This window comes from Zeus faber, assembly GCF_960531495.2.
Source record: "Zeus faber genome assembly, chromosome: 16".
Taxonomy (NCBI): Eukaryota; Metazoa; Chordata; class Actinopteri; order Zeiformes; family Zeidae; genus Zeus; species Zeus faber.
The window spans coordinates 3073315-3138856 of record NC_137202.1 but is presented as its reverse complement, the minus strand read 5'-3'; the positions used below and the strand labels follow the sequence as shown (position 1 = coordinate 3138856).

The window sequence follows — 65542 nt, the reverse complement described above, 5'->3', positions numbered from 1 at the left end:
TGGGTAGTGTTTTGAAAGAAGTGTGGTTTAGAACTATAATCTGAGTGCAAAGCAGGAAATGTGTAGTATTAGTTCAGAGGATTGGTACGTGAGTAACAGTCAGAAAAGTCCCTCTTATCCAAGTTTCAAGCAAGTCCCAAGTCAAAGCACTTTTTACCCCCAAGATGCTGCAGTCTTACATACAGTATCCGCACTTTATAAAGAGAACGATAGGGTATAAGTACCCGTCTAATAATGATATTTTTGGCCAATCTATCTAACCTGTTCAAAAAGTACGAGAATTAATTTAATTTGTTTTATAATTATTGATACTCAGTGAGGTAAATGTAATCAAACAAAAAACAAATAACCTTATTAAAGGTTATTTATTTCTTAATTTCTTCACATTGTAAAAAATATTGCTTGTTTGACCACTGTTCAAATTTTAATGTATCTTTAATTTTAACTTTTTATGGAGAATTGTTTTCAGAACGTGTCTAAAGGCATGGCACAGGTGGTGGACCTCAGCGGACCTGCTCTGCGGCAGCTCGGCTCAAATAAAAAAAGTCAGAGCCAGGCAGTGCTGCCTGACTAGTTGTTGGTCCCAACTGTGCCACCTCATTTTAAAAATCCTGGAATTGCCCCTGCCAAACATGACAATGCCTGAAACTTGTATTGTTAACATTGACAATATGAACATTTTAATATTTTATATTTAATATAATATTTTAACTGGAAAATAAAATCAACACAAGTCATTTGAGTTATCATGTCTCAAGTCAAGTCAGGAGTCTTAAAGGGAATTGACTTGGCTGCAAGGATAATGGCACTCATGACTCTTCCCAGGACCACCGGGGCCCTTTGTGAAGGTAGCTTCCTCGATTCCTGTCTTGTTAACAAATAGTAAAAGAATGATGAATCTGGACAAACATTTTTAATTACTGATTTACTTATCAAGCACAACCTTAAATTTATGTTTTTAACTGAAACTTGGTGAGACCTTGATAACAGTGTAGCTGTTCTCATCGAGTCAATGTGACAAATAAAAAATCTTGAATCTTGAATCTTGAACCCCTCCCAACTTCAGTTTTACGAGTAAAGCTGGAGTGCAGGAGGTGGAGTTTCGATTATTTTTTATGATTCCCTTAAAGGCAAGCAGATATTTTATGGAAATGTTGCGTCTTTTGAATATGTGGCTCTTCAGTTGAATTTCCCCTCCCGAGCGATGTTCTTAAATATTTATAGGCCACCTAAATACTGTGCAACCTTTTCTGATGACCATGCTGAATTGCTGTCTATAATCTGTATTGACTTTGATTGTGTAGTTATTATGGGAAATTCCAACATCCATGTTGACAACCCCCAGGACAAAGCGACCAAAGAATGAAGAAATCAGCATGTTACGGAGCCCACACAGAACAAGGGCCAAACTATCGCCTTAATCATTTGCAAGGGTCTGAACATTTCTCATCTGGTGGTGACTGATGTTGCTCTCTCTGATCATTCCTGTGTTTTCGTTGAGGGTGCTATCTCTGTGCACACAAATGTTCAAACAGAGGTAATCACAAAACTGTATATCATTAAAAACACCAGCAAAATATTTATTCAGGCTTTCTCTTCCACACCCGCCCTCTCTTGGGTCTCAGTCAATGAGCTTGTAGATCATTTAAATTCTAAAATTACTAATTATATGGATGCCATTGCACACACTAAGGTGAAAGTGGTCTCCCGTAAGAAAAAAATCTCCATGGAGAAATGCCACATTGGTAAGAATAGAAAAAAGAGAGTGTTGAAAAGCTGAACGCAGGTGGCGAAAAACAAATCTCCACATTCATTATGACATCTATAAATGCAAGGCGCTCCTTCTTCTCTCACATCATCGCCAAAAACAAAAATAATGCACGTGCCTTGTTTGCTACTGTCAACAGGTTAACAAACCCTCCTGTGTCAGTAGCCTCCGAACTGACATCCACTAGGGCCGGCAATGATTTGCCTCCTTCTTCCCCAACAAAATTAAGAAAATTAGACATGCAGTCAGTGCCGCCATATCAGGTACAGGTACATGTGCTGTCCCTGTGTCCACTAAAAATCATTTCAAATACCATGACCCAATTTGATCCGATCAAATCAAATCATAAAAACTTGGAGGACATTATACATACATCTTAAATCTTCCTCCTGCTGCCTTGATATTCTGCCAACAGGCTTTTTAAAAAAAATGTTTCAAATTGCTCAGGGCTCCTACAAATTGTCAACATGTCTCTTCTCTCGGGTTTCTTCCCACAGGCCCTGAAAACAGCCGTCATCAAGCCACTCTGAAAAAAAGAACAATCGAGACATTGTATTGAACAATTATAGGCTTATGTCAAACCTCACATTTTTAAGTAAAATCATTGTGAAAGCTGTTTTTCAACAGATGAACAATTTCTTGGCTCTACACAGTTGTTTTGATGTCTTCCTGTCAGGATTTCGACCACACCACAGCACTGAGGCTTCTCTTGTTAAGGTCTTCATTGACATCCATCTAAACACAGACAGTGGCAGAATTTCAGTCTTAGTATTATTGGATCTCAGTGCTTTTTTTGACCACAACATATTACTAGACTGACTGGAAAACTGGGTGGGACTTTCTGGCACAGTACTAAACTGGTTTGAATCCTACTTAAAGGACAGGGACTACTTGTGTCTATAGGTAATTACACATCTGAGCGGACAGAAATGACATTTGACAGTTCCCCAAGGCTCCATTCTGGGGCCTTATCTGTTTAACATCTACATGCTCCCACTGACTCAGATTTTGACTCAAAATATGTTACCATAATTACACAGACAACACACAAATTTACATAACCATATCACCAGGGGACTATGGTCCAATACAATCACTGAGCAAGTGAATTGAACAAATCAACAATTGGATGTGCCAGAATCTTCTCCAATTAATCAAAAACAAAACTGATGTTATTGTTTTTGGAGCCAATTAGGAACGACTTAAAGTCAACACTCAGCTTCAATCGGTAATGTTAAAAAAGCACAAACAAAGCCAGAAATCTTGGTGTAGTCATGGACTCGGACCATCATTTGAAAAAAACTTGTCTGTGCATTCATCTTTAGTACACTAGACTACTGTGACGGTGTCTTTACAGGTCTCCCTAAAAGATCAATCAGACATTTGCAGTTGATTCAGAACGCTGCTGCTAGAGTCCTCCCTAAAACCAAGAAAGTGGATCACAACACTGCAGTTCTCATATCTTTACACTGGCTTCCTGTCCGTTGAAAGAATTGATTTAAAAATACTACTGTTGGTTAATAAAGCACGGAATGATTTAGGGCCAAAATGCATTTCTGATCTTCTGCCACGTTATGAACCATCCAGACCTCTCTGGTCGTCTGGGACAGGTCTGCTTTCTGTCCCCAGAGTCAAAACGAAACATGAAGAAGCAGCGTTTAGTTTTTATGCACCACATAAAACTGCAGATCTGCTGCATCTGCTGCTTTCACCTCTTTTTAATTCAGGCTGAGGACTTCTCTGTTTGCTGCTGCCTTTTACTAAACCAGATATTCATTTCTTGCGCTGCACTGTCACTTTTATGACTTGATTTTGTACATTCTATGCATTCTATTTCTAAACTTTATAATGTGTTCTTCCTTTTACATTGTGTTTCTTTTGCACTTTGCCTTAATGCTTCTGATGTTTTATGTAAAGCACTTTGAATTGCCTTGTTGTTGAAATGTAAACACTAGTGGCTTCGTGCACACTGTATTAAAATGGCTTTGGCAGAATTCAGAAAACTGAATGATCTCGAGACCAGTTCTCCGGGGCTAGGATATCGCCTTGACAGGGTAAGATGTTATTCTTGGAATAGGGGAAGGAAAGGATCTCTAGACCAGTTCTCCAAGACTAGGATATCCCCTTGATGGGGAAAAACACTATTCTGGGAATAGGCAAAATAGTTGTAAACAAAGAAAAGATCTCCAGACCGTTCCTTCAGGGCCAGGGTATCACCTTGACAAGCTAAAATGCTATTCAGGGAATATGAGAAGTAATTGTTAATTAAGAGTGAAACAAGGTTTCTTTGATTTATTTCTTGTACTGCACTATAACTGTTATGCAGTTTATGTCCTTTATAATGTGTTTCTTTGCACTTTGACTCTATGCTTTTGATGTAAAGCACTTTGAATTGCCTTGTTGTTGAAATGTGCTCTATAAATAAACCTGCCTTGCCTTTAAAGTCCCTGTGGCCAACAATGGGGTGTGGTCAAGCCAGCTGTGGACGACAGCACGGTTACTTTTTCCCGCGGCCACCAAGCTGCCTAGAATTGGCCCAATCAGTGCCCGCACATTGCTGATTGGGCGTAATCAGCAATGGTTCTCCTGGTTCTCCTGAAGTCCACCGTACCAGGTCAAATACAAAGGCGGCTTTATAGCAATATAATCGATAAAATAATAGATAATAGAAGTCTCTATTTTTGGAGAAACTCACAAAAGCTGAAATTCTAAATAAGTTGCACTTGATGTTGCCTATCATAGATCGGAGCCTGCACTTCCCAGAGTAAGTTGTGGCTATTCAGAAGGTTAATGGTTTGGGATGGAGCTGATTAGAGCCGCCCCCAGTTGCTGAATTCAGTTCCAAAGAGTAACAAGTATCATGTTCAATTTCTTACTTTTAGAACAAACCAAATTTCATGAAAATCAGTTCAGAATTTTATGAGTTACAGTCGAATTTGTAGAGAAGTCTGCATCTCTCAATACACACTGTATTTGTTTACCAGCGGATCTTGCCCTCCCCAATATGGCGGACATGCAGATGCATGTTAAATCACAGACGTTGTATCTATGATTCTATATCAGGGGTGCCCAATAGGTCAATCGAAGGTAGTGCAGGTAGATCGCGTGCCAATCAAATAATTTTTTTTTGATGTTAGCCTATCATCTTTCTCCATTTGGCATTTGCCACTTGATTGACATACAGTGCAGCCAGTCTAATGTTGCTTAAAACTTTGTTCATTGGGTTACAATCACAACTACTTAGATCTCCTCTCTTCTAACACACGGGTCACCACGTAGAAAACATGTGAGCTATTGCAAAACTTTAGCGAGCTAAGTGACCTAGTTAGCCTTCCAATTTATATCTACTAAAGAAGGGATATAAAAAATGAGTGGGGGAGCCGGACCAAGTAAGAAACCAAAAGCTTACCACTTCCATGGGGAATGGGAGGAGGACTTTTTTTCACCATGTCATAGTCGAAGTGCGTATGTCTGATCTGTCAATCTACCATTGCCATTCCGAAAAAGGGAAATGTGGAAAGGCCCTTTTGAACTGTTCATAAACAATACGAGACTGATTTCCCTCCAAGAGCGAACTGAGAAAGAGAAATGTGACTGAACTGAAATCGTAGTCATTTGGACAGCAGTCATTTTTCACACAGCTGAATACAAAAGCAAAGGTAGCCATCGAGGCATCGTCTCGGGTGAGTCACGCCATCATTAAGCGTAAGAAGTCCTTCCAAGATGGAGAGATGGTAAAAGAGGCCTTCGTTGAGGCAGCTGACTCGTTGTTTCGGGACTTTAAAAATAAACCAGAAATATTATCTTCAATCAAAGCTCTTCAGCTATCAAGAAGTACAGTTACACGGTGCTGTGAAGTGATGATTTGACAGAGCAGCTTTGGAAGGACGTCGTGGACTGTGAGTGTTTCTCATTGCAAGTAGACGAGTCTACGGAAATATGTGATACAGCACAACTGTGCATTTTTATTCGGATGGTGTTAACAGATATGACTGCAAAAGAGGAGCTGTTAACAATACTGCCCATGAAAGAACACACATGGGGAGAGGACATTTTTCAGTCTTTCAAAAACTTTATAGACAAAACCCACCTCCCACTGTGCCCGCAATGGTGGGCCGCTTGAATGGATTTATTACCAAGTGCAGGTAGGACGATGCTTTCCCCGACTTCCTTAACTATCACTGCATAATACACCAGCAAGCATTATGTGCAAAAATAGTAAATATGAAAGAGATAATGGATGTGGCAAAGGAAATCGCTTGTTCTTTTCGAGCGAGATCTCTTCAAAGACGGCTGTTCCGTGCACATCTGGAGGAGGCTGACTGCAACTACTCTGACCTCTTGCTACACACTGACGTGAGATGGCTTAGTAGGAGGAAATTCCTGCAGAGATTTCGAGAACACTATCTGGAGATAAAGGAGTTTCTCCTTGTCAATAAAAATGCAGAATACAAGCAACTTCATGACGATCAGTGGCTGCTAGACTTGGCATTTTTAACTGATCTGACCAACATGTTGAATGAACTTAATTCACAGCTGCAAGGAAAAGACAAAACCATGGTCAACATGATCAGTTCAGTTAATGCCTCTAAACGAAAAATCCAACATGTTGAATGAACTTAATTAACAGCTGCAAGGAAAAGACAAAACCATGGTCAACATGATCAGTTCAGTTAATGCCTCTAAACGAAAAATGCAACTTCTGGCCAATCGCTACATTTATGTGCTACCCATTAAGGGAAGATATTGAGGTTGATTTACTCACATCAAAAATGTTTTACCTGAACTGGTCTGCAATAGAGGATGAGATGTTGACACTACAGGCTGACATTCAGCTCAAGTCCAGGGCTCATGGATAGTTTTGGAACTTACTCACAGAGGAAAAGTACCCAAACATGAGGAAATTTGCTAGGTCCTTGACTGCATTATTCGGCTCTACTTATTTATGCGAGTCAGTCTTCTCCCACATGAAGATTATGAAGTCCAAATACCATTCGCCATGACAGATGATCATTTGGAAGCCTGCCTGAGGCCATTCAGTGCAAGTCATCAGAGTAAGGCAGTGACCATGTATTTTATTGTATTGTGCCGTAAAGGTTAATGCAGTGATGCTAGGTACACTAACATACACTACTCACAAAAAGTTTGGGATACTCGGCTTTCGGGTGAAATTTCAGGATGAACCTAAAATGCACTATAACCTTTACAGGTGAACTTAATTTGACCTTCTCTAAACTTTTGAATGCACATGTCCAACTGTTGAATGTTTCAGTACTTTTTGCACAACTTGCTGTTCTCTCACAAGGAGCTGAACGGCAAAATTCACAACAGGTGTTTGATCCATGAATCGACCAATACATTCCTGGTTCAATTAGAATTGGTATTTTTATCTTCATCATGCTGTTCACATTTTGACATCATGAGACCAAGACGACACCTAACAATTTATCAACAGTACCTCGCCATTGCGAGGCTTCAAACAGGATGTTCTCAGAGGGAAGTGGCCACTGAGCTTAGAGTGTCACAGAGTGTCATCAGCAGGTTGCAACAGAGATACAGAGACTGGAAGAGTCACAGAAAGGCATAGAAGTGGACGTCCTTTGGCCACATCCCACACTGATGACCGCTTCATTGTGAACAGTGCCCTGCGGAACCGGATGATGAATGCCACTCAACTCCAGGCACATTTAAGGGAGGTGAGAGGCACCCAAGTGTCACGTCAGACCATTCAAAACCGTTTACGTTGGCGTGGTCTGCGTGCTAGACGACCTGCAAGGGTACCTGACCACACCACCAGGCACAGGCATCATCGTCTTGCATGGGCCAGGGAGCATTTACTCTGGACGAGGGACCAGTGGGCCTCAGTGTCGTACTCTGATGAAAGTCGATTCATGTTGAGCAGAAAAGATGGCCGTCAATGATGTTGGAGACGTCAAGGAGAGCACTATGCATCAGCCACTGGTGTCACCAGACGAGCCTTTGGTGGTGGTGGTGTTACAGTGTGGGCAGGTGTGTCTAGTCAATACAGAACTGCCCTACACTTTGTGAATGGTACAGTGACAAGCCCATACTACCTGAATAACATCATTAATGCAGTCATTGTGCCCCTGCATGAACAACACAGGCCTAATTTCATCTTCATGGACGACAATGCTCCAGCTCATCGAGGTCGCATCATTAGGGAACGGCTGCTGGAGACTGGGGTACCTCAAATGGAGTTGCCTGCACTTTCTCCAGACCTGAAACCCATAGAAAATCTATGGGATCAGCTGATTCGCCGTGTAGAGGCTCGTAACTCTGTGCCCCAGAACCTCAATGACCTGAAGACCACCCTTCAAGAAGAGTGGGGTGCCATGCCTCAGCAGACAATAAGTCGACTTGTGAACAGCATGAGACGTGGTTGTCAAGCTGTAATTGATGCTGAAGGGCACATGACAAGTTATTGGACTTTGACATTTTTTGTTGTGGTAAACCCACCACAGTTGTTGGCTTTTGTTTTCAATTAATTGTTTGAGATGAGGAAATCACCATTGCATGCTTCTACTTAAATGCCCTACTTTCATGATGTAATATCACTGTCGTGTGAACTTTTTACATTTTCCATAAATTTCACCCGAAAGCCAAATATCCCTAACTTTTTGTGAGTAGTGTATATTGTATATACAAAGTATACTCAGTATCTTCTTCTTCTTCTTTTGGCTGCTATGTTTTCCATTTTTTAATGCAGGTAGATCATTTAGACCTGGTCATTTTAAAAGTAGCTCGCAAGCCGAAAAAGTGTGGGCCCCCCTGTTCTATATCTATGGATGGGAATGCGTTGAGTAACATCGCGTTTACTAGTACTCAAGTGAGAAGAAGAATGTTTAATTGTCACGCAACACATTCTTTGGATGGTGGCCGGTGAAATGAGGCCTGTGCATTTGATCAATCCTGGCTTGTACTTCCTCTGCCAGGAGCAGTGGGCAGCATTCATCGATGTGCCTGGGGACCTGGTACCAAGTGTCCATCACTGGTCAGATGATGTGTGCATGTTTTTGGTGGGGGTCCTCACTGATGGTAGGTGAACCCTACCATCAGTGACAGAAAGGCTCCTATTTGCAAGATAACCCGCCGGAGCACGGTGCCAACAACGCCCCAGGCGGGAATCAAGCCCAGAACCTTGCTGTGAGGCAGCAGTGCAATGCACTGCGCCACCGTGCAACCAAGGAGGTTTGGGAGTGACTGTCAATAGGCACCTACCTTTTCCGATAGGCGTTATTGTTGTTGTGTTTTGTGATTTGCCATTATGCTTTTTGATTGCATTTCATGCAGCAGCTGCTCCACACAACAAGTCTAGTTTTATTTATTTACCTATTGATTTATTTATTTTCAACCTTTTTGACCCACTGATCAGGATTGATCTCAGACAGAAAGGGAACCCATGCACATCACAAGACGGCACCCCGAAACTAATGCCTGCGGTCTTTAGCATTAGCTGCATGCTAGCAGGCCACGGAGCCCCGACCTGTGTTGTGTAGGAGAACCAAGCAGGGGGCATCGGAGAGTGGGGAGTGTCGCAGCCAGACAGTAGTGCTTTGAGCCCAGCTCAGCTCAGATGGACTAAAACAAAATCTGGTGCCGGCTGTGTGAGTCGATCTGACCGTCATTTGGCCCCAGCTGGCTGTGCTGTACCAGGGGTAGATAGCCGCTCTGGCCAGCCATTATGCCGAACAGCTCTCTGACTGGTCCAAAGAGCGATAACCCGAAAGTGATCAAATGTGAACTACAGGTATGCGACAGGTTTACCTGGATGTTATTTTAACGAAAGTGCTTTTACCTGCTCCAAATATGCCAGAATTATCCAGCTGCAAGACCTGCTCAGTGAACTAAAAGGACAAATCAAGTGACTAACTGAGCAAATTGCCCTTTTCAAGGAGCAATCCCGACAATTTTAACTATGCTGTTTTAGTTGGTGCCCCCAGGTTCAGACCTTCGCTCTGGTCTTTTAGCTGCCACCCTCCCACTCCAGAACCCTCCAGCCATCCGCACTGCTTATTCAAATCTTCCACATCTCCCCCGTTCACCTCCCCATGGCTGCATATCCATTTCCACCCCCCTGCTCCTTCTTGGAGGAAGATACAATGGCGCCAGGGAAGAAGATCCCAAGGACAGCCCACCTCAAACGACTCCTCCCTCCAGCTGGTAAACCAGTTTGAAGCACTGGCCTCAGATGAGGACTAGTGTTCTCAGCCCCCCTTGCCTCCTCACACCCCAGAACCCAATCCCCATTGCTCGCCCCCCCCAACCCAACCATCCCCTATGACCTTGCCCCACTGCCCGCAGGCAACATGGACCCTTTTGTTACTGATTTTATGAATGTTCTTGACTCTTTTAACCTCACTCAAGCAGGACATTAACCTATACATTGTACGGGCCACACCTTCGACTTACTACATACTGCGCAATGATCTCAGCCCCAATAACGTCGAGACAAAGGATATTTGTGTGTCCGATCACAAAGAGGTTTTATCAAGTGTGGTTTCATCCTAATTTCCTGTTAATCACAATAAACCTCTCTGCTGCCATATTTTTTTAGCTCTATGTCAGCTAGCATATTTTCTGAGCTTTTCAGTGCTGCTGCTTTGCCTTTAACTGCCTTTGAGGAGGAGAGGAGCTCACAGAGGAGCTCGTCGCTCTTCTTAATGACACCTGTCTGACTGCCCTGAACTCTGTCACCTCAATATAAAGATGAAAAGGCAAATAAAACATTGCAGCCCCGGCTAAATGAATCCACCCAGGAATTCAAGAGAGGCTGTAGGAGAAAGCGACAGAAATGGAAGAACAGTGGTTTACACGTATTTTATGAGATGTGGAAAGACGCTATGCACAATAATCATCCTTAAGGTTTTTTCTGTTCCAACCATTTTTAAAGAAACCAAACCTTGATCCATCTTTTTCCTAGGACATATTGTGCGTTATCACCGGGTGTGTTGCATTACATTTCACTGCATATATGTATGAAAGTATGTATATGTATGTGACAAAGAAAAATCTTGAATCTTGAATCTTGAATATTTTCTTAACAATTAAGGCCCATTTCTAAGCTTCTATTTCTAAGGTCTTCAAATGTTTTGGAGTTGGTGGTATCAACCCAACTTTTAGCTTTTATGTGTGATAATTACAGAAACTGCCCTCCCCAAGGTAACTAATGATCTCCTTTTATCAGCTGATAGGTGGGGAAGTGTCATTTAATTATTTAAGATCTAAGTGCAGCCTTTGATACTGTAGATCACAACATTTTAATTGACCCTCTTAACACCTGGGTTGCCATCAAGGACACTGCACTTGGCTGGTTTTATTTCTACCTTTTAGAAAGAACCTTCGGGGTCACCATAGGTAACGACTCATCCTCTACTGCTCACATAACCTGTGGTGTACCACAAGGTTCCATTTTTAGTAATTTAAGTAATTTCCCCCTGGAATTATTAAAGTATTTCTGATTCTGATTCTGATTCTGATAGGTCCAATTTTATTATTTGCCTCTTGGCCAAATATCCAAAGACACAATGTCTCTTTTCATTGCTACACAGACGACACACAGATATACCTTCCTCTGTGACCTGGTGACCCAAATAGCCTAGATGCTCTTGTAGATTGTCTCAATGATATCAACACATGGCACACAATTTTCTTCAGCTCAATAATTCAAAATCAGAAATCATATTGTTCATGATAGTCATATTGAGAGTGGCCTTGTTACTCTGTCCACAAATGTAAAGTCTGTTGCAAGAAACTTGGGAGTACTATTTGACTCTGACCTAAACTTTGACCACCAAATTTAAAAAAAAGCCCAGTCCTGCTTCCTTCAACTGAGAACCATTTCAGGAATCAAACAAATACTATCACACAGCGACCTGGAAAAAGTAATCCACGCCCTCATTTTCTCACGACTAGACTACTGTAGCTCCCTCCCTTTTGGCATCAACCAAAAATCACTCTCTCGCCTCCAACTAGTTCACAACACAGCAGCTCAGCTTCTTACCGGTTCCAAAAGACGACATCACCTCACCCCAATCCAGGCTTCTCTCCATTGGCTCCCTGTTCAGTTCAGAATCGATTTTAATATTTTACTGATTACTTTTAAAGCAGGTCTGGGTCCGACTCCAATCTACACAGCAGATATGTTGACCCCATAAGAGCCAGTGTGTAGCCTTAGATCCTCAGGCGGGTCCCTTCTGGCTGTTCCAAAGTCTAGACTTAAAACTAAAGGTGACTGCGCCTTTTCTGTCAGGGCCCCTCGACTTCGGAACGACCTGCCTGAAGAGATACGGCTGGCTGAGTCAGTGACTTCTTTGAAATCACTTCTCAAAACCCATTTTGACAGATTTGCTGTTAACTTTTTTTTCTATTTTATTCTCCTTTTATCCTCATTTTACCTTTCATCAACTTTTTATTACCTCTTGATCGGCATTTTGAATTCAATTTAGTTCCTGTTTATTTATGTTGTTTTTTGCCTTTTAAATTCATGATCTGAGCACTCTGCTTTTATTTTGTCCATCAAAGCACTTTGTAAACTGTGTTTTTAAATGAGCTATATAAATAAAGCTATTATTATTGGGGGTCCAGTGCGCAGGACCCTATTGTTATTGATCCCATTTGTTTTTTTTAATCTCCTTGGCGTTTTTCTAGCTAAAAGTATCTGGAACATGACAACTGCATTACACAAAGACATGGTTGAGGTCTTGTTTAAACTGAGACGTTTCAGCCATCTTGTCGTTTGAGTTTGATCAATATCAATGTACATTTGGAGCAAAAATTTGTGAAAAACTGTATTTGTGTATTTTCTGTGTATTATCTATTATCTGTGTATTTTACCGGAAGTAGAAGAATGTTGGCGAGATTTGATACGTTTTAGGAGTGGGGCACTTCACATCCAATGTAATCATCATCCAATGTTATATACAGTAAGTCCAACCTGCGTCTCTGGGAAGTCATCCACATCCAGCCACTTGTGCCCTGTGGAGTGCATAGCGTTTGCTTCACGTAGACAGACAACTTGAGCCGATACTGCGTTTAAAGGAAACTCGGAAAACTGTAACTCGTGCTGTGTTTACAAAACCCCGAAAACTATTATCAGTCAGTCATCACAGTCATCAGTCGCACTGCAGAAAGTTCTAAGAACCTTTGGAGGAACCGTCCCTCCCTTTTGTATCAGCACTGCATGATCCAGGAACAATCGTAATTGTTTAAAAAACGTTCTTGAGGGATATTTAAACTGAACGACACAAGAGGAACATTCAGTGACGTAAGTGCACAGTGATTGGTCCAGGCTGTAGATGAAAAAAAAATGCCTGCACTCTTTAAAGGATTTAGTTAATTTGCAACATTTCAGTGCAGTGCTCAGTGCTCAGATCCACGGTGATTGGAAAAAACACATGAAAAGGAGGATACTTAATTTAAAGTAAACATGTCTTTATTTATACACAATTTATTTCCAAAACATTAAATCAATGTAAAAAGCAAAAACAGCGTCCCTCCGTCCCGACTTCGCAGTGGACACAACAGACTCGGAGTCACTAATCTCTTGAACTTGAACTTGAACTGTCGATCACGACAGGTTTTCCTTAGTGCAACCCGACCAAGTCGCATCGCCAGTCAGCAAAGGAGGAGTGGACAGAAAATCCATCCTTAGAGGTTAGTCACACTCATGTTTAAGAAAAGACCAAATAAATCACAGAAAACCTTGAAGAAAGTTATTACACAATGAGTGAAAAAAACTATTCAGCATTCAATGTAAACTCTGAAAATCCTAACTCGTTCTGTATTTCAAAGCAAACTGTAATACAAACGTACCTAACATGACTAAACTGGACCCTGTGTATTGCTCCATGCAGCTATATTATTATTGTTACTATTACTATCATAATAATAATAATATTAATAATAATGATAATAATAACAATAATAATAATAACAATAATAATAATAATAATAATTATTATTATTATTATTATTATTATTATTATTATTATTATTATTTTCTCTTGTGATTTGCACTGCAGGGCCACCGTACAGAATAATGTTTGGCCTGCAAGTGTGTCTCACAAAAATCTTGATCCTTTGATTATACAGGCATTTTTTCCCCCTCATTTTGTTTGATCGCTATTTAAAGTCAAGACAAGGCCATAATACTGACTGGGATTTGGGGAAATTGAGAAGATCAGGAAAAACTAAATTAAATAAGAAAACATTTTGAAGCACATCAAATCAAAACAAAGATTATTACCGTTGAAACTAAACTATTTGGCAGAATGCAACCGCACTGCATGTTGCAAATTAACTAAATCCTTTAAAGAGTGCAGACATTTTTTTTATCTACAGTTATGAGCTCCATATACGATGGGCTTACATACAGTATGCCATCATAGAGCCTGCGAGTGCCTACATGCACACACACACACGCACACACACACACACACACACACACGCACACACACACACACACACACACACACACACACACACACACACACACACACACACGCACACACACACACGGACACACACTGAAAGCAGGGCCAACTAAAACAGGGTTACATTAGGAAACCCTAGTAAGATTTACTGCTAGGTTGTGTGATATGCAACCAGGGGGTTTATGCAGTAGGGGTTGAGGGCTGGGGATATGTTCGACAATCTGAGATTGAAAAATTAGACCATAGTAGTATAGACAAGTCAGACTTAAACTTTCACTTAGTCCCACAATACTCTGCCCATGTCTCTCATCAGTGTCTAATTGGCATTAAGGTTCTAAATTAGTCCTCTGTGTATTTGTGTCCATGTAACTATGTGTGCATGTCTTCATCTGTTATGTGCAGGGCCAGCTCTAGCCTTTTTGGAGCCCTTGGCAAGCTCTGTAGAAGGTGCCCCCCCTTAGGCCCCGCAGCGCGCACACACCACAAAATTACTTACAGGTGCATCCAGCCTCCCATGCACACTGCATACCTCACCGCCCAAACTGCACCCAACGAGCCCTGGGGATCCTCCCCCCGGAAGGAATTTTGTTTGAGAGAAATACATTTTAAAAACAAATCCTTCCTCAAGTAAAACAACAGCAACAACTTTTTCTTTTTTACCTTGTTTGTTATCCATTTTTAATTTTGACGATACATACCAATCACTTTTCCACAGTTTTTTTTTGGTCTCTATTGTATTATTGTTACACTGTGTGTGTGTGTGTGTGTGTGTGTGTGTGTGTGTGTGTGTGTGTGTGTGTGTGTGTGTGTGTGTGTGTGTGTGTGTGTGTGTGTGTGTGTGTGTGTGTGTGCGTGGGTGTGTGTAACTGTGAGGGAGGGGATTACAGGGGGTCTGGTAGATCATGGGTTGTGCTGTGTTATTTGCATCAGTTCATCTTATTGGCCAGAATAGAGTGTGACTGGCCAATAGCTATCGCCTTCGCTGAGTATTGTCTCGTTAACACTTGCAAATGCCACAATATTTTGCAATATTTTGTATAGGCCCTATTGTCAAGCAGCAACAGGAAAACGCCTGGTACTGCCGATACAGCCTTCCCCCTGGTTGAGATCAGAGTAAAGTTGCTGCCAACCAGGCACGCGACAACTGGGCAAAACCAGAAACACATGGGGGTTGCAAAAACTTTATTTTTTCTTAAAAAATAACAAAAAAAACACCTGGGGGCGGCGGCCAACATCTTTATATTTTGTATTCTAAAAGTAATGTGCAATTTTCCTCCATAATTTTATTTTCTTTCATTTTTTTTTTTTCTTTCGCCCCCATGGATGATTGGTGCTCTAGACGACCGCCGTTACGGCCTGTGCTCAGGGCCGGCTCTGGTTATATGCATGTGTTCTTGTGAGTGTATATCCACATGTATACACAATGGTATTGTCCTTTAATTTAATGTAAATGTGTTGTCAACCTGTGCTGTTGTATACATGTGGATCTATGTGTGGCCTGTTTAGACAAACTGCATTACCCTATGCTGACTCATTACCTGTTTAAAGTACAGAGATGCCCCGAGCATCTCCTGTTCAGAAAGCAAAATAACACTTTGAAGAGAGGAAGCACCGAGGAATGACGAGAACCAGAATAAACACATGCAACCTGTGTGTGTGTTTTTGTGTGCGTTGTATATGCTTTGACTTTATGTGTATGTTTGTGTGTGTCAGACTAAACAAGGGTCATGGGACAGAGACACTCAATGACATTACATCCCGGGCAACAAGTAGCCATGCTGTTGAGACACAAACATGAGGAAATGCTTTGCAATTACAATAATGAATCAGGCCTGAGCATGTGGTTCATCTGCAGCAGCCGTAGCATACTGATGTATGTGTGGGTGGCCCATGGGTAGTATTGGCATCTGAAAGTGAAGCCATGGTGAAAGTAGTTCTCACTGTGACCCTCTACTGGCTGGTTACAAAACAATTTTAAAGGCCAGCATTTCATTGCAACTTTTAGGCTATTTAATGACTTTTTTGGCATTCCCAGTTGCATAAACCGATTCCACAGTTGTTGTCATACGTTACTGTGAAATAACTAATTTTTAGTACCAGAGGTACACATTTTCTGCTCATGTTAAATTGGTATTCGGCGAAATGTGATAAATTATCATCCAAGCTGATCTACGCACTCAGTGTGAAATGAAAGCATTGAATTTACCTTTAAATCATTTATTTAAAATAATCTTTCTCCATTTTATACAAAATATTTGTATATGGTATTACTCCATACCTCGGCCTCTATATTGATTTCTGTGTTGGTTGTACTTCTCTTTTCAGCACAGGAGTTGTTGTACATATCAGCCTCTACAAATATTCTTTGGTAGTTTCAAAGGGATCCTATGCAAGTCTGTAATGTTGCGACATCCACTGTATTATTATAGTTAAAGAATAGCCCTGTACAGTATATATATATATATACAGTTTGTGTCTTTTTCTGTGCATGAGTATATCTGCATGTATGTGCCTCAAGTACATGTGCACGTGAATCTCTGTATGTGTGCTCAAGGTGTTTGCTTGTGAGTGCGTTTCATGCTGAAACGATGAAGGGTCCATGTATGTTTACATGGTCCGTAACGACTCTGCCAGGCGGCACTCCTTGGGGGACAGTGGCATGGAGACACACACAAATAAACGCCCCCGCATCTCCCATGTCCGACCACCTCGACACGTCTTCCCTTCCCCAGAGAAGGGGCATTGTCCCCCTCTCTTCTCTTATTTACTCGCTGCCATGGCAACGCTCAGTGTTTTGGAGAATGCTTGTTTAGGTAATGCATGTCAGGGGACAGATAAGTGGACACGCGGGGCCCGTATGGCTCCTACGGTCAGAGGCGCAGAGGTATAGGGCCTGGAGGTCAGGAGAGAAATGTGGGACAGGGTCAGATGGTGGGATGTGGAGGACTGCGGACGGTGGTGGGTTTTGCATGGACAGGGCAGATGGGTGGTTGGACGGATGGATGCATGGATGGGAGGGTTGATGGACTGATGATGGATGAGTGGATGATGAGCATTTTATGGATGATGGATGGATATATTGATTAATGAGGGATGATGAATAGATTGATAAATGAAATGAGTGAATGAGTGGACAGAGAAGCAGGTTTGATGCACGGATGGATGCAAGGTTATGTTGATGGGTGGATTGGAAGATAGTTGGATAGATCAAGAAATGGATGGATGAGAAGATGGATGGCGGAATAGATAACTATAAGACAACCTCTGACCAGTTATTATGGGGCGGCCTCATGAAACCAGCCTAATTTGGACCTGATTCAACAGATGTGAAGCATGGTGAAAGATCATCTTAAACAGCCAATTATGCCCTGAGAGGAAGTGTAGAATCTCCAAATTGTACATGTTTTGTTCGCCTAGTTTTGGTGACTAGTGATATTGAACCTCGACCTCTGCCATCATGGTGAATCATATAGTGTGTCCTTTCTGGCGAACAATACCAATCGAGAGTTCATCATTTAGTTTCACTGTAAGAAACGTTAAACAGCAGCAACAGCAATAAAAAACAGAACTTTAGTATGCAGCCCCTCAATAGGTGCTGTTCCCTGTTTGAACTTGGAGTAGCTGAGAGACTGAGAGCCACCGGGCACCGTGCGTTCATCCATGGCAAAGATAAGCGCTGTTCCAGCTTCCTCCATTCTTCTTTATTCCTCCTTTCCTCCCACAGCTCTAGGGCTGTTCCTGGAGCTTTTCCTGTAGAGATGTGATGACAGATATCTTTTTTTCAGTTAAATGCCATGAACATCATAGATTCTAGCTATGAAGCCAAGGTTTCTTTTCTTTTACTCAACCAAAGTGAGCCTCACGTAACAGGGCATGTTATGCTCTAATGCAATATTAAAGGAACGTGCAATATTAAAGGACGTGAAGAACACGTCCTCAACGTGTGGTCTGGGAGCGCCCAGGGGTCCAGAGGGACCCCTGGGGGTCTAAAGTTAAATGTCTCTAACTATAGTATAGAGGGGTATGGAAGTTTGGATGTAGCCATAGAAAACGTTCTCATATTGGGGTCCCAGAGACAAAACTTTATTAAATTGGGTCCGTGACCAAATGCGTATCAAATGCAGGGTCCTTACTATGAAAACGGGTGAGAACCACTTTTCTAATACACACTACACACTTACAGAATGATCGCTCATAATTATTAGGACCAGAGGGGGGCAGTAATGTACAATATACAATTTGTGTTGGCTGGCATAGCCTTAAAGTGATGATTAATTTATACAGTATGTTCAGTGTGTGTGTGTGTGTGTGTGTGTGTGTGTGTGTGTGTGTGTGTGTGTGTGTGTGTGTGTGTGTGTGTGTGTGTGTGTGTTTGTTACATTGGGTTTTCCCCAAGCAGCCAGGAATCTGAGGAACGCGGTAAGGCTTGTTGATTGAACCAGTGCAGGGGTGAGCATGTAAATCCCCTATCACACGTTTCGGAGGAAAGTGAAGCATAGGTTCCACTTACACACCGACACACTACAGATGACTACGCACACACACACACACACACACACATACACACACACACGGGCGCGCGTGCGCACACGTTATATACATAAACACATTTTCACAAATCTAGTTAATGTGGTTTATTCTATGGATTGGTGTTGGGGAGCTCCTGTTAGAGTGATCCAGACGTCGTGGACAGATGTGTGGCTACTCGATAGAGACGCAGCTCCCGTCAGTTTACAACACACCCGTAACGCTGCAGTTACCACTCTGGTCCAACTGCCGCAGACTGCAGCTTGACATCAAAGCAGCGGCTGGTTATTGTGGTTGGAGTGATAAAACTGCCCCGCGTTGTAAGAATGTTAATGATATGGGCTGTGCTGCTTTTGATAGTAGAATAATTATAGAGCCAAGTGAGAGCGTGTGAAAGTGAACGTTTGCAAATGTATGTGTGTGTGTGCGTGCGTGCGTGCGTGCGTGTGTGTGTGGCTGTTTGTATGTGTGCGGATATGGTTGAGTAGCAAGCGCCCAGTAAACCACAATTGTTGATCCATACTTCATACTTAACACTGTTAGGCACGGCGTGGCGACTGTAAAATCTCGTCTAAAAACAGCGGTTTAAGTAGTTAATGAAGTATGACGTCCGAGGGGGGGGGATGGGCGCGCACGGAGGCGCCGGTCCATGTTTGAAGCAAGTGACCGCTCAGGCCGATGACTAAAAGCCGTGTGAAAAAATGCTGCCTGCTTAGTGGTATGTGAGGCTAATACACCGAGCAGCTCAGGGAAAATTATGAGGCAGATCACTCTCGACACAGAGCTGGCAGTTGGAAAACAGTAAGAGGGTAAAGGGAGACAGAGGGAGTAAGAGAGAGAAAGTGACGGACAGAAATAGAGGGGGCAAAGTAGGGAAAAGAGAATGTTTTGAGAGTGGCGCTGTGAGAATACGTAAGGGACAGAAAAAAAAGAGGTGGAAAGGGAGGGGGAAAAAGAGACAGACGGACAGACAGACAGGCCGAGAGAAAGATGGATGGATGGATGGATGGATGGGTGGAGGGATTCAGGGGAAAAAGAGAGAGAAAGTGATGGAGAGAGAGGCATGGAAAGAATCACAGAGGATTTATGATGTCTGAGCCCTCCTGTGAGAGGGCCAATCCTCTGACAGGCAAGGAAATACTTGTCCAATCTGTCTCCCTGCTGACAGCAGCATGTAACACACATACACGCTTCTCTCTTGTCCTGTCTTTAGACGTGTTGCTATTGACGCAGCACAGTGAGAGTCCTAGTGGAGAGAGAGAAAGACGGGGTCAAAAAAAAGGAGAAGAGAGGGATCTGTCCTGTTCCCCAGAGTTTCGGGAACTCCCGAGTTGTGGAAAAAGTGCGCTCTTCCTCTGTTCATCCTCCTCTGGGGAATCCTGTTTCCAGGAAGTTTAGGGGTTAAAAACACACAGTTCTGCGCTGACCTTTGACCTCTGATTAGCCTAGCTTAGCCACTAAGAGGCGACTGCTATTCAGCCGGCCGGCCGGCCGGCCTCCAGGACTGCTCCCAAGCAGTGGCATTTGGCTAACATAATTCTCGGCCAGGGCGTAACTTTGGTTAGGGGGAGGGTGGTAATAAAACGGGGATGTCTCCATATTCACTCTGGCTCTAGCCATTTTCCATTTTGCCGCTTTCGGCACGGCGAAAGTGTCCCCATTACGCTCGGTGCTTGTTTCACTCCATAAAGAAGTAAGAGTAAAATTAAATAGAAAACAAGTCAAATAATTGCCTGACGCGGGCACCCCATCACTGGTGCGCGCATTGTCGGTATACCGTCGGAGAGAGAGAGACAGGTATGCAAATTTTCCGTCCCAATTGCTCCCTCTCCGCACCCGTCGTATATTGTTATTGAGGGGTACAACTCTCTGTTTTTCCCAGGAAGGGGGGTTCCAGACCCCGCCCAGAATTTCCGCCCCCGCAGATGTGTGAGTGTGTGTGTGTGTGCGTGCGTGCGTGCGTGCGTGCGTGCGTGCGTGCGTGCGTGTGTGTGTGTGTGAGGGAGCGAGTTTTGTATGGGAGGGGGGTGAAATGTGATTGAGAGAGAGAGAGAGAGTGAGATTGTAGGCTATCATTGTTGTCATTTTTTGGCTGAACTGAACATCTGTAAAAATGTATCAAAAAATCCCTCCACTGGCACATATGACTCCGCCCAGTATTTTGTGTGGCAGTGGGCAATATCTCTGCTAACCGGCGAAGATGTAGAGAGAGACCCTCTGTCTCTGAGGGAGCATGGGAGCAGAGAGAGAGAGAGAGAAAGAGAGAGAGTGAGAGAGAGAGAGACTTTGACTTTTAAGGTTCCTTTATTTTCAGTAAATCATGTCACAACAGCAGAAGCTTGATTGTGAAGCAACCAACAAACAACAAAAATAGAGAAAAACCACAGGAAAGTCACACAGAGAGGGAGAGAGAAAGAGAGAGAGAGAGAGAGAGAGAGAGAGAGAGACTGAGAGAGACTGTGAGAGACTGAGAGAGAGAGAGAGAGAGATTTTTTTTTTTGATTTTTAAAGCATCTTTATTTTAACATTTTCTCTAGTTCACAGTTACAGACAATACAACAAACACACTTGGTTCACTAACAGAGTCCTACACGTTAAAAACAGACTGGAAGCACAGGTCGTCCTCCACCAGGGAACAGATGGCGTCGTTAAAACACCACAGTTTGATGAAGACGTCCAGACTCTTCATCAGTCTGTGAAAGTTAAAATCAATCAAGACTCTGGCCCTAGAGAGAGAGAGAGAGAGAGACTGAGAGAGACTGTGAGAGACTGAGAGAGAGAGAGAGAGAGAGAGAGAGAGAGAGAGAGAGAGAGAGAGAGAGAGCGAGAGTGTGTTGACGAGATGTCCCCCAGTAAATTTGGTGGTTGAGATGGTTCGGTGAACTTAATTCAGTTGAAATAAAGAGGGAGAGAGAGAGAGAAAATAAAGTACAATATGAGGATGTGGAAATATATTACATAATTAATCAGATGCCAATATCTAACTATAGAGGAAGGAATCTCTGTCTGTCTTTCTGTATGTCCTTTCATTATCTCGACAACTGTTCATCCGATCTACTTCAAACTTGGCGGGCGTGTTGCTGGGGGCCCAAGGGCGTGGAGTATCAGATTTGGTGCAAGTTGGACACGTGACACATGTAATATTAATAAACTTTCAATGAACAGCGAACAGCGAGCCAGTGGGGGGCGAGGCTTCAGAGCAGTGTACGACTTTAACGTGAACGTTTTATTAAATTGTGCTGTTAAATTATCTTACAAAGTCTTACATTTTGACCGGGCATGCACTAGTGCAATCAGTTTGATGCTTTGAAGGCACAAAAAATTGCTTTGCCAGTGAATAATAAATATATTAATATATAAATATATTTCCGGTACAAACCACGCCTGCTTCAAGTCTTGCATCCAAATACACATAAAGAAACAGATCATTTTGTTGGCTGAACGGATGCAGAGACAGATAATGACGTCTCTGTAAACCTCTAATGCTAATGAACCACATGCTGGGTTCCGCCAGCCTCTGGCAACCCAGGCTCGTTTGTGGCTGCAGGGTTTCTGGTTTAAAAGCCGCGTTTGCTGTGGGCATGACCGCAGCCTCCATTCTTGACGTGTTTTATTCGTCTCCCACTGTTGACCCAATTGTAACCCGTTTTTTTTTTAGTTTTGGTTTTTTTTCCCTCATCGTGCCTGATATTAGCAAAGTTTAATCACAGCTGGGAGAGACACAAAGAGGATTAACATTCCTCGGTCTCAGTGGCTTTCCCCTACAGCTCCCCCTCTCCTACACCCCCGCATCCCCACTTCTCTCCCGATTTCCATACTCTCTCTTATTGCACAGATTTTTACCTTAAAGTTATAAACCGTAATATTATGCTGTTACATTATCCATTATTTTATACTGTATTAAGTGCCTTGGCACTTAATAAGAAAATATATATAGAATGGCTGTTATAGAGATATAGAGCGTAAAACATTTATACATCATGTGCTCCTCTAAATGCTGTTTCCCCACTTTCCTGAAAAATAACTGCACCATCGGATTAATAAAATATCCACCACCACCTCAAGTGACCAAGGAACAAAGGAACAAAAACAAAATCAATCGATCCAAAGATGGAGAGAAGGAAATGGCTGGGTTATGGTTGGGCCGTACCGCCTGGCAAAGGGGCGCAGGCTGTAATGCACTGGAGACGGAGCTCGGCTTCATCAGCTGCAGGGGACGAGGCGACGACTGGCGACAAACTCACAGCGAGCATGGACAGTTGAGCAGGATTTGACTTTATGCAAATGAGCAGCGCAGAGTCACAGGCGATAGCCAATAGGAGGGAGGATATGCTCTCAATGTCGCTGATGGTTAGAAAATGGACGTCCAGACCACTGCGTATTGTTCATGATGAGACGATTTTTTAAATTAAAAACATCCCTTAAACTATTGATAAAATAAGGAACACGCCATTTTAGGGATACTTCTTTATTGTAAGGGACGGATGACAATATTATTTATGTCATTTTTTCGAGTGGTAATTTATTTTTTATTTTTTTTATTTTATTTTGGTATTTTAATTAAAAAAAAAGGTACACACAGCCCCGTCTTTCTATATAATGTATATTGAATATGCCAACATGCCCACAACAGCCCGGCGCACAGCAGGGGTCAAAGCTTGGGTCACACCGTCGCTGGCGGTGTGACCCAAGCCTTTGGAGAGAAGACAAGAATTAACTTGGTTGTTGGAAAAAAAAATACATTAAAGTTTTGAATGGAATTCTGGGACTTTTAGTGTAATCGACACAACACAGATTGCTGAAGGAGTGAAGAATGGAGTTTTTTTCCACTTCAACGATTACTATTCATCAAAGAACAGGTCATGCCTGTTCTTTGATGAATAGTAGCATCTGCTTTGATGAATAGTTGCGATGAATGCAACGTATTTTTTCAACTCTTTTGAGTAATTGCCCTTAATCCTGGAAGGTGCACCTAGATATAACATCTTGGAAAGGAAAAACATGAATAATAAAATTGGGATGACAAGAAAAATCTTGTCCGTATTAGCCCCTGTCTCCCTCCCTGTGCTTGCATCTGAACAGGACATGATCCAATTGTTTGTGAATGCTCTGGACAGTTAAGCTGCAATTACAGTGCTTCGCCACGGTGGCTTCTCATTGGCCCCTGCCTGCGGGTGGAAGTCTGCGTGTGGGTGTGTGGGCTCCTTCGTACCACGCCGTTGTGATGTGATGTGTTTAATAGACGCAGGACGGGTCGGCTGTCTAACACAGCGTCTGTGTCCTGGAGGGTACAGTGTGAGCTCTATGCGGACACGCAGAACTGTGCTGTATTTCATCCGGTAATGCATTTTTTACAGAGAGATCATTTTGTCGGGATCCATGGCCTCCAGTCCAGCCTCGTGTCTCCTCTACCTACTGTACAGCTGATGGCATTTAAAAAAAAAAAAAAAAAACTCTGCTCACATGCACAAACACACAGCTTTATTTAGTTGTGAATGTTATGAATAGATATTCTTACGTGTCGAAATCCTTGTGAAAAACACTTGAGCGTGATCTCGCCGAAGTACATTTCTCAGACACGTATACTTCATTTCTATGTTTTCCATTTAACCACTGATACTGCCGTCAGTGTTGCCAGGTCCACGGTTTTCCAGTCGAATTGGGCTACTTTTGAAGTGTTGCCACGGGTTGGATAGACCTCTTTTGCATGCAAATTTGATGAATGATATCTATAAATAAAAATGGGCCTGGGTATGATGTATGGAACGGTATGGAACTAAAAAATAAACTGAATCTACTTCATGCATATGATGAACCAAACAGGTTTGGCAGAAGCTGATTGGCAGTGTAGTTGTTGCGAGTATAAATATATTTGGTGAATATAACTGTATGAGAATACAATATTTGAACGTACAGTCCACAATACAATGAACGTGGATATCAAACAAACATTTTTTTATACCCTTTTTATATTGGGACACATTTGCTCTCACAGCAGATAAGACCAAACAGATTCCCAAAATAAGATCAGCAAGAGGGACATGCCGTAGTGTGTTACCACTCGCTCATTTCATTGTGGATGTCATCGCCTAGGCACGGTTCACACTCTACTCTGATACGAGCTGCGACAACTCACCTCTGGAATGAGGGAAACAAGGCATGCAGAAGGGAGGGCGAGGATGGCAAATGTCTCACATATTGTTGACGAGCGCTTGTGAAGAGTTTCCATGGAAGGGGATTTACAACCTAGGATTAGCAGCGACAGAACAATCAACGGGACACCTGCAGATAATCTATGACGATAAATAAAACCCATGTCCTCAGTCGAACTGTACTTTTGATAGCTTGCCTGGAAACCAGACCAATCTGGAGCTCATGTTTCATTTGCTATGCAGAATGCATCTGGACTCCCATTCAAATAGATTTCCATCCATCCTTGCCAGGATCGGGCAAATCACAACCGTTCATCTGAGATGAGGTGGGTTTGATAAAATGACAATGCAGAGGAGAGCTGTTAAGCACCTTACCAAGATGGCTGACACTGACGTGGAATGGTCTGTTGAATCTGCTATTGCCGTTGAAGCACCTGACCAAGATGGCTGCCGCTGAAGCGGAACAGTCTGTTGAATACGTTATCGCGACAGTATTAAAATAACTGGGCCGTATATTTTCTCTAAAAAGCTTTTCTTGATAAAAAAGATGTGTTTGCCATATTTCCGACAGGATTTGGTAAAAGTTTTATCAACACAACTACGTCACACGTGACTCGTTACTCTCATTGGTTGTCGGTCTATTCAATTGCGTCCAGAGACATTTTGGTCTACGCCCGTTGCTACACTATACGGTGGAGGCTCTTCAACCCCTTTGAAGTTCTGTGTTGGTGGAGTCGACCTCCATCAGTCACCATCTTGTTCTGGCTCCCCCACAACGGGTTTAAGACTTAAGACCCTTCTTGGAGATCCAGCTTATTCAGACTCATGAATGATGGAGATTGAAAATGAACTGAGAGCTTGTCGATGGTGGCCCGTTGTGCCGGGGCTGGTAAGGCGTTCTGTCTGGTCCTGTCAACCTGGGTCCTGAACCTCGCTGGCTGTGCTAGGCACAGGGCTCACCATGTGGCCTCCTTCGTGGGGGGGGGGGGTCTCCTGTCATCACACCGGGCTGCCGGGGCTACCTGCCCTCTGGCGCTCTCGGTGCGCGGTGCGATCGTCGCTGGGGGGTCGGGCTGTGGGTGGAGGTGCCGTCTGCCGCCCTCTGTTCTATAGTCCGCATGCTCGGTGGCTGGGGGCTGACCAGGGGCTTGATGGGGGCGCGGAGCTGCCCAGCATGGCGGAGGCACATGGCAGACTGCTCTGCGCCCTTGGCTGATCGCTGTAGGTATGCTGCCACCAGGTACGGGAGGTGGGCGCACTAGGGCACGGTTGGGGAGGGGGTCTGCGTGGTTGGTCCCCAGTCTGCTGCGCCCCTGGATCGATCCGGTCACGACTCACCTATCTCTCCCACTGCCAAAACTCATGCTCAGCACATACACCACACAATAGACTGAGGGCTTGCGGGATGGTCGGCATGCAGGCTATGTGGGTGGGGATGTGATAGGCAGCTGCCATCTTGCCTGTCATGCTCCTGCCCAAGCGTGCTTCTCGTCCACCCACTCACATTAGCTTAGAACACATACGTGGGGGAACTGCTTGCCGTTGTGGGTGTGGGTTGTAGTGTGGTGGGGTGTTGTCCTTTTGCCTCTGCGGCGCGGGTTCTCTGCGGCGGGCTCCCCGGGTGCTGGTGGTGGCGGAGGGCCTGTATACCTGCCGGCATCGGCGCGGGGGGTGTTAACATCGAGGTGCCCTGTGCTGGGCACACGCTGCTATGTGTATGGGCACTCACGCCGGGTGGGGCGCCTGGTCAGCTGCGGTGGGGGCCTCCCCCTTGTGCGGGGAGTGGGTGGGCATGGGGGTCCTGCCGCCTCGCCCGTGGGGTGAGGTGTCGGCCTGTCTCCGTGGGGCCAGGATCTGGGCCTGCAGTCCGTGCCTTGCGCCCGTGGCCCGGGTTCTGTGCCGGCTGCTGTGTCTTGTGCCTGCACCTGGGGGTTGGTTGTATGTCTGAGCTCCTGGGGTGCGGGGTTTCCTCGTGCTCCCTTGGACTGGGTCATGCTCCTCGGGGCTGGGCGTGGGGGTTGCTCCACGGCCCTCTGGCTTCTCTGGGGGCCCGGGCTTTCCTGCAGCCGTAGGGTGTCCACGGCGCTGCGGAGTTCGAGGTTCCGCTTCCGTTGCTTGGAGGCGCCGCGACATAATACCAACCTTCTACACCAGTACTAATGGGTATAAGTCATGTACACTCACCGGTGGACATCTTGTGGTGGACACACACACACACACACACACACACACACACACACACACACACACACACACACACACACACACACACACACACACGGTCCCATCAAACACGCACACACCGCCACACCTGCTTCAAGTGCACCCCAGCACCCTCCTGGTTGCATTCCTCTCCTTTCCTCCCTCATTTACTGCCATAATTATGACAGGAAGAGGCCACGTGTTGTAGTTCCAGTGTTCCTGGATCTAATTCATTGTTTTTCAATACATGTTGTCATCCAATATTTATGTTTTTGTGTAATTGTTTTTTGCTTCTATGTTTATTTGTCTCACCCATGGTGATTCTCCCCCTCTTGGAGTCGTGATCAGTTGTTTATAGAGCCAAACATGATAAATTGTCCAAAGAGGGGGGTTGGTGGTGGCTCTCCATAACCAAAAACTGTGCTCTAGTCATCCTACAGGTCATCCACAGGACAGAGTTATTGCAGCAGTTCTTGATGATTTAAGAATAAATAAAGAGTTGCATTGGAGGTTGAGAACTTGAACTCCCATTGCAGACTAACTCAGTCCTAGATGCAATGGCATACAAATACTCTGTGTTGTATGCCCAGCATGCTGACACCACAGGTAAAAAAAGAAAATGAACTGAGAGATTCCAGACAAATACACATTTGCGAATTGGTCTGGTGATGCCAGGCTATTTGATAGCCAGACCCATACCATATAATCATACCATATGATCACTAACTGTTAACTGTTCAAACCGTTAATCACTACATTAAAATATTACAAAAATTGTCAGTTTGCATAAACAATTCATGTGAAGTTATTTAGAACATGCATCCCTTGGCCATTGAAGGACCATACCGATGTCAAACTAGTGATGAGCACTATTCTTAGAAAAAGGTTCAGAGGATGATGTAAAATGTGTGTGCTGACGAGTAGACAGCCTAAAAGTCACTTAGATGTAAAATCCTTCTAGGCAGCTCTCCCTGTAGAATGCAACCACAGAAGTATACAGACACCTTTCCAGGGGTTTGTTTGATGTCTGATGCTATCTCCCTGCGCGTGAAGCTCCACCTCGGAGCTGTCTCTGGGTCAGTGCAGCAGTCTGCGGTGTCCGGCTCTAGGCTATATGGCGGAGGCTCCTCAACCCCTTTGAAGTTCTGTGTTGGCGGAGTCGACCTCCCTCAGTCACCGTCTCGGGTTTAGGACTTCACCCTCTGGTTCAGTCTTGGAGCTCCAGCTAATTCCGACTCATGAATGATGTGATTTGTTGTTGTACTGTCTTCACCTGAATATAAGACCACCCTGATTACAAGACGACCCCCGCCCTTTTTTTCAAGACTCATTTTTGGAAAAAGAAGATCAAATGTTGTTTTTATAAAGAAAATAATTTTATTTGAGAATAATAATAACGCAGCATGCCTATGTACGAAGATTGATGAACGCTATGCCGAACCAATTTTAATAAGCGAAATGCTGAGCTTAGTTCAAGCTGATTGGCATCCGACTGAGTCAGTCACACTATGACGAGTGCAAATGAGTCTGACAGACAGGAGCTACAAGTCCCGCCTGCTTCTTTTAAATCAGCCATGCGGGAAAATTTTGGGTTCCCAGTTAACTACAACAGCAATGGAGAGCAAGTGGTGGATCGGATGAACGGTGTGTCAGCGTTGTTCCACAGCGTATGCGTGTGGAAACAAATTGAAACCCTCCTCCTAATGCACACGTTTTATTTTTTTATCATTCTATCACTTTTTCAGACATAATTTCAGGGGGGAGAAAAAGGATATTCTTATATTCTGGTCAATATGGTAATTGGTGATCAACTGCCTTGGCAACAATTAAAGAAAATGGCCAAAGGGCTACATTGGCAACTCCCAAAATAATGAAAAAAAACAAATGTTACGTTTTCTTAGTCGCTGTTATTAGGCCACCCCTGAGTCTTGACTTGCACCGTGACGACGACCTGCCAAGTGTCTGGAGCTCGTGTGGAAGAATGTGTCATCGTGTTTTATTTTTTCATGGGAAATTCCATGTTGTGGTGATTCGTTGGTGGCGGTAGAAAGTGCTGTTTCGGGCGGCGTTCCACAATCTCCCAGAAGTGTTAACATCCCACCGAGATGACCGTTGCTTATGATTTGCACCGTTGGTATTCTCATCAACACTGGCAACATATTTACTGACCACTTGTACCGTGTAGATCAGACCCCTGTGATCTGTGAGGAAATATTTCACCTGATGAGTGGCAAGTGCTCGTGGTCATTTGTCCGAGCCCCCCCAAGGTAAAAGTGCTTTGTTGTTGTACATTTTGTATCCTACAGACTTTTTGACTTTTAATCCACTACATTTCAAAGCAAATACCTATACTTTTTACTCTACTACATTTCTAACACACCACAACTCACCTTACTTTACTTAACTTTTATTTTTAGTTTTAATACATATACAGTATATCTATATATTAAAATCAGGCCTGAATCTATCAACCTGCTGGTTTAGGATTGCTCATCAGTGATTCCTTAGTTCCATATCGTCGTAAATGACAAGGACATACTATGCTATTTTAGTGTTCATTTTAATTAGGATGTGCCTGAGTAGTAGTAGTAGTAGTAGTAGTAGTTGACACTTAATTATATTTTTATTAAATCTTTATTATAGACTGCTATATCAGGGCATCAAGTAATTTTAGTGCTTTATGCATACTTAAGAGCAAGTAATTATACAACTCGGGGGGACCATGGATGAAATTGAAATTGAAATGCAAATTACATGGATTTAAATATTGTTCTATCACAATATAAAAGCAGGATTCTGGTTTTGCTTTTTCCCTGAATGGTCTATTAAATTCAAGTTTGGAGTGAGAATAAGGCTATAGGGTCCTAACCTCAGTATCAATTTAATTTGTAGATATACAACTGTATATAAATGACTGAATTTGCACACCCTGGCTGAAAATGTGTGTACCCATATGACAAAGTAAAAAAACCAACTGATTTTATCTCATTGTTAATGGGAATGGTCTTGGAATCCATACTTCCCACTGCTATGGCAGGATTGGATTTTTTGTTTGTTGGTTTGTTTTGTTTTTACTTCATTGGAGAACAAAACAAAACACATTTTTGGAAAGGTCTCATCTTGTAGGTTAGCATAAGTACATTTAACAGATTTCAGTGGACCCTAAACTGATATTGAACTTTTAACCCTGACCAGAGGTCACCTTTGAAAGCCCTATATCTCAGTTATTAAATGAGCTCCTAAAATAAACTCAACTGTTTTGTACAGCTCTGGACATGTGCTTTTGACCTAATATATAATTCAGGGCTTTGCAAATTACAAATGTAAATTCTGACAAAACAGATATTTTCCCCGACCAAGTGAACCCCTAGTAACACACGCATGTCTTTTTTCACCCAGAGCTTCTTTTCCTATTTTGGTGCATAACAATAAAACGACTTTATCCATGAGGCCATTGCATCAAGATGAATAATAAAATGGCAGATAATTGTAGTTTTTGTAGTTTTTAGGGTTAGGGTTTAGGGTTAGGGATTTAAATGTTTTTAGATAATTGCAAAAATATTATATAGAATAGAATGGAGTATAGAATAATTCTTTTTTTCTCCTGTCGAAGCCACAAGTCTGTATGATATCAACCTTGTTTTAAGAAAAACATGTTTTATTCGCAATGTGATTGATGAGACTCGCTGTTACCATGGAAATGTTGGCTGGCTAAAATGTTCATGTTCAGACTGGGTTGACTTATAAACATTTTACTTTGGGAGAAATGTGGTACATTTAACTTTAACTAGAGTCATTTTGTGTCAGGGTATTTATACTTTTACTGCGAAGGTCTGAGTACTTCTACCACTGGTGCTCTCTTTAGCAGAACTGCAAAAACCTCTGTAATGTAATATCTGTGTGCCGAGTGGGTGTTAAATGGTGAAATCGCCCCAGTGTCATTAGTGTTATCGGTTGAGTGTTGAGGGTCAACCTCACCTCTCTCTCCCTGTCTTCCACTCCCTCTCTCTCTCCCTCTCTTTCCATCTCTCTCTCTCTCTCTCTCTCTCTCTCTCTCTCTCTCTCTCAGCCTCCTCTCTCTCTCTCTCTTTCTCTCCCCCACCCCCTCTCTCTCTCTCTCTTTCTCTCCCCCACCCCCCCTCTCTCAGCCTATCACCAGCTGTCATTAGTGCACTGAGACTGCGCTGTTCCTGCTCACACACACATACTGCACAGGTGATACACAGCAGGCCAGTCTTCAAGGGTAAACACTAGTGCTTTTCCAAACCGGAGGCTTTGACAGTATTTCATGTCAAGGATAAATGACTTCAAATGCTTAATTTTGTTGCCATGCATGGCACCACATTGACGAGTTGATTAATTATGGATTTATTATCTTGTTATTTTCAGGTTTTTCCGAGGTTTTGTCCATGTCCATATCCATGAGAAAGACCCCTTACCCAGAAAGTCCGGAACACACCCAGATTGATTGCCATTTTTCACCGGCCATGACCTGCACTAATGCACACACACACACACACACACACACACACACACACACACACACACACACACACACACACACACACACACACACACACACACACACACACACACACACACACACACACACACACACACAAACCCTTTCTGATACAGTATCTCTTTCAGAGGCATTGCTTGTTGACAGGTAGCCAATAAAGCCATCATTTTCAAAGCGCCAGAACGGCCGGGTGAATTATTACAACCTCTCTGTCTCTCTTTAAGCACATAAATCAACATCAGCGACACTTCATATTTGACAAAGAAATGACCCAACCATGCTGCCAAGAGGCTTTCATCATTAGCCGCTATTTCATGCCACATGAGTGTCCTTACCCGCGAGTCAGTCGATATGGCAAACACCCTGTCCCTTCACAAATGTGCTTATGTAACTATTTTTAATCTTTGGAAAAATGTCCAATGGAGCTTTCTCTAAACAACTGGCTTAACCGTTAAAACTTTAGTGGTTTCATGTGGTTCCACTGATTAAACACATCAGAGCTCTAAGTGTTACATTATAAAGAGCCTTCTCAATAGGAACAGTGTTCTTCAAACCTACACAAAGGTTTTTATCATGTTACATTAGGCTGTGGATCGATGGGCAGAACAGATGAAGGGGTATGCGTGCATCCCAGAAAGCAAAGCAGAGAGATAGGTGGATGTAAACAATAAAAAATAACATTTATTTTAGAGTTATGGTGTGAACTGCTGCCGTGGTGCGCTTGCTGTTTAATGGGAGCCCGCTCCCGTCTGTGCAGCTCGGCCTCTTATTGAGTTAGTAGTGGTTCTTCTCTGGGGCATGTTCACAGGCTGATCCGACCGACTCTCAGAGCCCCTTATGTTGTGAAAATGTGTCTGTGTTTGCTTTGGCAAGATGGAGCCTGTAAAGGTCTATTCTTAGCCTTTGAAAATTTAAATCAAGCAGCCGCCAAAGTGCTGGGTGTGACCTGATGAGTGTTGAAGACTGATTGAGTGTGTTAGAGCTAAAGACACACAGATAAATATAAATACACATCATTGACCAAACTGTGTGTGTGCCATTTATCATCGAGAGGAGTCTATGTACTTCTGAGGCTGGGTATAGGGCAGGATTCCACGATTTGATTTGATTTTGATTAAACCGACGTTGATGAGAGGGCTCGTGATACGATTCATTGACATTTTATACAGAATACCATTTCAGGATGCCATCTGAAGTGCATTTCTAAAAATATTTCACATAACAAATCTATCTGTATATGTGTATATGACAATTAAATTTGTCCTTTCATTAAGCGCAAAATGGTTGCATAGCTTCCAAACAATCTATTTGAAACAATTTAATTTAATGGTATCGGAGCATTGATTGTTGGTTTTTGATGTGGGTCTTTGCATGCATGTGTGTATGCATGTTTGCTCTGGTGAGCGTGTGCGTGTGCTCGCCTAATTGCGAGCACACGCACACGCACACGCACGCAAACATGCATGCATAAATTCTTCTGTCTATATATGGATCAGTAATTCTGGTGCAGTTTGAGCACGGTGCAATGAGTTTGTCACGGGAAGCCGTTGATTTGTTGACTCATCCCTCTGCATCAACATGGTTGCCTGCTGTGCTGTCAGCGGTGGGTTAACAGGCAACGAGAGGTCGGGGAGAAGGGGAGGTGAGGGTGATGTAGGACCAACCTCTGCTGAACCACAGAGCCGAGATTTGGTCCAAACAGATCATATTCTACTGTAAACTCTGATCCTGAAGATGCACAGACAACCTGGCGCCCATGAGGAGGACGCACATAACACTACACCGTTTATTCCCAACCCTTGGTGGGCCGCACAGATCATGTATAGATACCTAGCACACAACCCATATGTATGTTTACATCGAGACGGAGAGACACACTTGTCCGAAATAAAAACACAAGCAGAAGACACAAATAAATGGCAGACTTAGACGCCATGGTACTGTGCCTGAGTGTGTGTGTGCACACCCGTGTGTGTGTATGCATGTGTGTATGACAGACAACAGATGTGGTGCGTGTGCCAGTGATAGTAATAATAGTAATCCAATCTTGCGTTTAAGAGCAAAAGAGAAACAGGAAGCTTTCATCCATCACCACTCTGTGTTAAGACTTCTCCAGGTCTACATTAGATGCCACGGCAGATACTGGATGTGGGGAATTGTGAAGAGACAGCTTGGCAGGAAGTGAGACAAATAATATGCCTTTCAGCGATGCGGTGGCGGGTGGCGGGTTTCCACTTAGCATTCTCTGTTTAGCCTTTCTCAAGAGGTTTTGTGGACATTACTCTGGCACTGGAATTGGGCAGCGTTATTGCTTCAGATGCACAGTTATTTATTCTGTCCTTTTTTCTGAAATAGGATAAATGTGCTGGATAAAGAAGCTAATAAACAGCATGATTATTTGCTATTTCATGTATTATGTGTGGCATACTGTATGTTCCACTATACTAACTGCTCATATGCCAAAAACAAGAACCAGCTGTTTGGCATCATTTCTGACCAAAAAAATCTTTGGGACAAATGTATGGAGATTAAGGCCAGACTTTGTTAAAAATTAGTCAAGGAATTACATTTGACCATAATATTTGTTTAAGTTATTTTATGTTTTTATCAGTGAATGGATTTGGTTCCATGTGCACATGACCATAACCAGGCCATCCCGGGCAAACTGGGAAGTCTGGTCACCGTAATCTACAAAAGGTCATATTCCAGTCTGGTCTTTTTCCATCCTCCCAGTTCCAATTCCACTCATCATCACCTTCCATCATCATCTCCCATCATTGCCACTCATAGCACACAATGGTGAAAAGAGACGAGCGCTACTGGCATGATGGCAGCATGACCCGTCTGAAGACCCAGGTTCCTCCTGGAGTCCTCCTCTGCTGACCTCTCCACCTCATGAGGCATTCAAATGCTTTCAACCCTTCCCTGATCTGAGTTTTTTTTCCATGAACCAACTTCCCCCCACTTTTTCATCTGTCTGTTTTTATCAAAGGGAAGAAATAGAAACACAGGCTATTCTTAATCAATGCTTTACTGACAATCGCTGTAATAAACAGTTTGGTTCAACTACTACTGACAAATGTGACAAATGCTGACTACTGACCTCTGCAATATGTAATGCACCTCCTGGTAGGATAAACGTATTACTGCTTACATACATGCTTATATACAAATATCTTCATACGACTATGTTTGTGTGGTCAAATGCATCTCTGGCTACCTCCTGCTGTGGTTTGTGCGATGGGCTTATTGATGCATCCTGGGTAAATTAAATGGATTTAAGAGAAAGGGGACATTCTTGACAAAACAATTAAGGTCTCATTCCCAGAAGCAGGGAGACAGCAAGAATAAATCAAACAAAACCCTCTTTCAGTGATTTAAACATTAATAAAGGTTGGTAAGGGATCAAAATAGTTGTGTGGTGACGTTCAGCATTGTTCAAAGCCTGATGCAGTGCCTTCCGGGCAGCGGATTTGTCCCCTGGCTAGCAAAAATGGGAATCCCACGAGAGAGTGCCTTATGGGGCGGAGGGCAGTGAGTCAGCCGAGCTGGTAATCATTCTGTGCAACCAGAGCCTGAATAACCAGAGGTGATTGGATAGAAGTGTAGAAATGATGGGTTTGATGGAGCAGGGTGTTCCAGGAATTGGGACAAAGGGACAATGCACTTTGTTTGGAGAAAACTTCCAAGCACACTCTCCGCTTCCCTATTGCCTTCCGATAACTGAACTGCAAAGCTCATCCTATTACTCATGGTGTGGATCCAAGCCAAGCTGTCCACCTGAAAAATGGTACAGTTGAGCTGTGCAGATTTCTAAACTCCATCTGTTGAGCACATTGCTCATGGTTTCTACTGTGAGGCTGCCTACACGTGAAAAGTGTCAAAAAGTGACAAGTATCTCGTAGATACATCATCACGGCAGAGCCACGTTTGGGAGTAAAAAGCAGTAGAATAAATTTAATGCATTACCTATTTTGTACGAGGTCAAGGTATGATTTTTTATCTCGCAAAAATAAGTCTCTGCCTGATGGTGGTGATCAGATTTCTGTCTCCCACATGTCCCATTTCACACTGCAAAGTCATTGGTTTCACTTTGAAAGGTCAACGTCAATTTGGGTCCAAATTCACAACTCTACAATCCCTGATTTGAGTAGTGCACGGCTCTGCGGTTGGTGCTTTGTTGAGCCATGCAATAACGCCCTTCTCATGGGAAAACAATGGACTCAGCGCTGAGGGATCTTACCGCTCGCCATGTAGAGGCAGATTAAGGTATTTGTTAATCTGTGTCTGTGCAATCATGTGGATGCGTGCGTTGATGTGTGTGTGTGTGTGTGTGTGTGTGTGTGTTTGTGTGTGTGTGTGTGTGTGTGTGCGCGTATGTCGACGTGCATGTGTGTATACAAGGGCATGTATCGGTGTCAGTGTGTGTGAGTTTGTGTGTGTGTGTTTGTCTGTGTGTGTGCTTGTCTATAGGTGTGTGCTTGTCTATGTGTGTGTGCTGTCGTCAAGTGACGGTGCTTCCCTTATGAGCTGGTGTTGACAGGCAGAGACAGAGGCTGTACGGAGTGTGATTAAGGAGCTGGGGGAACTCTCTCAGATAACTTGAAGGTCAGGCCATCCGAGGGTTTCATCATCACTCACCTCACATTGCGCGAGCTCTGCGCCGCGCTGGACGCATGAAAAGTTCACGTTCACCCCTCTCTTCTCTGACACCTGAGCCACATATGGAGCAAACACCCACGTAGATACGTGTTACTGTGTCATGATTACAAGTCATTTCTGAGCCTTGGTTTGATACTATTTATGAATTTCTATTTCAAATCCCAAACTCTACTCATGTTACTTATTCCTCAAGAATGTTTAGCTGGCGGTGACTGTAATACACAGAATGCTTACATGAAGTGCTTACTTATTATGAGTCGATTTGGACAAAAGCGTCTGCTTTTTGATGTAATGTAATTTAAAATCTAGTTTATCATAACTGGTTTAATTCGTGAAACATCAATCCAATAATCAGTTTAAACTATAATCATTCCCAGGAGTTTAACTCTGGAGATATAATCAATTACATTTGTATTATAATCAATATATTATAATGTGTTCATTTTCAAATATTTATCGCTAATCAGACTTTAGATGACAAGTTGTACACCAGTAAGACCACTACTAGTGTTCACTCATATATTTGACCCTGAACGAAGAACAGTTACTTGCATAATGCTTGGCTAATCAATTTTTACTCTGTTCAATATAGAATAACTGCACAATGGGGAACAATAACTTATAAACGATCTTATTCCAATAAAGAATGATGATCAGGTTGTTGAGTCAAAGAAGTTTATGATATTTGGAACTATTTTATATGTACATTTAAAATAGCTTCTGATTCTGTCCTCCAAAACCCACACAATCACGACACATGTACTGCAGGTGAGGGGCTGGTTTATACCCGGTTTAATATTGCTTGTGTGGTGCAGTGTAATAAAAAGCACTGTAATGTCCCACAATGCGGTTTGGATGACTGCGCCTCTTTTTGCTGGCTGTTCCCTCTCCCTGTGTCTGTGAGCTCACTGAGTCTGCCTAAACAAATACCTCATCCCTATGAGAGAAAAGGGAGTGGGCCGGCGGAGCGGGGGTTTATAGGGATTGAAAGGAAGTAATAGAGAGAGAGTGATATAGAGAGAAATGTAGAGCTTAGTATGTATGAGAAACAGTCAAAGGCACGGCTGCAAGGGAGAAAAGCATCAAGAAAAGCATTATACTATGGCATACACAGCGAAACCGCCTCCAGCATTTGAACATTTTCTCAGTGTATGAGGTATTTCGCCGTGAGATCCTCATCACACGTCGATCTAATGTATATCCTGCCACATCTGTGGGAAATGTATGTTCCACAACACCGTTCAAATTGAGGAATTTAGCAATGTTTGTCGAACAAGTTCCGAAGTTGGTCCTTACGCAAAGTTTTATGCAAACAAATGAAACAGGATTCATTCAACATCTGTACACACACCTGAAATAACTTTTTGGTGTTGAATCCCAACCATTTCTGACCCACAATGCTCCCGCAGAACCCTTATTAACCTGTGTAAACATTTAAAATAGAATGAAATTGAGGAGGGTTGCGGTTGGTTATAGTTCACAATATAAGTTGCTTCAATCGAACTGAAATCAAGAAACGACAAAAATAATGCCTTTATTGAAAAAAAAATTTAATAACTGCGCAGCACCGACGGTGGGAGCTCTGTGACCTCACAGAATAAACAAATAATTGAAAATGAAAGGCGAACAGTGTTTTTATTTAACGCAGTGTTACAACTCTTTTACGGCTCCACAACATCCTGGCTCAGGAATATGACTTTGTGATATTGAACGTTTGATCTAAGTACTTTCAGCTGTGCTTGGCTGCGTCCTCGTACGCAGCGAGCAGACCAGTTGTGGCCGCGCACTCCGCCAGGATTATTGTGTGATTATTTTCATCTGGTGTGTAATTAAAATACGGCGTCGCGATAACACTGCGGGCAAACTTGCGGAGAATTCTTAACCCAGTCATGGTTCTATAAATCCTTTGCGGCTCAAAATGATTTCATACCCAGACGTTTTTTGTTTTTTTTTCAAGAGGAACGAAGTCACTCTTTATTTTTACACGCTTCACATTCATCCGCATGTCAACATCTGGGGGCTGCCCGTTTTAGCCAGTGTCCTCTCCTGCAGGCCGCCGAGGAGCTCGGCAAATATTGTGGAACTTGTATTTTATGAATAAAAGACTGTCAAACGGGGAGGTTATAAAAACAAAGTCTGTGTAACATGAGGCCATTCATATTTAAACATTTGAAATTAGGTTTTTTGTTGAAAGGTAATGTAGTCAGAGAGTTATTGCCTCTGAAAATGCTGTTGTGGACTTTCTAAACGGTCCCTAACATGCCAGTGAAAAACATTCCAGGTACAGAAAGTACGCCGCCGCTCTCATTTGTGAGTTAAAGATATAAAGTCCTGCGAGTATCTGCTTCATATCTGAACATCAAACTGATTTAACCTGAGTTGACGACTCACCGAAGGATGAATGCAACATGAATGAGGTGGACTGCTTTGATGAAAGCATAGTGGGACGACTGGTGGAGAGATGAGACCGGCCTGGCCCAACCAACGTGATTCACAATGCCTTAGTTTGGCCTCCATCCACCTCGTATTGGCAGCGAGAATTCTCTGCGCAAGGGCTGATGGGATAGATTGCCATATGAACCAAACGTGTTAGGCGGAGAAAGTGGTGGGACCATAAAAAAAGATTCAGTTTATCGTCTCCCACTCGATGGGCCTCTAGTTCCTCTCCCTCTCTGTTCCTCCCTGTTTGTCTGTGTCTGATTTCTGCTTAGGTTATTACCCCCTCCGATGCGAACTTTGAGCGGAAATTCAGATGCAGGGATACAACAAAAAGCCAACACAGTGTAGATGATGGAGGAATAGAAGAGAGGAACACAAACATCTCCGCCTCAACAAAGGCTGTGTAAGTTTACAGGAGGTCACATCGAAAGGACGCAGGAGCTCCCGGCTAAAAGGCCTCCAGAATTGAATTTTGTTTTTGGGAAACACATCCTTCAAGTTTGCTGCCTGGAACGACTGGTTTGCTCGGTTTTCTCCCCGGTGTTATTTCGTTGTCATAATGCACACTGGGATGTCTGGGTCTGTCAGGTCAAATGACCAGCTGACCAACATGTATCTCGGATAAAGTGAGACTCCATCATGCCTTGGCTTTGGGAAGCTTCAATTTGAAGAGACCTTAGTTTGTAAAGGCGATGTCGAGATAGGTAATGAGACAGAGAAGTACAGATAACGGCTCAAACGTCTGAATCGGGATAAGGACATTCTACATGTACCTGGTGCATGCACTTCATGCACTCCATCTACCCAATGAGCATTTACACTATTTATACCTAGATATCCGCGTCCAGCTCCCAATCTGCCGGTTCAGTGCATGTAAGAAAAGAGGATAAGTTTCCAGAGTCGTGTAAGTCGAGCTGAGACCAAAACGAGGAAGCATAAATCACTTACATCTGGATTGGGTCCTGCTAGACGCCCACAAGAGCTCTGTGGCAGAACACGAGGGACTCGCCTCGGTTTCTACCACAGCATGTCCCATTAGGATGTCTGTCATGCTCCGTACTTTCCTTTTGCACAGACGGGGATTCAAGCGCTGCGGAGTTTCTGGAACAATGTGTACGTGTGTGCGTAGAGGGGTGATTGCGGCAAATTAGCGTCTGAAAATCACAGATCACAGGTCACAATCACAGAAAAGTGATAATTATTGCTAAGTTTTGTGCGCATATTCTCATGTCCACATTTATGCACGTTCATGCCCGTGTCAGTGTGTGGCTCGATGAATCAACGCAAGCCGAGCAAATTTCATGTCGTAAAATAAACATGGCACGTGACCACAAGATTAGATTGGTTTAGATTAGATTCGATTTTATGCTACTTTATTGTCACCGTTGGGTAATTCTATTGCTGTTTTGCAGCAGCAAAAAATTAACACACACTTAGACAAATACACAAAGATGTTGGGAAAACGAATGGCACGACGAGATTGCTGGTAACAAAGAAACAGGTAGAATTTGGACGAAAAGCAAGAGAGGTTTCGGCTTTATGTGTAATTTCTAATACTGTATATGTAGAGATTTACAAGCCAATCAGAAGTTAAATATTTTAAATAAACGTGAATGTAATTGCTGTCTTTTGTTTCGCAAACTATATTACATAATATTCTGTTTGTGAACGATTATAAAAAATACCATTACTTGAAAGAAATTGTAAAAACTACCACAGAAAACGGGTTTAGCCGAATTCCAGTCGGTTCTGGCTCTGGTGAGGGGATAGGGTTACCTGTGTTACGATGCTGAAGACGCTTCCTACTCTGTTTGCCGCACATGGTTTTTATTCCAGTCACTGAATCTCTTTATTGTCACAGAGTTGTTGTTTTGACATCTGAAGAGCGCTCGCCCGGACGAGACCACACAACCCTCATATGCATCACCATAAAACAACACAATGCCTGTGATGAAAGGTTTTCCACTGAAACATACTTTCACTGAAACGTAGGACTCCTGCCCGAGTCCTCTGCTATGCCAAACATGTGTTGCTCTTTTAAAATGTTGGATCATTAATGTCCATAAACACTTCAAACACTGAAGAGGGATTGCACTCTTGGTTCTAATGCTGGCTCTTAGGAGCTGCGTTTGGTTAGGTTATTGTTTTAGGCAGCGGGGGAAAGTAAAGCCGGTTATTGGGCTCCAAATCGGCTCATGGAAAGGAATCAGATGATTAAGGCTGTAGGGTCTGTAACCACACCAAGGACAAATACCAGCAGAGAACATTTAAGGACCCTGGTTATAGCTGATATATCCAAATATTTATTACAGTGGTCTTTGTTGTAGAAAGCTCAGTTTAAAAGTGTCACTCCTGATATAAGATGGTCAGTTTGTAATGTGCATAATTTTCTATATTTTTGAATATTTACCACGGTCACTGCAAATGTGAGGCATTATATTACGGTAATAAAATGTGGTTATTTCTGACATTTTCTTGATTCGGAAAACCAGAAGTGAGTAACTAGCATTCCTTCAGGTGCCGTGATCACAGTGAAGAGTGAAGCAGATTATTGTCCAGAAAGTCAGCATAACCAGGTTACTTATCGCGTTGTTAGGATGTCGCCAACAGTGATGAATGTCTCTGTGGGCACCTCACTGAGTGACAAAATGCTGTTTTTTTTTTTTTTTTTATCTGTCAGCAATACCTCACAGGCTGAGAGCCCGGCCTGGCAGAAGAGATGCTTCAAATAACAGAACTAGGCCAGTGATAAAGACACAGCGATGGAAGTTTCTGCACGGGACCGAGTGAGAGAATGCATTGGCCGTGGATGACAATTAGGGGAAGTGGTGAGAGAAAAGATATAGCACATAAGAAATGCGGTCGGTCCATAAAGTGCGGACACACAAATAGCTGTGGGGATGAGAGGAGAGAGGACCTACTCAACCACGAACAGGACTCAACCACAGGCTGAACCAATGGCCTGAATCTGTACCTCCTGAAAGACCTATTGTCTCGGGTTCCACAGAAAAGGTGGGGGGCAGAAGAGAGAGGGGGTGCGGGTGGGAGGAGGCAGGGGGGAGGAGGCAGGGGTTGATTGGAGGGCTAGCATTAGTGAATAGAGCAATTTCCCTTCAACAATTGTGGAATGGCACCCAAACACACACTCCTCCCAAGCCCTACTTTTTAAGCTGGCAGGCGGAAAGGAGATGGACGAGGCGGACACGTGAGATTATGTCAGTTAGTGTGCACACTCCCACCTGACCAGATCACCTCCGCTCTCACCGTCCGGGAGGGGGAGGTCAGAGTTCACGACCTGACTGTTGGTGGCACACCGCTTAATGTAGGAAGCACAGTGGGGGTGAACCACACCACACACAGTTTATTGCAGGGGTCTCTAACTCAAATTAGCTGAAGGTTGTCTCCTCCTGGGGGACCACGTTGAACCTCAAGGGAAAAACAAACTGTCATACATTTTTTATAGATTTTTTTTTCTCTTTTTTTCAAATATAGGTATATATAATAATAATAATAATAATAATAATAATAATAATAACAATAATAATAATTGCCATCTTTAAAAACACCTAATCACGGTCTCATACTACTGTCTCACGGGACAGTAGTTGCGAGCCCCTCATTTATAGATGCATGTGTTATTGTGTGTGTGTGTGTGTGTGTATGTGTGTGTGTGTATGCGTGCGCGAGTAAGAGAGAGAGCGAGAGAGAGAGAGAGAGAGAGAGAGAGAGCCTGAGATCACTCAAATGTTTCCATCAATGACGCAAGATAGATGATGCACCGTTACTACGATATATCTATATGTACTTACCTGTCGTCACATGCATGCTTCTGGTCATCTGTGTCTTCATGTGTCTTCGTGTGTGTGTGTGTGTGTGTGTGTGTGTGTGTGTGTGTGTGTGTGTGTGTGTGTGTGTGTGTGTGTTGCTGTTTTCCATGCAACGGTAAATCTCAGTGCTGACATGTTGGTTCAGTGGGGAAACAGCAGGTTTAGGACCATCCTGATGGCCTTCGCAGATGGCCCCCGACCCTGCCCAGCAGAGGCCTTCTACCTCACCTATCAATTTATTCATTTTCCACTGCAGATGAGTCAGTGAGGCCAGTGTGATTGTTTCCAAGAGTCAAATTCCCCCGAGGGCCAGCCTGGGTGTTTTCTCACCCTTCCTTCCCCTCTTGACCCCTTTCTTCTAATTTTCCCCTTCCCTCTCGCTCTCTCTCTCTCTCTCTCTCTCTCGATCACTGCCGCTCGCTCCTTCTTGCTCTCTCTCTCTCTCTCTTTCACTTATCCCCTCACTCCTACACTCCCACTCTGCGCCATGCACACTCTTGTCTTTCTCTGCCCAGACGAGTGTGTGGGTGTGTGTGTGTGTGTGTGTGTGTGTGTGTGTGTGTGTGTGTGTGTGTGTGTGTGTGTGTATGTGTGTGTGTGTGTGTGTGTGTGTGTGTGTGTGTGTGTGTGTGTGTGTGTGTGTGTGTGTGTGTGTGTGTGTGTGTGTGTGTGTGTGTGTGTGTGTGTGTGTGTGTGTGTGTGTGTGTGTGTGTGTGTGTGTGTGTGTGTGTGTTTTGTAGGTCTAACCTCCTAACCCTTGTAGCAAAAGACGGACTGACAGGCTCAAACTAAGCAGCATTTCACTGTGACAGCATCATTGTGCCACCGTGTCAGTGTGTGACACACATCAGCATTGATAGAAAAGTGCCCTGTCACACACACACAAATATGCACACTAGTTTGTTAACATTCTGTCTTGATTATAGTGGAGTCTAAATCATCACATGCTTTAAATTTGCATGAATAGTAAGGAGTGGGTGAGTGGGTGTTGGAGAGGACAGAGCCTCAGTTTAACTGACAGAACTGGGATGAAAATGATGTCACCAACGTTAAAATAGAATGAACATCCACCATACCATGGTTTGTAAAGTGGTTCAGTATGCAAGTTATGTGTAAATAAATATGATTTTGATTTCCTTAATAACATGCTCATAGAGCGAAAGTATTTTGCAGTTAAGTGAGTTAAGTGGTTTGTTTATGGGTGTAAACAACGGCAACGGTCGATCTGTGCACATGTGTGAGAGTGCGATTAATTTCATTCATCATTTTAAACCGCCAGCTCACAGATGTTTTGGTCTATTATCCACCAACTTTTTGCTGTGAGAGATAAAAGCATATTTTTCGTTGAAAGTGACACTTATTTAGAGACAAGTTGATGTGAGCTCATAATATGGAATATGGAATATGGAATATGGAATATGGAATACGGATTAGGAATATGACACTAATTGTTTTTGTTTTTTTTCGCCAATGTGTGCATGTGAGCCTGTGGTTGTGTGCGTACGTGTATACGTGTGTATGTGTATACATGTATGTACATGTGTGCACATGTGCTCGTGGACATTTACAGCTGCTTTTTTAACTGTGGGACATCGTGGGGCTTATCAGGGCGCTGAAATAAAATAACAATTCAGCCGTTCTTCTCTGGATTATGTGTATGAGTGCGAAAGAGAAAGAGAAATATTTCTAACTGCAAATGTAAATTTTATTTTTAGGGTTACCCTCACTTATCTGTGTATATACAGTGCTGTGCAAACGTTTTACGCACTTTAGCTGTTTCACAAGAACATTTGTCTTGGACACCCTATACCTGTCTGACCATGCAACCTCATAATCGACCTCTCCAACCCACTGTGTGACCAGGAAGGACCCTTACCACTTGGCGAGTAATTTAGAGCTGGACGTAGACAGCAACACTAACACCTTGTCGCCTGGTGCAAATTGTCTGAGTCAAGCTCCTCTGTCGTAAAACCGGCGCTGCCGCTCCTGAGCCTGGAGCAAATTGTCCCGTGAATGCTGTCCCAGAGTGTGTAACTTTGCTCTCAGGTCCATACTACACTGAACTTTGTTCTTAGTGGTGCTTGGCCCTTCCTCCCATTTTTCTTTAATTAGGTCTAGCACACGGGTCTCCTGCCGAAAAGTAGCTTTAAGGGAAAAAATCCTGTGGAGGCTTGGGGAACCTCCCGCACTGCACACAACAGTGTCCCAATTATGGATATCGTCGTGGATTAACTTCCAAATCATGTTCTTCAGTGTTTTATTGAACAGCTCCAACAGACCGATGGTCTGGGGATGGTAAATGCTGATCCAAATTGAGCGGATGCCCAGTAACTCGTAAAGTTCCTGAAGTGTACATGACATAAAAGAAGTGCCCTATGTCGGTCAGGATTTTCTTCAGAATCCCGACTCTCGAGATGACCTGAAACAGCGTCTGTGCCACTTTTGGCTGTAATACTGCGCAGGGGTTCTGCTTCAGGGTAGTGTGTTTCATAGTCCAGTAGAACTAATACAAAACCATATCCGCGGGCACTGCGGTCTAATGCCCGGATGAGGTCCATGCCGAGTCCTTTGAACGACACTTCGACTAGCGGGAGGGGCCTCAATGGCGTGGTTGGTGTAGCCAAAGGATTGACTAATTACGACTCAGGACACGTGACGCATCATTTACGCACATCTACCCAAATGCCCGGCCAATAATAGGGGTCCATTATACACTGCAGCATTTTATCGTGTCCGGGTACCTGCCATCAGGTTTGGTGAGCCGCCTGGAAACGCTAGGTAGGGCAAATGGGTAAGTTCGCTTCTGTGTAGACTTCCAAAAGGTGAACGCGGTGTCGAAATTCGATGCATATCTCATGCCCCTGGTCAACGAACTCTTGACCGGTTAGGCACAGCACGGTTTTTTACTAGACTGGATTTAACCAGGGGCTTTTGGCAGATTCCCTTATTGCCAGAGACCAAGTAGAAATCAGCTTTCATCCCTCCACTGGGGTTGTATCAATTTGTAAAGGTTCCGTTTGGGTTGTTTGGCGCACCAGCCACCTTTCAGAGACCTGAGCCCACACACGGCATATACCGCCGCCTACTTAGATGATGTAATTATTCACAGTGACACCTGGGAGCGGCACATGCAGCATGTGTGTGCAATGTTCATATTGGGCGGAAGGAGTTGGGTGGAGGACTGGTCCAGCCGCAGATAGATAAAATGGCTGCGGTCCAAACAGTCCGAGATCCCCGAGACCAAGAAGGAGGTAAAGCAGTTTTAGGGCTGGCAGGTTACTGCAGAAGCTTTGCAGCCGCCTTTTCGGCACTGACCAGCCCTTTGTCTGATTTTACTCGAAAGGGTGGGTCAGATCCAGTCTGGTGGAGGAGGGGGGGAGGGTTAGCGGCCGCACCACTCCCGGGCCTAAGTGGGTTGGGGTGGTGGGGTAACGTGGCAGACGCGGGGGCGTAGCTAAACTATGTCTTCAAGTGAGGGGGCTGGCTTGGCCCCTTAGCTGCACAGCAGTACCGAGTCTGCCCGATCAGCCTCTTTTGCGCTGATTGGTCAGACCTGGCTGGGATATTTATGATTATTAATAAAACTCACTCCATGTCAGCGCTCCACTGCCAGAAAGACTGTCTCTCTCCCAAAATCCACACACGTGGGTAGAAACTCCCACAACCGTATATATATATATATATCATCTTTTTATTTTCAACAGTATTGTTTACACTTATTTGTTTCCTTCACTCATTTGTTTATATTTTTGAGTGAAAGGTGTATTGTATAATAGCGTATTTTCATTTTTTATCTTTATTTTTGTTTTCCATTTGCATTGGAAATGTACATTTATGTTTCCTCCATGCCTTTTGAAATGAATTGATGGTAAGAATGAGAGACAGAGAGCGAAAACGAGAGCGAGAGAGAGAGAGAGAGAGAGAGAGAGAGAGAGAGAGAGAGGGAGAAAGAAAGAGAGGGAGAGAGGAGATTGGGGTTTCTGAACGAGAGTGGCGTAAGTGCAAAGGTAGTGGTAATGATGGAATGTGTGTGTGTGTGTGTGTGTGTGTGTGTGTGTGTGTGTGTGTGTGTGTGTGTGTGTGTGTGTGTGATTGGATGGTGGCCCTTCTCCATAGTTTTTTTATAACATGGATATTAATGCAATAGGATTTACACTGTGTGTATGTGTGTGTGGGTGTGTGTGTGTGTGTGTGTGTGAGTGTGTGTGTGTGTGTGTGGGTGTGTGTGTGTGTGTGTGTGTGCATTTAATAATTTATGTCATGGTTGATTAGAGGTGATGTGGAGACAATGCAAGCCTGTATTCAGGTTCCCAGAAGTGTGTGTGTGTGTCTGTGTGTGTGTGTGCGTGTGTGTGTCTGTGTGTGTGTGTGTGTGCATGTGTGTGTGTGTGTGTGTGTGTGTGTGTGTGTGTGTGTGTGTGTGTGTGTGTGTGTGTGTGTGCATGTGTGTGTGTGTGTGTGTGTGTGTGTGTGTGTGTGTGTGTGTGTGTGTGTGTGTGTGTGTGTGTGTGTGTGTGTGTGTGTGTGTGTGTGTGTCGGTGGTCCCTCGTCAGGCCCTTATTAACTAGGCTAAGTGACCTTTGAGGAGGTGCTGATGGCTGTTTGTGGGACACAGCCAGACACTTCTGCTCCTCTCGCTTTCTCGCCCCTCCCTCTCTCTTTCTCTCCCTTTATTCTCACTGTTCCTTCTAACCTCTCTACTCCCTTTGAGCCGCTTCTCTTCCCTTTCGCTCTCTCCCCGAATCCCTCTCTTCTCTCCCCTCCTGCCTCTCCAAGCTGTGGCTCAACCTTTATCGTCCTCCGCTGTTGGTCTGTGTTTTCTCTGCGTGTGTTTCCCATCGATGTCTCTCTCCCTCCGTGGTTTGGCGACGGTGAGCGCTGCACTTCTCCTTCAGTCACTCATGTGATGGGAACATCGCTAGATCAGTTTGGACGCCTCCCACAAAGGCCGCCTTGTCCTGGAAGACTCTAACGGCTCCAATGACCCTGTCCCATCCTGTTTCAGTTAACACTGCGAGAAATAATAAGTCACATTACCTTTCTGCCTTGAAATTTTAACTGTAGCCAACGTACTAGATCACATTTCTCAAAGTTCTGTAAGTAGGTCACTTAAAATTTTAAGTTGAATATTGACGTTGCAAAACGGTACATATTCTTCCACCACCAACCCGTTGACTTCCAGATTTTGCCATTCAGGTCAAAGAACGTTCTTTTATCCTTTCATTTTTCCCTTCACCAGTGGGTGAGAATGTCTGCAGGTTATTTTTTAAGGGTTGCTACGGTGGTCTGAATGTGGAAACATTTTCTCTCCAAACCTTTGTGAAATGAAGGCACCAAGATTTGTAGATTTGTATATAGTATCATAGAATATCAAGTTTTGAAAAATATGTAGTGTATACAACTAAAAGAGTGTTTGATGTAAACTTAAGTTGAAATTTAAAAACCTATTGCAAACTTGCAAAAAAGGGAGGTATTTTATGCAGCCAAAAATACAAATAGATGGTTTATATCAGTCCCATTCATATACTTATCCAACCTTAAGGCAGTGTCTTTTCTACAGTGCAGTTCAGACCGTCCCCGTAAACCTCCTAAACGCGGGTGGGGGGCTTCATTCTGCTGGAGAACTTTGACGCCAAAACCTTCTGTGACTGTGACTTCATTGTTTATGTGTGTGTTCTCCTGTGTGCACAGTGTTTCCAGTGCCTGGTGGGTGTGTGTGTGATAGCATTGGTCGATAACGTCGCAGTCGACATATGTCTGAGTCACCTCCCCGTCCTTGCGCTAACGCTCCGTGAGTCCTTGTGGTTAAACAAACACAAAACCCCCAAAAAAACTTCTGTCTTCGCCAGGGAAATGCTGTCACACGTAGCCTGATGAGAGACATCGCAGCCTGGAGAAGATCTTGGCACCGTGCTGGGTACAATGGCACTGTCAAGCTTTTTGTTAGCAAAAAAATTATGAAATAAAAAAAGGTGTAAGGGAGGATATTCTTTCTTTTGGGAAAGGACACCCACCCACACACACACACACGTCCAAATGCACAGTGACTCAGGCTCATAATTAGTATAAGTGTGTGTGTGTGTGTGTGTATGTGTGTGCGTGCGTGCGTGCGTGCGTGCGTGCATGAGTGTGTGTGCGGGTGTGTGATTATACGTCAGCGTCTGTTTGATCTGTGAAGGATGTTACAATATGCATAATATAATTAGGGCAGTCACGCTCATGACATTTTATATTACGTTTCATTGCCGTATAACTAATATTGCGATTAATACTTTAATTGTCTTCTATGTTCATATGAAGACACATCCACCTTGGGAAGAAAAGCCATTAATATTCAAACATAAAAATATGGGTAATTTGCACATGCAATTTATTGGGTCATTTCTAATATTGGCTTAGAATTCCCTGGATATGTCAATGTAAGAATGGGATTGATTTTAATTTAAAATAATTGCGACCAGGCAATTATGGAATAATTGTGAAAGCTCTAAATAATATCGATTTCATTTAATTCCCATTCAATATGAAATAATCAACATTTCAAAAAGGCAAACCTATATTAAAATTGAAATGTTTCATCCACTTTTGCAAAAAAACAAAAATGTATTTCAGTAAAATAACTACTTACAGGTTAACTGATAAAAAACCTTTATTGCCAACATTAATTTTTATTCCTTTATTATCACAGAAATTGTGAATTCAGGTGCTATGTCTGTACATATGATTTCTGTTATTTTCATACCATAGAGCTATAAATGAAGCAAATTTCCATAAAAAAAACGAACAAACAAAAGACAAGAAATGTTTAAGTGACAAAGTGAAAAACTGATGTGAAAAAAAAAAGTACCAGCGACTTTCTTAGACTTTCTGCCAAAGTCTCTCACTCTTTCTCTCTTTCTCTGTCGCTGTCTCTCTATTTTTAATGCCCCCTCCCACACATTCTGTCTCAGGAAGAGACTCTCCTCGCCATCCTCCCCCTCTCTCTTCCTTTGCTTCTCCTAATGTGGAAGTATTCGAGTTCGCCTCGGCCAGAGTACAGTAGCTGTGCGGTACAGTCAGTGGGAGCATTGTCTGGTCGTTCAGTCTGTTTCTTGGTTCTTCTTCGTTTCCAACAGAGGCTGAGCAGCGTCGCGGGAGAAGGCTTTGTTTTCTAATTTCTCTATTGTGTTCTTCGCGATACGCTACTTTATTTTACACTATCAAACAAACACAGCGACAGTTTCTACATACATTTCTCTGCTTTCTCGAAAGCTCTTTGTCAGTGTCTGCACCGGCCCGTTGCGTAGCTCACATATATGTATTTCTTCTTTTCATCTTGAGGCCTTTTTACATTAAAATCCTACCCGCTTTATCACTTAACTCCCTTTCCCGAGCCAGTCAGAAATAATTAACAAAATCGCACATAAAAGCATTTTCCCTCATGCAGCCAAGTTTTTAAATTTCAATTTCCTTGAGCGACTATCTAATGGATTTAAGTGATTGCTGTAAATATCATACACATAATTTGCTTTACTATAAAAGAAAAACAGACCAAGCCGTTGTTAGAACTAAAAATGCTGCTGCAAATATCATTTTAGTACCAAAATAGCTTTCAAACTAGAAAAAAAAGCACAGGTAGAAAAATAATATCTGCCTATTTATAATGGAGTGTCGTACTTTATTTTGGGGCACTTGGAGACAGGCACTTGCCTAAGGCGGTATCGTCATCTGAGCAACAGACAGCACAGGATTGTTTCTTTAGAGTCCTGATTCATCTGAAAAGATAAAAGCTCTTGATGAGTCGAATTACATTGGTCCACGAGTACTAGCTAGTGGAAGGTTTAACAGCATTTAAAAGGGATGTATGGGACTTATGAACACCCACTCAGTCTGTTGAATTTGGAACTAAGTTGGTTGGAATAGAATTGGAAGGGAATCTAAATAGATCAGGGCGGTCACTGAAAGACAGTGTGGTAGGTTGGACACTGATGGGACTTCATGTACTTGATGGCGAACTTCAGCTCCTTGCTCTTCTTGTCCCACTTGTGGATGGACATGAGCAGCAGCTGCTGGTCCACCTTGCGTCCCATGATGAGGAAGTTGGAGCCCAGACTGTCCAGCTGGGCACAGGGGCAGTTGGCGCCGTTCTTGATGTACAGCGTAAGCTTCTTCAGGTCCTTCTTGCGCAGCACGCCTTGCTTCAGCACCTTCTTCTTCTTCTGCGCTGCGATCAGCTTCCTGTCACCCTTCTCCTTCTTCACCTCCTTGATCTTCATCTTGAGGACTTTGAGTGGAGGTAAGAGGAGATAAGAGAAGTTAGATATTAGTTGATTCTTCATTTCAACATGTTTTCCAGAGGAAAAGACAATTACTGGTTTATTCAGTCTACACTTCTGTAACAAGGACCTTCGGCTTTAAAAATAAGATATGCTTTAATTCATCTGAAATCCACAGTAAGACAATGGTCTAGGCAGATCAAGCCAATTACCAGATGGTGCTGAAAGATTAGACCCAGTCATCTCTTTGTTCCTGGAACCCCAGCAAATGGTCGGCCCATTGACCGTGACCATTGTCACAGGAATATCTACACCTGAAACTCTGTGTTTCCCTAACTCTAAGATTGGACTGAAATAAATGCCTCATTAACCACCACAATGGTTCATTTTGTAGTATTCTTATTATCGATGGGGTTTTTGAACACACCACGGGAAAGGAGCAACTCCCCTCTTTCACGGCAAACCGATGGAAAGACTCACAAGAACCCCCGACCAATGGCCATCGAAGGAGGTCACTTCCAATTCTGTGTTTTTCATGAAGTATAAACATGCCTGTTTGCTTGCACTCTCTTGCTACCACCTTTTTACTTTCTACTTTATTTTACCTGGCGCATTGGCATTTTGAAAATACCTTCTCTGGGCGTCAGGTGACTACGCGACCCCTGGTTAGCGGACAATTTCGGACGAGCCACCTCACTGGCGCTAGAATGCATGCGCTGGATTTTCAAAGCCACCTACAGGCCACCAAACCCAACCCCGGCAAACCCCGGAAGAACTCCAACCGAACAATCATTGCTGAATCTCACCATTCCAGATCAGTTAGCCGTGGGGGTCCCCACACAATCCCACACCTTCCCAGGTGTGGGATTGTGTTTTGACTTGCTTTAATCTACTTATTCCACCTCAATCATATTACCATATTATCAAATTTTGTTATTATAAATAAACATGAATTTGTTTATTAAGAAGTAGTTGGGTATTCGTCTGATATTCTGTGTTAGAATTTCTGACTGTAGAATTCTACAACCCTAACCCAAAGGCAGTATTGTCATCTGACCTCGTAAAAAAAATATTTACAAAGTTTGATTAAAAAATTGGTGGAGCTCAACTAAATTATGAATATAAATGATAGGACATAATCACGTTACACTTCCAAAAAAAAGTCACATGAATCTATAAAGAATGACCAAATTCTACCTTGAATCATTTAAGATACTTCTTTTTCAGCCTTGGTTTTCTTTCACATGGAAACATTGAGCACAGTAGACCTACATTTACAATTAACCGACAAGCTCTTGGAGTGGCAGTGAGATGTTTCAGCGGCTACTTACAGGAAGAGAGCTCATTTGCACCTTTCCCGAGAACCATCATTTAAACCCCGGCAACCACTTAACACTATTATCCTGAGAAGTGTCCAACTACTATCCTGTCCCGTGTGTGTGTGTGTATGTGCACAGACGTGTGTGTATTGGTGTCTATTTATTGTGACAGCACAAACTCTTCCTTTCCTGGAATATCAAGACTATCTACACTCTTAAGAATGAAAGGTGTGCAAGGCTAGTACTGTAAGCAGTGTTTTTGGATGTTATTCAGTGAGAAAATATTCATTTTCGACACAAGAATTTTCCAGTGTAGGATTACAAAATCAGCAAAAAGTTTTTGTATTTTTGCGCATTGTCATAGCTATCAGGAAGTAACTATTACTCATACTTTCACATTTCTGACGCCTTTTCCCAACTTTTCCATATTAAATGGCCAAATAAACAGACCGCTTAAATTTGTCATCGTACAGTATTATTTTATTTGGTGCTGACTATAATGTGTAATTTTCCTTTTTTTGTAACTTTGACCACAAGGTTCTTTATTTTTAGAAAATAAAAAAAGATGAGTACTAAAGTTTACAACAGCTTTATTTACAGCTGTTTCCGTGTTATGCAGAATTCTTACGATCATAGGAAGTGATTATAAATTACTCATTCTTCATTGGTAGTAGTTTCAAGTTTATAATCTTTGACTGACAACCTTTAGTCAATTCACACAGCTTTACTAACTTTACTGAAATTTGTAAATTGCATTGCAAGTTTGGAGAAAATCCGCTGCAAAATTAAACCTTTTTAGTTGCAAAAATACCCCAAAAACTCCCACAAAATCCCGGAGGGACTGATTACTTACTTGAATGCTGGAGCCTTTCATTACCCCAAGAAACTATTCAACAGCATATATCCTCACTAATATTCATTCAATTTTTTTCCTAGTTGAGTGTGAATATTTTTTCAAAGTCAAGACAGATAACCTGTGTGCACAGTGGACCGGTGGGGTCAAATACTTGCGTTTCAAAGTAATGAACTGCCACTTGTAGTCAACATCCACCGTCTTGTTTATACAATTATATTTATACCTTCGTATTTAAACATGTGGGAGATAAAATTTAAACTGCCAGGCATTTGAGAGAGGAAATTCTCTGGGTGAGTGCCTTGACAGTTAAAATTAATCACGGGCGTTATGGAGGCCTACCGAACCATCGCTATGTAACCGAGAGCTACTGGGAGATTGCCATCTCAGTTTTTGTCTCCTTGTGTACTGTTTTATAAACATAGACTCGTTCGCTTCACTCCGCTACACACGCAAGCAGGTAGTACCTTCTAGAAGGAATGTCTGATAGAGACTGTGCATATTTTTGGATGTGCATTTCTGATTTAGAGGAGGGGATTCTGTTTTTGTGTGCATCTTTGTGTGCTTCTCTGTGTGTTCCGTCCAGTGTTGGGCTCGTTACTCAAAAAATGTACACTCTTTTCACCCGGTAAGCGCATCGATGGCTTCAAACTTCCATTAAAAGTTACAGGCTAGATGAAAAGCACACCCGACATGAACGGATGATGAGACACAATATTTTAAACAACTTCTGTTATTTAATAAAGCAGTTAAGACCAAAGTAAAATCTGCAACAGGGCTCAAACAGGTACATCCCAAACAAAACAAAAGCTCCCCGCTTTTATTGTGGATGTTTCTTTTGCCAGAGGGGAACGTACAGTTCTCTGGTAGTAAAAGGCAAATTAAGTTGGACTGCCAAGATGCTACCGTGTCTTCTTCATGTTCTAAAACACGATTGGCAAACAAAAAGGTGCTTGAGTTCGCCTTGGTCATTAACCCTCACCATGTTGTCGCGGCGCAGTAGCAGATGGGCAAATGTTGTAATAATCCATGATCCATCCAATGAGTAATTTTCCGAGGGCCACATTACTCTCTGTTCGGTTACACTCGCTCCCCCTTGCAGATAACCTGAAACACTGTGATGTGATATTGCCGTATGTATGTAGATATGTTGCGATGTATTTGAAATTGACGTGCAGCAGATATACCCAATGAGGCCAAATGATAACAAAATCTCCGATCCCGGATATAAACTCAAAATGATCGGACGACATTCGTAATCGGACAAAACACAATATCCGTGATGGATATTCGTTTCATGCGATCAATCAGCCCACCCCTAGTAACCCCTAAGTTATGTTTTTGGGAGGTAACTGTAATACTATTACTGAAATTGTATGAGTAATCCGTTAAACTGCTCGTTACTGGGGAAAGTAATATTTTCAATGCAATACTGCCCAATACTGGTTCCGGAGGGAATACAATAATCCCCCCTACCCCCGTGTACGTCCCCACCCATATTCAGTCATAAGTTGTGCAGTCGGGGCAGCGCTGCGTAAAAGTGCCTGGCCAACGTCGCCGTGACAAGCCATGAGCATTTACTATACAAACTGAGATGAGGAGACATGAAGGATGAAGGATCACAGATGGAGAGAGACAGGGAGAGAGAGAGGGGGAGTGTGGAAGGTTTCAAGCAGGGGTGACGTTGCTGCAGGGGGTGGAAGGGTGCTGCCATTTTGAGGAGAAACAGCTTTTCCCGGGCTAAACGTGTCACCTTCCCTTTCAGCCAGGTGGAGGTCTGCACAACACAGACCCACTGAACACTACTCTGTTAAGTCCAGATTTTTATGCAGAATAAGACACTTTTTCAAATATTATTTACAACGCTCACATAATCATCGTATTCTTAATTGACAGACCTAGATATAGACAGACCTGCGATCGACAGACCTAAATTATTCGATTATATTTTGCATAACTCTGGCACGTATTCACCTTAACCGCATTACTTGCTTACATGTAAGGACCTTATTTAAAGTTATTTATAAAAATGTATTTTATAATTGTACTCCTGTTGTATTCTACACACCTCTGCAGTTGAGGGGGTACAGCTCAATGGCACAGCCAGGAATGTGGAGAACCATTAGCTCATCCACCAAAGTAGAAAATACAACAGTAAAACACTAGGTTTCAATGACGTGGAGGGTGAACTATGTCCACAACAGAGTAGGGTAAAGGCATTCACGGAGCGTGAGATAAAGCTGTAATCAAATATCGCCTCGTAGAACAGAAAAAACACCACAAAGTCTGTCTTGGCTGATCCTCATGTCTTTGTAATTGTGATTCCTCTCGATGTCCTGGAGTCTCATCCAATAAAATTCGTCCACAGCCAAAAGAACACGACTGTGAGCTCTCCAGCGCTGGGCTGCGGTTGGCTATCTGCCCACCAATGTAATCATGTTTGACTCTAATGTTGAGGAAGATTCAGGGCTTTGCTTTTTGACCCCAACATGTCCCTCCTGGGTTGCCAACACAAGATTGAGTTATTAAATCCTTTAATTAAAAGTGTGATTTTATTAACTTATGACAAATGGATTGTATCACATATAATTAGGTGTCAATGTGTTTGGCTGTGATTCCAAATGTGAGCTATGTGACCAAAGGAGCGTGACTTTTTGATTGTTGTTGGATGTGAGTGAATTATTTTATTTCTGACTTATAAGCTTACCTGCTGTGATGTTATTGTAATCCTGCCTTTAATTACGTATTACTAATGCAGCTCTTTAACTCAAGGCATCAGTGCAGTGCCATAATGTTGGCCATCAAGAAGACGTTCTGTGGAAATATGATTTCTATTAAAAATCTGGCATATGTATCATAAGGAGTTTTATGATTTGATCTGGTTAGAAGCCAGAGCAGTGCACTCCACAAGCCTTCCCAAGGCTGTTACCGCGCTCGCCTTCATTAGTTTTATCTCCGGAGTCAAGGGACCACGGGAAACACAGAGCAGCGTAGCATTAACTTTAAAGGCTCGGGACATTATTTAAGGAGATTCTCGACGGCATAGCCGAGCCGACCGAAAACCTTGGCGCGCGGCGATGATTTGAAGATGATTGGAGATGATTGGAAAAGTCCTGTGCAGACTTTGCGCTCTCGTAATTATCAGGGTGGAGAGAAAGTTGAACATTGCTTGGAGGATGGTGGAACATTTCAGATGATGATCTTGAAATATTTTACATATTTAAAGAAAAATCGTCGGGGAAAGTGAAATATATGAATGTGTGTGTGTGTGTGTGTGTGTGTGTGTGTGTGTGTGTGTGTGTGTGTGTGTGTGTGTGTGTGTGTGTTTTCTACATACCAAAGTCGCTGGCACAGTAATGTTCCATGATATTGTCCGCCTTCAGCTCGTTGTCGCACGGAGGGCAGACTTTAGACACTGGGGAAATAACATAAGAGGAGATAAGATTAGACACAATACGATAACACTTTATCAGGCCCCTGGGGGAAATTAAGGAAAAGAACGCCGTCATTTATAGAAACAACCTTCTCCAGTCTACACAGTCTGACTCTGACCAAACTAGCGTAGAGCTTCAGTTAATATTGATAAAACTTACTTCGCGAAAATCACTCAGCTTTTAGAGTTTTTCAAAGAAGCCACTGAGTTGTGGGAGTTTAGGTGAAGTCACTTCTCAGCCAAGCAGAGACCAAAAAGTCGTGTGAATGTGGACTTGTTAAGCCCCAGAGCACTTTTGAGGCACTTGTTTGGAGCGCCCCCCTTGTCAGAGGCTATTTGCTTCCGAGTAGGAATATATAACCCAGGAGCCTGACTGCTGTTTGCCCTGCAATTACAGCGGAGAAAATGTTTTAATTCCAGCCGCTGTATATTTTGGTGGAGCGGGCGTGGTCTTGGCCGCTCAGAAAGGTAAACGTTGCAGCGGCAGCAGCTGAGTGGAGTGAGAAGTGATTCAGTGTGCAGGACTCGGGCCACACAGTGAACCGCGCACATTGTGAAACAAGCGAGTGGAAGCCGAAAGCAACAAGTCAGGTTTATTTTTAACCCAGGACCCCGCTGCTAATCACAAAATTAGTTTAACTGTTTAACTGTGATATTCTGTGATTTACATCAACATCACCCCCCCGCAAAATTTATAAATAACATCAAATCAACAGGCACCTGCAAAGGAGGTCTTTACTGGGTGTCTTCTAATCAAAAGGCTTTTATTTTGTCATTGCACAATTGAGATATAAATAAACTTAACTTGACTTGGGCACAAACTTCTCATGTCTCCACGAGACAAGTTCATAAGCACATTCCTGAAAAATATTACATTATAGGTATATTACTTATTTATATTATTATGTTTTTTTGTTTTCTCCTCAAATGTACTATTTAATTAATTTTAAATCATTAATTACTGTACATGTTAATTCCCAAATGTCTAAGAAGCAATTTGAGCGACAAACTTCTATGTTAGTACAAATAACTTTATTATATTATTATTATGATTATGATTTTTTTTTATTGTAATCATTATTCCATAAGATCCCCTTGTTTTCAAACCAAGCAACAAAATAAAAACATAAAAAAAAAAAAATCTGCCTCTGTCCTATTTTTGGCAGACAATTCGCTTTAACCCCCCCCGCACAACAGAAGAAAGAAAAAGCACATTTCACACATTTTTTGAGCCGTCATACCGACGCAGTGTTATCCTAGAGGCGGTGGGTGTGATCGGAGCTAGTGAAGTACTAAGCGGCTCTACGCTTCTTCAGCCAGGCCGTGAGCTGAGCGAAGGAAGGGAGAGGAGGATGTGGTGGCTGCGGGTTCAGAAATCGTCCCTGTATTACTGAAACGTATATACCTACGGGGGCAGACTGATGGAACGTGCTATGATTAGAGACAACACGTCCATGGGAAGAAGAAAAAAAAAAGGAATCATTTGCTTCTCTGCTGAATAAGCAATTCTATTCAGTGGAGCTGGATGACTGGATGTTGGGCAAGGGGTGGAGGCTTAAATACTTCTCTGTCATACTTTCACCACAATCTCCAAAATACTTTTTTAAATCTCTGCCTCTGTCTCTTTTTTTGCTTCTTCTCTTTTTCCTGCCTGTATTTCTTTATTTCTTTCTCACACATGCGAGCGTGCACGCACACGCACACACACACCCACACACACACAATCACAGACACACACACACACACACACACACACACACACACACACACACACACACACACACACACACACACACAGGTCTCTCCGAGCCACGTCCGGCCCCGGCCCCGGGGGTTAGAAGTTGGGATTCAGAGGTTATCATCCAGCCCAAACCTCACAGTCTGGGCTGATAATGAGAAGGGTCAAAGGTCAGCAGGCTTCACTGCCTGGGTCGTGGGGAGGTGAACCCCCTAACCGTCACCTAACCTAAGTGTGTGTGTGTGTGTGTGTGTGTGTGTGTGTGTGTGTGTGTGTGTGTGTGTGTGTGTGTGTGTGTGTGTGTGTGTGTGTGTGTGTGTGCTGGTGTGTGTTGGTGGGAGTTGAAAACTGTTCTTGTGAAGTAACTGCCACTTTTTTTTCTTCTCAGAGGGTTCCCAAGCGTTTCTGGGCAGTGAGGACGCTAATTGTCTGGTGCTGACACACTGGAAGAAGACTCCAGAGACTGGAAAGCACACACACACACACACACACACACACACACACACACACATTCAATTCTACTCAAACCTACACATGCAAACACAATAACACTGACAGACATACCTACACACACTTTTCAACCACATACACATGCACCACAGACCCCCAAACAATGCCAAATCACTGCTCTCGAGTTTGTCTGTTTTGAATGACTCTCTTGAAGCTGTTACATCTTATTCAGACTGCAGAGTAATTCATTCCGCGTTCGCAAGGGTGGTTTTCTGGCTGGGGGCCCAGTTGCGTGGGTGCCAGAGCATGTGTGAGGAGAAAGTGGCTCCTCCACCAAAACTTGCTGGAGCCTGGAAACGTCGAGCAACACGTGCAAACCGCAGAGAAGTCAATTAGGAGTGGACAGCCTCCATCAAGGCCCGATCATCGGCTGTCACTCGGCTGCCGGGATCGCTGCACTGACTTGATCATATACAGTAGGTCTTATAGGGCCTTGAGGTCGTCAAATTCATTTTCCCAGACCTGGATGCGGATGGATCACTGTTCCTGCACTCAGAAAATGGTGGATAAAATAATGCAGTACGACAGAGTCCAAGAAGCGAGGAGGGGCCCCTCAGGACACCCTGTCGTTAGGGAGCCAAACAGCATGCACGCATTGGAAATGGTGCCAAGACTAGAGTCCACAGACTCGACAGTAGAAGTGATCTCAGTCAAAGCCCTGAACTTACTGATTTGTCTTATTCCCGTTCCTCTTCTCCCCTGCTATGCTCCCCCTTTTTACCGCTGTCATTCCTTTCCACGCACATCGAAGCCGCCGCTCTGTCTCAAACGCAAACACTGAACACCAGCCGAGCCAAGGATGGACACAAAATTTGTGTCCATCTTGGCGATATCACCCAATTCCCCTTTGCATCACGGTGACTCAGCTTCATCTGAAATAGACGCAGGTAACAATCTCACGCCTCATTTTGACTCTTTACCTCCCGAGGAGCGACACTTAAGACATAAAACGCCAGTGTGCCAGGGATTAAATACAGCTTGTGATTTATGTCGAAGCGCCCAGACATCTGTTTAAAAGCAGCGTGCGGTTGGGCAGGAGGAGGAACTCAAAAGTGGCCCCGCATGGCGGCCCTCCGAGGCCCCCTGGGGGCCCCTAAAGCTCAGCACGTTCCCCGCTTCTGTCGGAATCCTATACAGAGCAGAAAATGCATTCTCAAAAGGCCGAGCCAGTCTTCCATGGACGGAGCATTGGATCACATTTTCCCTTTCATACGGCGGCCAGAGCCACATGAGTGGTGCCCATTGTGTTACCGGGGCCCTGACGGCGCTGCCTGTCTGCCCCACCATGGTTGTAACTAACACTGGCCACATCAATGCACCGCGAGGACAGACAATATCTTTGACACCATGCAATTTGTCTCTCGGGCACAAACTACTTTTCAGCGCACAACATGGACATTGTGCTGACAGAAATTTGTTTTGGAGAGGTTTAAGCATGCAGTTGGGGTTTTGCTGTTTACCGCAACGTGGCCTATTGACCTGGCAGGTGTAATATACTGTCATACCTGTCACTGCACCACAACAATATTTGGTTTAACTGACGACAAGTATATTGATATTTTAGACAAAGATATTATGGTATTAAGTTAGCAATATGTTGACGTTTATAGCTGCCCAAGTTCTGCCTGTTAAGAATGCATCTCACCCGATGTTTACCAGCCCTGCCTTCCCACCTGCCTGGTTTTGGGATGTTTCACAAGTTTGCCCCTCTACTGCTTTACATACTCACAACTCCACTTATGAGCATTAATCCCCCCCCAGCCCCCCCGCCCCCTCGCCCCCTGTCCATACCCTGTCCCAGTCCATATTACATGCTGACACAAAAATCAAAGGAATATATCCTCAAACAAACACACATGGTCAGAACCCGACTCTGCATTGTTAGGCTTCATGGCTCTCAAGCCATGCTATGTCATTTAATTGCATAATGGTTGAGATGTGGCTCGGATAGCGTCCGGGCCTCCCTATCGGGGGCAGCACAACTAGAGGCCTGTGACTGAGCTCTCCCAGATCCACCTGGATTATCACAAGAAACCGAAGATGATCCTGGCCAAGGAGCGGCTCCGCTGCCCCCTGACAGGAGCGGTTTCTAAGAAACTCATTTCGTAGGGATCGCTCTTACCTGAAGGGACTTTATCATTGTTGACGTGTGTGTGTGTGTGTGTGTTTGTGCATGTGTGTGTGTGTGTGCGTGCGTGTGTTTGTGCATGTGTGCGTGCCTGTATGTGTGTGCGTGTGTGTGTGTGTGTATGTGTGTGTGTGTGTGTGTGTGTGTGTGTGTGTGTGTGTGTGTGTTTGCCTGTGTGTGTGTGTGTGTTTGCCTGTGTGTGTGTGTGTGTGTTTTTGTATTGGGAGCCAAAAGCTTGTCCTCAGGATGGCCTCATCTCCAGATCAGAGAAACTGCTTCTTAACAAAATGTTAGAGCCTTCTACGCCTCCAGGCTTGAACTGATATGGGTTCACTCTCGGTTCGCTCTCTCTTTCCTGCTTATTCTCCCTCTCCTACACAGATTCATAAACAGGCTTTGATATTTTATTTCCCGTACATTATTTTAATGAATTCAAAACTTGTAAGATGCTTCCTTTCATGTAAACGCTTTCTTTTTTTCCACAACCCACAGTCGTATTTCCCCCCCGAACAAATTCAATTAAATGACTAAATTGTGTAACGGCACTGATCCCTCCACAGACTAGCGCCGATATCAAACTGCTTTCTGTAATCTAGCCGTCTCCGTCAAGGATTTGATCAAGATAAGATCAACAAACAGTTGTCTGTAGGGGAGATGAGAGATAAGGTTCAAACCGTCTCCATCCCTGGGAGCGCAGAAGTATGAGTTATGGCGCTGAGCAGCCAAAATGTTACATAGTTGATACCCGTCCTAGGAAAACAGAACATCTATTTTCACAGCGGAATCAACTCGCTCTGTATGAAACCACTGCAGCCGAGACGTTTGAAGAATCTGCGAGTGATTGACATTCGCTCACAGTGGAATAGAATCACAGTTTAAGGCCAAATGTTGTCCCCCATGGTACGGTGCTGGCATTTATTCTTCGTATTCTTCGGCATCATTTTTGGGCGATCTAGGTGGTGTTTCCTTTTCATTCATTCAAATTTCGTCAATGGCTATTTCCCAACCTCCACATGCAGGGTAAAAGCGTTTCAGACGCAGGCGACGGAGAACTCCCATTCACGCAGATGCAGCTCAGAGGGAGTGGCGAATAGTTCAAAGCTAGGTGTCTTAAATAATGAGTCGTTAAAGCGTTTTCGACCCGGTCCCGTCTGAAAGAAGCTTTCTAATGCTCCAGGAAAGAGGTTTTTTCTCTCCTCCTCAGCACTGTCTGTCTCTCCGGGCCCTCCCACTCCTCTCTCCTTTCTTTCCTCTCCTTCCTGCTCCCTCCCTCCTTCAGGGACACTCAGACCCGGGCCCGGCTCTTGTCCCGTCTTGTCGACTAATTAGCGGGGCTCACTAATTGGCCTTCTAGCTAATTGGCCCGCTGGCTGCCAGGACCAACAAAAGACATTGCGGCCCACACTGTGCCCCCTCCCACATTATGACCACCTCCCATCGACTCCCTCTCCCCCCCTCTTGACGCAAACTGCTTTTGTTAAGAGACTGCTGAAGCAGCGGCCATGCACGGATTCACACACACACACAGACACACACACACACACACACAAACACGCACGCCCGCATGCACGCACGCACACACACACACCCGCGTGCGCCCGTGCACACACATGCAAACCCACACACACACACACACACACACACACACACACACACACACACACACACCTATTGCCTGCCCTACGTCTCCCTTTCTTTCCTCCACTCTCTCACGACTCCACCCGTCCGTCTCTCTTGAAGGGTTTTTCCTCCTTCTTATATGCACCGCACGTTTCCGTTCGATTTAAAAAAACAACAAAACTTTATTTCCCATATGTCGTCTGCTCTAGTTTTAGTTGAGTGCGTCTGGTCAATCCAAAAGTATGAGACATTGAAATTAAACATTCATTCTGTGCACATAGGTAGAAAAATTGGGTGATAGATGAGTATAGAAAGGTGTGTGTGTGTGTGTGTGTGTGTGTGTGTGTGTGTGTGTGTGTGTGTGTGTGTGTGTGTGTGTGTGTGCTTCACATCACAGTCCATTTATCTTAACTCTGAACAATCAGGAGCCTCTCAGTCTGTCTCCTTGTCTCCTGGAGGCTGCAAATGGACACTAACACACCTCTGTCCAGCTCCTCTCTCTCTCTCTCTCCCTTTTTCTCTCTCTCGCTCCCTCTCTCGCTTGCTCTCTCCTTGACCATCCCTGGAAAGCCTCTCGCTTAAACTTTCATCCGTCGTCAGAGGAGCGCAGCTCTTCAACCGGAGGCTCACTGACGGTTCTTCCTGCTTTCACTTGGTATTCTCAGCAGACTCTTGGAAAAGTCATTTGTCTCGGTTGAACTGATGGGCTGACGGGGTTTTTATTTTCTCTCCTCTTATTTTAAATTGAAAGAACTATGTCATGAAGATGGTTTGATATTTTTTTTGGTTAATACTGGCCTATGTTAACACGTATATCACAATTATGCCCAAATGCCCTCAAGGAAAAAAAAAATGGATACATCAGAATTCTAATGTATAATATTTGTTACTTTTTCCTTTCCACGGCAGTTGCTTTGACTATAATCATTGATAAGATATTAGTAACTTTTATTAAATACTGCTATTTTGTATTGGACTTAATTACATATGTTATTTATAACACTATATTTAAGATAAAACAGGATCATGATTGAGTACAAAAGATCATATGAGAATAGATGGATAGATTAGAATCGATAAATACACAATAATGTAGAGAACCAAATCATCGTATCCCTCAAGAATGTCATAAATGGATGCCAAAGTATGTAATGTAAGAAGAAGTATCAAATAATCAACAGCACTGATACTTTACACCACATTTGTATTATGTAACATTTTTTGGTAGACAGAGTGCAGGTTTTATTTTTTTTAGCCTGTACAAAATGTCATATCAGTGCTTCTTAAAAAATACGATGTAGCTGTCTAAGTTCAAGTGTGTGATCACTGATGCTTTAACCGTAGGAATTACGTCACTTTACCTCTTTTTTAGTCTTATGATCGGTGTATGTGTGATTTTGTGGGTGTGTGCGTATGCACGTGTCCTACGGCTTGTGTGTGTGCGCCAGTGTGTGTGTGCCAGTGTGCGTGTGTTGCCCAACCTGGCGGGGGGGTGGCGTGGTTGCCAGCAAACTGCATGGGGATGCAGAGGTCGTTGTCGATGGGAAACTTGTCACAGGTCAGCATCTCTGGCCAGGGAAAGCCGTAGGTTTCCATCACGGGGGCGCAGCTGTCTCGCACTGCTTCGCAGAGCGAGCGGCACGGGTAGATGGGACGGTCCAGGCACACGGGCGCGAACAGCGAGCACAGGAAGACCTGCGTGTCGGCATGGCAACGCTTGGCCAGCAGGGGCACCCAGCTGCCCGCCTGCTGCTTGACCTCTGGCATGGTCTCGTGGTCCAGGAGGTTGGGCAGCCGCATCTTCTTGTAGCCCACGTTGTGGCACAGCCGCAGGTCGGCGGGGATGTCCACACACTGTGGCTGCTTGGTGTAGAAGCGCCCATTGTGGAAGTTGTCCGACTGCCAGCTGTAGTAGTCGTACTCGTCTGCGGCCGAGGCAGCGGTGGCGAGGGCAGAGAGGAGGACGAGGAGGACAAGGGGAGAGGTGAGCGAGACTCTGAGCGCCGCCGTGCTGAAAGAGCCCTGGTTCAATGCCCACCTGGGGGTCTTCTGTCCGCGTGCCATCGCTCCCCGAGCTCTGCGGTCCTGTTCCAGATATCCCAAGTCTCCAAAGTGACTCAGTGACGACAGCACGCCGAGAGACACAAACATGTGTCGCAGGAGGATAAGCTGTAATCCTTTTTCTCTTCCTGAGTGTAAAAGCGGCAGGTTTAAAAAGAAAAAAAAAAAAAACGAAACAAGTTTTAATCCTATTTTGAGAAGCAGTCCTCTAAGCCGTGCTGTGAAACTCCCTCAGTGCATCTGTGTGTATGTGTGCGCAAGTGTGTGTGTGTGCATGCCTCAGGTAGCTGGAGTGAAGAGGCAGCAATCAAAGCAGGTAAACACGATGCAATGCCTTCAAATACTGATCTCCCTTTACTGACTTTCCCTGTTCACTCTCATATTCTGTCTCTTTATCTCTCTCTCCCTCTCTCTCTCTCTCCCTATCTCTCCTTCGCTATCTTTCTCTCTCTCTCTCTCTCTCTCTCTCTCCCTCTCTCTCTCTCTGGCCAGTCTGTCTGTCAGTGTGTAGCTGCGGTGAGGAGTACCTAGGCTTTAAGAGGCGGTGGGAGCTGGTGCTGCTACTGCCTTCCCCTTGGAAGTCTCTCGGACCACTCACCCTCCGACTGGCCTCCCCTGGACTCACTCACACCCAGCCCAGCCAATCATAGCACGGGGGGAGGTCCCCTCCAGCCCACGGACCCTCCTTCTGTCCCCTTTTCATCTTTAAAACCCCTCCTTGAGGTGAGGGAGTGTGGAAGAGAAATATGTGTGAGTGTGTATGTGTGTGTGCGTGCGTGTGCGTGCGTCAGTGTGTGTGTGTGCGTGTGTGCATACGCGCGCGCGTGTGTGTGTGTGTGTGTGTGTGTGTGTGTGCGCGTGTTTGAGTGCGAGGGAGAAAGATTGAAACAAGAAAAGAAGGAAGAAAACACTTTTTCTTCCTCTTTTCTTTCGTACAGAACCACAGGTTTTGCTCTCATTTTACTTTTTATTTCTTGCGGTATAAATTGTCACATTTGTTACAGGATTAAATGAACGTTATTTTCCGTATAATCTCAACCCTGAATGCCAGAACGTGATCCCTGGAGTATTTTT

At 43.7% G+C, this 65542-nt stretch overlaps 1 protein-coding gene across 1 annotated transcript; it reads right to left on the bottom strand.

Moving 5' to 3' along the window:
* Positions 1-49259: 49259 nt before the first annotated feature.
* On the bottom strand, positions 49260-64945 carry sfrp5 (secreted frizzled-related protein 5). Its single transcript, XM_080016544.1, has 3 exons — positions 63889-64945; positions 56316-56393; positions 49260-50814 (listed from the first exon to the last, which is right to left on the bottom strand). The coding sequence occupies exons 1-3, from the start codon at positions 64556-64558 to the stop codon at positions 50486-50488; spliced, it is 1077 nt and encodes a 358-aa protein (XP_079872670.1). The 5' UTR covers positions 64559-64945; the 3' UTR covers positions 49260-50485.
* Positions 64946-65542: the final 597 nt, after the last annotated feature.

Bases quoted from the DNA above. Each gene is read 5' to 3' on its own strand.
- sfrp5 (XM_080016544.1), bottom strand. From the start codon at position 64,558: ATGTTTGTGTCTCTCGGCGTGCTGTCGTCACTGAGTCACTTTGGAGAC. The intron at 56,394-63,888 runs GTTGGGCAACAC...TTATTTCCCCAG, and splicing joins CCACGCCACCCCCCCGCCAG to TGTCTAAAGTCTGCCCTCCG. The intron at 50,815-56,315 runs GTATGTAGAAAA...CTCCACTCAAAG, and splicing joins TTACTGTGCCAGCGACTTTG to TCCTCAAGATGAAGATCAAG.